At 38.0% G+C, this 72,089-nt stretch overlaps 1 protein-coding gene across 1 annotated transcript; it reads right to left on the bottom strand.

The window, feature by feature from the left end:
* Window positions 1-24,497: 24,497 nt before the first annotated feature.
* LOC117407415 (uncharacterized) lies at window positions 24,498-43,474 on the bottom strand. The gene is made up of 6 exons (XM_059029674.1): window positions 43,420-43,474; window positions 40,109-40,459; window positions 38,825-38,947; window positions 27,313-27,660; window positions 25,984-26,112; window positions 24,498-24,878 (listed from the first exon to the last, which is right to left on the bottom strand). The coding sequence occupies exons 1-6, from the start codon at window positions 43,472-43,474 to the stop codon at window positions 24,775-24,777; spliced, it is 1,110 nt and encodes a 369-aa protein (XP_058885657.1). The 3' UTR covers window positions 24,498-24,774.
* Between the last annotated feature and the right edge of the window lie 28,615 nt (window positions 43,475-72,089).

The raw sequence follows: 72,089 nt of genomic DNA, 5'->3' as shown, positions 1-72,089 counted from the left end.
AGCCAACATAAATAAAAGGGTTCACTTCTTCAAAAGTGTCTTGCTACAAACTGACTAGAATATGTATTGGCTATCTGAGGAAATCATTTGTTTTCTTTTTCATTTCCATGAAAATAAAGGGTATTCTAGAGCTTGTTGTAGTCTGTCCAAGTGTCCTCTATACTCAGAAACAAATAAGAGAAAGCAGATTAATTTAAATACTTGTTTATTGTAGTTTTTGTTTGGCTATAACATTTATTACAGTTATATTGTTCTAATGCTGCATGTATACCATCCTTTTAAAAAGCTTCCAGACATTTTAAATGATCAGAGAAACGAGAACAATCATAGCGCTGTTGACCCATGGTGACGTTTTTAAACATAGTTTAGTTCTGGCTGAATTTACTGTGTGAGAGTACAAGGCAGAGTTGTCGATACAGTGTTTCTGTGTGGTGGTGGATACACTTCTATACTGCCTCTATTTATATCATGTGTGTGCTTGGTACACATTAAGAAATGGAAGCTTTTTCTATTAGTTTTTTTAGCTATCCAGACAGGTTGTCTGTCAATAGTGTCACAATTTGTCATCACATCCAGCGAACAATGATCAGCAGTCATCAGTCAACATCACCATGTATTTGGAATGAGGTAGAGTTACAGACATGTTCATGTAGTTTATTTTAAGCCACCCAGACAATTACTCTCAAATGTGTGAGGATTCAGAGTTCGGGTTCATGCACACACCTTCTATCCTTGTCTCCTTCAGGTTTATTTTTTATTTGCTTGATTTGTTTGAAAATATACACAGATTGTAACAGGCAAGACCACTTGGGAGGTAATTGTCATTGTGTTGTTTTAAAGCCACTTTTATCTCTGCCTTCCAGCCTAATCTTTCTTCTTTGACGAAAAACTCAATATAAACTACATGTGAACAGATGCAAATTTCCTAATAGTAAATCAGAAGACTGCTCATGAAAAAGTGGAGCATTCAAATCATTGTAATAGTTTCAGCACCATCAGAAAGTATTACAAGTGATACTAAGAGCAGTTAAAAGTGAAACTTTACTTTATAATGAAAATAAACTTTGTTTCAATGATCAAAGTCCCTGCACTGGCAATGGAAGCAGGTCCAGGTACAGAACACTACTGACAATTGTACAGGAACCAGTCAGAGCATCTGACAACACAGGACTTTCAGTAATCATTGGTGCTCAAGAAAAAAAAAAAAATTAAAGCAATATTTCTCACAAGGTGGATAGTGTCTCGTTTTGGTAAACGATTCTTCTTTTTTGTTGGAAAGACCTTGTGAAGCATTGATACTTTATGGTTAATATTTCATATTGAATTTTGTATTGGTCAATGGATCTTTCTATGTTGTTTTCAATACCAATCAGTTACAGGACTGCAATGTGTGTTTCTAATGTTGTATTTATACCACCTTTTTAATCTCCTCCATACCATTAAAAAACAGAGAGGCCTGAGCCATCACAATGATGATGCAAAAGACAGAGATGGAGACGTGGGTTTGGGTCAGGCTGAATTTACTGTGTGAAAGTACAAAGGACTAGCAGTGCTGTCTATATTTATGTGTATACTGTCTCCACTTAAATGTTATATATATATATATATATATATATATATATATATATATATATATATATATATATATATATATATATAGGTACACATTAAATATAAGGTTTTCCTAGTGGTTTATTCCAGTTGTGCTGTTCTAATGCTGCATGTATACCACCCTTTTTGAAGAGCTTCCTGCCATTTGAAATGACCAGAGAGACGGGAGCTGTCATCTGTGTGTAGTACAAGTTCAAAGCAGAGTTGTCTATGAAGTATTTATGTGTGGTGGTTGATAGACTTGCATAAAACCTCTACTTACTGTAGATATTTAAATCATGTTGTGTGCTTCGTACGCATTAAGAAATAGAAGCTTTTCCAGAAGCTTTTTACCTAAGATAGGTCTAGTTACTAATCAATGTGATCCAGGCAAGTTGTCTGTAAACAGGGTCACAATTGTAGTTTCTTGGAGCACAGCCTATAAGCTATGCTCTTAATGGGTTGGACAGGGTATCCAGCCTAACCCTTTGATCCTTCTGGTCTGGTAGTTCTTGTTATCAAGGAGGCACTAACGGCCATTGTTGGAGCTTGTTGTTGTCTGGAAAAGTGGCCTCTGTACTCCCAGATATTTGCAAGACAACACTCTAGCTGAGCTTCACTTTACTGGCTGAAATCAAACCATGTGACCTACCACACAGGAAATGAGTCGATGACAGGAAGAAACAGTGTTTCAAGACTGTAAAAGCTGGACTGCAGTCAGAGCTGTCTAATGTAAAGGGGAAGTGTGGTGCTGTGTGAAGAGCATATATTATTACACTACTGTTCCTATCCCATGAGCCCTCACTAAAATAGTGTGTGCCAAACAAAACATCTTGTTTTAGTCTTTACAGCTTGTATCATCAGAGTTTGAGCTAGGGCAGTTCACCTTTTTATTATCATCAGAGTGTGAGCTAGGGCAGTTCACCTTTCTATGCCCTGCTTTTTGCAACATTTTTAATTAAAAAAATAAAAATCAATGAACAAACAAATGGTGTATTGTAGGAATGCATTGTGATTTATTGTGCATTTACTGAACTAAAGATACAATTGTGGTTACAGACATAGTTCTTATCTGCTTAGGAAAAACAAAATACAATGTTCATAATTGTGAAGCAGTTTAAACAGATTGCTTTGCAAAGCAGGTAGAATTAGCCATATTTACTATGATGACAATACTGCAGCTCAGTGGAATAACTCCACAGTAATGAAATCCTTAATCTTTGTCCTTGTTCATTTCTTTGCTTCAGTTTGTGGTCTGGAAATTCAGGACATCTGGACAATTCCTACCATTGCAAATAGCAAAACTAAAATATCTATAAGCATTGAATAAGCTTCTTTATTGGTGAAAATGTTCCTTTTTGGGGGCTTCAGGCCAGAATCTCATCTTTCCTCATACTTACTTCTTGGTTATTTTCTTCTTAAGAACATTATAATTATTAGGATTGCAATGACAAGACATCCACTCCTTGCAAATGAGAGAATCACAAGTATGTGCATGTTCTGGTTATAATCTGAAATGTAAATGACAGGCATATTAAATGTTAATGCAGCAGGAACAATGGCTTTGGGTAAAGAGAATGTTCTGCATTGCGATTGGGTCATTCACAAGAGAACCTCAAGCCGAACACTGAAGGATTTCGGGGTTCTAAAAATGTAAATGAACCCCAAGCTGATGGGGTCATATTGTATTACTATTTATAGACATACTAAACAACACTTTTACTTTGACTAGAAATTGCTTTTGTATAATATACTCACCAAATATTCACTGTTTTGTATCTGATTTAAATTTGGACAAATATATTGTTTTTTATAAGAAAAACAAGGAAACTGTTAACACAAATGCAAAACTATTCATATGCTCCACGCTCATTTCTTAATTCCCCATACAGAATTCCATTGCTAACACACACGTTTGTTATGTTAGTGATTCATCTTAAAAATGTACATATAATTTGCAGTTGCTGACACTCAATTATTTGAATAAACATTCTACACTCTGCATACATGTAGAAATGTAATTTGCAATACTTAACAAACATCAGTATTTGTTGAGAGCAGGGACAGCCAGGTGAATGCATTGTTGGACGTGGACATTGTTCAAAACATCTTCATAGATGATGCTAGACATCATCTATCATACAGGTACCAGGCCAGTGAATTTCAAACTAGTCTTGACCACATACAATATGAGGAGCTATTGGTATTCATTGCACACATCGGATCAGCTTTTCCATCTCAGTGTGGAAACCAGAAGCACAGCAAAGGAGGAGAGCCCATGTATTCATTCTATTGGATAATGGCAATGTTCCATCCACCTTTTTTTTTAACACAGTGTACAAGTGTGATGCCATACAAGGTTCACATACACCTGACGGTGATGGAAATAGTTATTTTTTTTCTCTGCAAGTCTGATGATGCAAAGTAAGTCACATAAAGGTTCACAGTCATAGGAATTTTTACATTACATGAAGTGTAAAAAACATGCATTGTATTTAGTAGTTATTCACATTTCCAAATGATATGTTCTACAGTGTGAGTGTAGTTTGATGCACATAATAATATATGCATTGCCTAACACTAATATTTATATATATATTAGTGATGAACAGGTCAGTCATATTTTGACCTGAACCCGACCCGAACCCGTTAAACCTTGACCTGCATCCGACCTGACCCAACTGAAGTTATATTGATATTCATCTGAACCCGACCCGACAGCTGACACAACTATCATGTATTTACATGTGTAAAATATATTTAAAAAATACACAGGCTTATCTTTCCATATAAAATGAAGATAACGAATCCCAAAATAATGTTCAACATTTAATCTTTAATCCATGTTCATGAAAGTACATTATTTTGGTTGCCCTACCACTGCTGATTCCTTAAAGTCCACAAACATGCCGACATCATTCTTATAACGGGTATCACAATGAAGCACACAACAAAGCTTTGTACTCATCGTTTTCCGCGTTGATTATGCTCCACACTTCAGATTTATGTGTCTCTCCCGGGCTAGCTTTGTAATCATTGTTTTCCGCGTTGATTATGCTCCACACTTCAGATTTATGTGTCTCTCCCGGGCTAGCTTTGTACTCCTTGTTTTCCGCGTTGATTATGCTCCACACTTCAGATTTATGTGTCTCTCCCGGGCTAGCTTTGTACTCCTTGTTTTCCGCGTTGATTATGCTCCACACTTCAGATTTATGTGTCTCTCCCGGGCTAGCTTTGTACTCCTCGTTTTCCGCGTTGATTATGCTCCACACTTCAGATTTATGTGTCTCTCCCGGGCTAGTTTTGTACTCCTCGTTTTCCGTGTTGATTATGCTCCACACTTCAGATTTATGTGTCTCTCCCGGGCTAGCTTTGTACTCCTCGTTTTCCGCGTTGATTATGCTCCACACTTCAGATTTATGTGTCTCTCCCGGGCTAGCTTTGTACTCATCGTTTTCCGCGTTGATTATGCTCCACACTTCAGATTTATGTGTCTCTCCCGGGCTAGTTTTGTACTCCTCGTTTTCCGTGTTGATTATGCTCCACACTTCAGATTTATGTGTCTCTCCCGGGCTAGCTTTGTACTCCTCGTTTTCCGCGTTGATTATGCTCCACACTTCAGATTTATGTGTCTCTCCCGGGCTAGCTTTGTACTCCTCGTTTTCCGCGTTGATTATGCTCCACACTTCAGATTTATGTGTATCTCCCAGGCTAGTTTTGTACTCCTCGTTTTCCGTGTTGATTATGCTCCACACTTCAGATTTATGTGTCTCTCCCGGGCTAGCTTTGTACTCATTGTTTTCCACGTTGATTATGCTCCACACTTCAGATTTATGTGTCTCTCCCGGGCTAGCTTTGTGCTCATCGTTTTCCGTGTTGATTATGCTCCACACTTCAGATTTATGTGTCTCTCCCGGGCTAGCTTTGTACTCCTCGTTTTCCGTGTTGATTATGCTCCACACTTCAGATTTATGTGTCTCTCCCGGGCTAGCTTTGTACTCATTGTTTTCCGCGTTGATTATGCTCCACACTTCAGATTTATGTGTCTCTCCCGGGCTAGCTTTGTACTCATCGTTTTCCGCGTTGATTATGCTCCACACTTCAGATTTATGTGTCTCTCCCGGGCTAGCTTTGTACTCCTTGTTTTCCGCGTTGATTATGCTCCACACTTCAGATTTATGTGTCTCTCCCGGGCTAGCTTTGTACTCATCGTTTTCCGCGTTGATTATGCTCCACACTTCAGATTTATGTGTCTCTCCCGGGCTAGCTTTGTACTCCTCGTTTTCCGCGTTGATTATGCTCCACACTTCAGATTTATGTGTCTCTCCCGGGCTAGCTTTGTACTCATCGTTTTCCGCGTTGATTATGCTCCACACTTCAGATTTATGTGTCTCTCCCGGGCTAGTTTTGTACTCCTCGTTTTCCGTGTTGATTATGCTCCACACTTCAGATTTATGTGTCTCTCCCGGGCTAGCTTTGTACTCCTCGTTTTCCGCGTTGATTATGCTCCACACTTCAGATTTATGTGTCTCTCCCAGGCTAGTTTTGTACTCCTCGTTTTCCGTGTTGATTATGCTCCACACTTCAGATTTATGTGTCTCTCCCGGGCTAGCTTTGTACTCATTGTTTTCCACGTTGATTATGCTCCACACTTCAGATTTATGTGTCTCTCCCGGGCTAACTTTGTGCTCATCGTTTTCCGCGTTGATTATGCTCCACACTTCAGATTTATGTGTCTCTCCCGGGCTAGCTTTGTACTCCTCGTTTTCCGCGTTGATTATGCTCCACACTTCAGATTTATGTGTCTATCCCGGGCTAGCTTTGTACTCATTGTTTTCCACGTTGATTATGCTCCACACTTCAGATTTATGTGTCTATCCCGGGCTAGCTTTGTACTCCTCGTTTTCCGCGTTGATTATGCTCCACACTTCAGATTTATGTGTCTCTCCCGGGCTAGCTTTGTGCTCATCGTTTTCCGCGTTGATTATGCTCCACACTTCAGATTTATGTGTCTATCCCGGGCTAGCTTTGTACTCATTGTTTTCCACGTTGATTATGCTCCACACTTCAGATTTATGTGTCTCTCCCGGGCTAGCTTTGTACTCCTCGTTTTCCGCGTTGATTATGCTCCACACTTCAGATTTATGTGTCTCTCCCGGGCTAGCTTTGTACTCCTCGTTTTCCACGTTGATTATGCTCCACACTTCAGATTTATGTGTCTCTACCAGGCTAGCTTTGTACTCCTCGTTTTCCGCGTTGATTATGCTCCACACTTCAGATTTATGTGTCTCTCCCGGGCTAGCTTTGTACTCCTCGTTTTCCGCGTTGATTATGCTCCACACTTCAGATTCATGCGTCTCTCCCGGGCTAGCTTTGTACTCCTCGTTTTCCGCGTTGATTATGCTCCACACTTCAGATTTATGTGTCTCACCCGGGCTAGCTTTGTACTCCTCGTTTTCCGCGTTGATTATGCTCCACACTTCAGATTTATGTGTCTCTCCCGGGCTAGCTTTGTACTCCTCGTTTTCCGCGTTGATTATGCTCCACACTTCAGATTTATGTGTCTCTCCCGGGCTAGCTTTGTACTCCTCGTTTTCCGCGTTGATTATGCTCCACACTTCAGATTTATGTGTCTCTCCCGGGCTAGCTTTGTACTCCTCGTTTTCCGCGTTGATTATGCTCCACACTTCAGATTTATGTGTCTCTCCTGGGCTTGCTTTGTACTCCTCGTTTTCCGTGTTGATTATGCTCCACACTTCAGATTTATGTGTCTCTCCCGGGCTAGTTTTAAGTGCTCTAGAGCGCAATATTTTTTACGGATGTTTTTAATCTCAGAAGCCATTGTTTTAGTAAGGAATTTGTATATGTTTTTTTTTACTTAACAAGGTTAAAGTGTGTTGAATACACCGCCTGGAAGTTAGCTCATTCCTAGTTCCTGATTACCGCACATGCACAAACACCATTAATCACAGAACTACGGATAGCAATTTAAGCCAGTAGAAGGAAAAATATGATTGATATTATTATTACAATAATTAGAAATATATAGTGTAATTCGTTATTTCAAAATTAAATTGTCAACATTTTTTTATAGATGACATCAGAAATAGTTGCAAATTAATACTGACCTGCACCCAACCCGACCCAAAGCTTACTTTACTCAACTCAGCTTACTATTTTACTCAAAACCCGCCCGACCCGCTCATCACTAATAATATATATATATATATATATATATATATATATATATATATATATATATTTTTTTTTAAAGCTTAAAAATAATAAACATTAATTTTTAAACCTAGTGTCAATTAACAATGGCACATGTGTTTAAAGTTTAGCAGATTGTATTTAAGTTAAAGAGTTAAACATTTTGTTTGATGTGTGATGTGAGTATTGTATTTTGCAAAGTGTTTAATACATTTGAAATGTACACTTCATTTTGCAGCTGTAAGCAAGATTTGAAAATTGTGTGTGACACATCTGAAATGCTTTTCCCGGAGAATGGAATTATGGTTTCTAATCTTTCTGCATTGATTGTTTAATGTTTATTTGTTTATTTTATTAGCAGTGGGGTTTTATAACATGGCAGTGTGCAAGAAAAAACAAAAGCTCACCCGTTTTGGCCTCCTTGGTCCCATTTCCAATAATGTCCTCCCCACATGTCGCCACTGCACAACAGTTAGTCTGCACTGATTCAGAGATATTCGGAGGCTGATTCTGATAGGAACCTCTGGATTCAATACCTAAACACACCAAGGAAAGTACCCAGGAATATATATTTTTAAATCTCAAAAAAATAAATTGCTAATATCCTTAAGGAATAGAAAGAAGACAAGCGTTGAATTAACCACAAGGCACAGGTGTCGTTGTCCATCCATCAACAGTCCAAAGCACCTTTGACCATTGTTCCATAGTCCAATTTCTGTGTTCTTGTGCATATTATAGCCTTTTAGTTTTGTTCCCCTTTCTTAAGAGAGGTATTTTTACTGCAACAGATCCTTTAAGTTCTGATTTCAAGAGTGACCTTTGTACTTTTGATGGATGGACAATGACACCTGTGCCTTCTGCCAGTTCTGTTGTCAATTCAATGCTTGTCTTCTTTCTATTCCTTAAGGATATTATGTTCAAATTTTTCTCACCTTTGTCCTTGGTTTGTCAATACAGATGATGTTTCTCTGTACTTGCTGATTATGCTTCAGAGACCACACCTTGAAAATCGAGTGATGCGAGCTATTTCACTCAGTGTTTTTCCTTCTTTATAAAATTCAAGGCTGTTATGATATTAGAAAACACTAGTGGAGGATTAGAGTAAATTGTTGTTGTTCATAATGCATCAGAGTAGAAAAGTGCAACATGTCTAAGATTTTCGTATAGCAGTATATATATATATATATATATATATATATATATATATATATATATATATATATATATATATATATATATATCATTTAAAAGAAAAAAAAAACCTTAGGACTTCAAATCAAAGTTTATACGATAAAGAATGTTTAAATATATATACTTAAGATAACCATTTTCATGTAGGGTTTTTTGCTGCTGATAAAGGGGTTAATTGGAGATTAGCTGATCTGAATAATTATAAAGATGAATTTTGATCAGTTTACTAGAATGGTAACGGATGGAGCATTGCTGGCCACAACAAGATCACCAACCAGACTGTTTCGATACAATGCATTTGCTGCTGTTGTCCACACTTTTTTCTCTAAGGTCTTTTTATAATCATATTTTTAGCTAAATGCCTCTCCTCTCATTCTTAAATTAAATGTTTGTATGTATTTTCTTGAGAGAAATGATAATAAACATGGCATGCATTGACTGTGAGAAGTTCAGATAAAACACATTTCAGTTTTTACTCCCATCCCAAGAAACATTTTAAAGGAACATTCAAAATATATTTTAATTAACCTTTGAGTTTACCTTTAAGCAACAGTACAGTCCCTGTCCCAAAAAGCACACGACTGCCTTCCAGTGCTGCGCAGTAATAAACAGCCATATCCGATGATTCCGTCTTTAGAATTGTGAGGTTAAAACTGCTCTCAATGTTTTGCATTTTGAAACGGGATTTATCATTAAATTCATCCAAAAAGACAGGCTTTGATTGTCCATCATATTTTACTATATACACAGGAGGCTGTCCAGTGACTTCCTTGAACCAAGCCAAAGTAATTTGACGAGTGTGCAATACAGGGCACTCCAGGGTCACAGACTCTCCAAGCTGGACTGTCACTGATAAACTATGGACAATGTGCTGTGGTGGAATCTCATCTGTGAATTACAAAACATGACTGTGAGGGTCTTCAGGCACATAAGCTTCCCATCTGAATATCAAGCTATCCCAGGTATCTGTTTAAAATACCATCGGTTTCAGTTCATTAAAAAGGGTCTGATATACAGCAGACTCTCGCTAATCCAGAACGTGCTATAATATTGAAAGAAAGTAATATTAGCTGCAAAAAACAAGCTTCATAAAATAAACTGTAAGTATCAAAAACATAAACCAATGACTAGACAAGGTATTTCTAGCATGGCACAGACTGTGATCAGGACTAATCAAATCACTAATCTAAACAAGGTCCAGTCCTAGTATGTTTGGATTAGCGAGTTAGCGGGAGCTGTTTTAATTATTAATAATACAAGCACAGGGATGAGACCCCTTTAATGTTTCACATATTTGATTTTGTACAATTGGGTGTCAGTGCAGATTCAGATTCCTTCTATTTCTATGCAAATTAGAAGCAAAAAATAAATGCAAGATAAAACTTTACTAAAGTTTTCTACTGGCTGCTGTTTTTATGTCTGACCATTTGCTTAAGTTACAAATTAAATTGTTTAAGTTACAAATTTGCTTAAGTTACAAATTAAATATTTCTGTAGGAAAATAAATGTATATGATATTTAAATGGTTTTCTGTAGCAGTTTTCTACTTGATGTAGTTTACTGATTACATTAATAAATAAACAGGTTCACACTTACATGCGATGCAGAACAATACATTAAGCAAGAAGAGTCTGTTCATTTTAGCAGCTCCTCTGATCTGATGACTGCTTTTCTGTTGAGTGACCAAAAGATGAAACAGAATGCAATATGTGACTTGAAACATGTACCTCTCAGCAATGCAACAGGCAGGTCATCTTATGTGATTGGATGTACTGAATCAGGAAAACCATGCCCTGTTTACAAAATTTTAAAGTACTGTATCTATTAAAAAGAAAACATCTATAACCTGCATATTTTAGCCTGCCTGCCTTTTAGAACTTAGCTGGGGGTTCTGTGTGCAGGTCTCACAACCATTCAATGCATTAAGCAATTACTATTGGTCATTGTATTTATTTATTTATTGTATTTATATATTTTAAAACGTAAATCAGGCTGTAAGTCTAAAGAGAGTGCATGAATAAAAGGGTTTGATTCTTCAAAATGATTTTGCTATAGTCTGACTATAATGTGTATTGGCTACCTGAGAAAATTTTTTTTTTTAATTATCAAAGTCTCTGCACTGGCAATGGAAGCAGGTCCAGGTACAGAACACTTTTGGCAATTTTACAAGAACCAGTAAGAGCATCTGATAAAACAGGACTTTCATAAATCACTGGTGCCTAAGAAAAAACAAAAGAAAGTGATACTTCTCCCAAGGGGGTTAGTGTCTCATATTGGTAAACAATTCTTCTTTTTTGTTGGAAAGACCTTTTGAAGCATTGGTACTTCATGGTTCATATTTCATACTGAATTTTGTATTGGTCAATGGATCTTTCTATTGTTTCAATAGAAATCAGTTACAGGACTGCAATGTGTGGTTCTAATGTTGAATTTATACCACCTTTTTAATCTCCTCCATACCATTAAAAAACAGAGAGGCCTGAGCCATCACAGTGATGATGCAAAAGACATGGATGGAGACGTGGGTTTGGGTCAGGCTGAATTTACTGTGTGAAAGTACAAAGGACTAGCAGTGCTGTCTATATTTATGTGGGGTGGTGGTAGGGTGCGGGGGGGTTAGGGTTAGGTTTATAGTTAGAGTGAGGGGGGGTTAGGGTTAGGTTTATAGTTAGGGTGAGGGGGTTAGGTTTAGAGTTAGGGTGAGGGGGGTTAGGGTTAGGTTCAGAGTTAGGGTGAGGGGGTTAGGGTTAGGTTTAGAGTTAGGGTGAGGGGGGTTAGGGTTAGGTTTATAGTTAGGGTGAGGGGGGGATGGGTTAGGTTTATAGTTAGGGTGAGGGGGTTAGGGTTAGGTTTAGAGTTAGGGTGAGGGGGTTAGGGTTATGTTTAGAGTTAGGGTGAGGGGGTTAGGGTTAGGTTTATAGTTTTGTTTTGTGTTAGGGATATGGTTATATCATAAAAAAAGATTGTCATTATGTGTAAGTAAGTAAGTGTGTACTTACTAAATAACTACTGTATAAATACACCGTAATTCGAGACAATTATGGTAACAGTCTTTGAATGGTGGCTAATATGTAAATCAGTACATGTCTTAAAATTATTCAAGCAGGGAATCATTAAAATAAATATAAAAAAGAATCACTGAGTAAAATAAATAACGTGTATACACTCATACCAGGCTAGCGTTGTGCTTGTGTGTTTTTACTGTATGCGGTGCAACTTTTTTTAACCACATACAAATGGAAAAACACTTTATATTTTCTCACGTCTTCTATTGAAAGTAGGTGTGAACTAATAGTCTGCTGTCTATATGGGTGTACTGCTGCGTATCACATGTCTTAATGCTAACTGATGATTGGTAAGGCATGTGGAAAATGACTGCAGGTCAACCGCATATCAGTATATGTTTATACAAAAAATAAAAAAAAGGTTTTATTTTAATCATGCGGTTTTATCTTCTACAAACCAGACTGCAGTGAATGTGTGTGTTCAGAACTGGACAATATCGGTTTAAAAAAAATAAAATAAACACAAATAATTCCACAGCAGCAGCGGTTGAGGCAGCCCAACAGTAAGCTAACGTAAAAACAAAATGTAAAACCAGGCTGGACAACATTCTGTCTTGTGCAGTAACATTTCAAAATAATTATTTAACAGAATGAATAATCAGCCAGTATTTAGGCGAGTGGCACACTTTTGAAGCATGCAGAATTGAGAAGAAAGAGTGCTGTCTGCACAAGCCTTACATTTCAGAGCTGCACAACACACTCTACAGCTACTCTGCACAGAGCTCCCCTTGTAAGGAGCTCTTTATACCACAGAACCAGTTCTCAGCAGCATGGGCATGGCTGGGGTGAGCACTGTATTGTATTATACCGGTATGTAGCCCTCCTACACACAGACACTGGCAAATAATAACATTCAATTCATATTACATTAAAAATGAGTTGCATACATTGTATAATTTTAAATGTATTTATTGGAGCCCTCATTCAAAATACAGACAGATGTGTTGAGAATGTATTCTGTAGAGATGTATTAGAATGTGTAACCAGTTTATGACACTTGCAGACAGACAAAAGACCATAGACACATTACCTATTGATATTCTGATCCCTCTGACTGGACTAATAATGTTTGAAAAGCATATGCAAATATAATGATCACTTCTGACTGGCTTCACAGACCCCGATTAGCACTAATCCTGGTCTACCTTACCTACAATAACATTAGGCAGTCCATGATTAGCGCCTATCAGCATATTTGAAACTAGCCCTTAATGATAAAACTACATACAACCAAACTGTAGTTAAACCATATTAAACAAAACACCTACTGAAAAAAAAAATGACATTGATATTGAAAAATGATATTGTGTCAAAGTCGACTCATTTACACGAATCACATGCTTCCCATGCAGTTGCAAATATATATAAAACATGATCATTGATATGGAGCCAAATTAAACAATGTTCTAACAATATGAAATATGGAATGCAATACACACAATGGAAATAGAACAAAAAAAGGCATTCATTTAATAACAGTATCTATTGAATGTGTTGCATGTAAATGTTCAACATTTAAGACCTCTAACCCAGCCTGACTTTGATGAACAAACATTTAAACAGCTGAACACAGGCAGTTTCCTGAGAGCAAATGAGATCGCAGTCCAGTATTGTTGAGCTATCTGTGCATGGAGGTCTATACAAATGAGATGCCAGTCCAGTATTGTTGAGCTATCTGTGCATGGAGGTCTATTCAAATGAAATGGCAGTACAGTATTGTTGAGCTATCTGTGTATGGAGGTCTATTCAAATGAGTTGCCAGTACAGTATTGTTGAGCTATCTGTGTATGGAGGTCTATTCAGATGAGATGCCAGTACAGTATTGTTGAGCTATCTGTGCATGGAGGTCTATTCAAATGAGATGCTAGTACAGTATTGTTGAGCTATCTGTGCATGGAGGTCTATTCAAATGAGATGGCAGTCCAGTATTGTTGAGCTATCTGTGCATGGAGGTCTATTCAAATGAAATGGCAGTACAGTATTGTTGAGCTATCTGTGCATGGAGGTCTATTCAAATGAGATGCCAGTACAGTATTGTTGAGCTATCTGTGCACTGGAGGTCTATTCAAATGAGATGCCAGTACAGTATTGCTGAGCTATCTGTGCATGGAGGTCTATTCAAATGAGATGCTAGTAAAGTATTGTTGAGCTATCTGTGCATGGAGGTCTATTCAGATGAGATGCTAGTACAGTATTGCTGAGCTATCTGTGCGTGGAGGTCTACTCAAATGATACAAACTGCAGCAATTTTAAATACTCCAGCTCCCAATTGAAGATATTCAGCAAATGCTGTTATTTTGTGCAGGACAGCACTTTTAACTGTAAATTCCTACACTGTCCCCATTGTTTAATCAACCCAATATAACACACAATATACCCACAGTTTATCTTCATAGATAAAACACAGAGCATATGAAATGCTTTAACCTTGGAATGGCATTATAACTGCAGCTTGAGTGTTAAAGTAGCCTGTGTTTGGAAACAGTGTGGACAGAATTGTTATTCCCGCTGCTGCACTCGCACTTCAGCGTACACACTTTCTTTATTCATGGCTCTCTTCTTTTTTCCAGGTTTATTTCTTCTCTGATTGAAATCCAACGCAGCGTAATCCAGCATTTGCTGATTCTGCAAAAGAGGCCATTATGGAACTGTTGTATTTGACACTGTTTTGTACTATTATTAATGTTTTTTTAATGGATTGTCAATACTTTTTTATTACCAAGATGAATAAATGTACCTGATCATTTGCTGAGTCAGCATTTGTGTGGTCTTCTACGGTCTGATCTGTTAAGCATGTACGAGAGAGAGAGAGAGAGAGAGAGAGAGAGAGAGAGAGAGACAGAGAGAGAGAGAGAGATTCATTCATGTATTAGTTTTTGTATTGTGCCTCTTATTAATGTTGAAGTAATGATGATCATGCCATTCCAGTACACAATCCCCACCATGATCTTATCACAATGTTCACTTGCACATGGAAACAAGTAAAAGTGCAGATCATCAGGAGGTTTTCCTGAGGCTTGGTGTTTGTTATGAGCTCCCAGCTATGAGCAATGAGAATAAAAGAATGAATCCAGTCTGTGTCCCTATTATTGGAAGTACACCAAGTTTCTGTTTGTAAACAGCCCTGCACTTCACTGTCAGTATGTTAGCTTAAAAGCTCCACATGGAGATATTAAATGCTGGCTAAACACGTAATGGAATATAACTTTAAATACACTTGAATCAGCTCACCTGAACAGCTCTTACATTTCCCTTCCTTGATGCGCAGGCACACAAGCACAGTCATTGAAATCAGCAGCACAATGTTTGTCACGCCCAACACAATGACAGGAGGAGTAAAAAGGGACTCATCTCCTGCTGGTTAGAGATAACATTCATAACATCAATAATCTACATTTATTACATGTTTCTTCCATTTCACTATATACAACAGTAACAGCAGCCCTTTTAATTTTACCTAATTCTTTTTCTGTAACTTTGTATATTACGAAGAAATGTGTACTGCAAGCACAATGCATATGTTAGGGTTATTTGCATTTTTAGAACCCCGAAATCTTTTCGTGTTCAGCTTGGGGTTGTTTTGCGAATGCCTGCATCGTGATGCAGAAAATTCACTTTATCTAAGGTTGATCTGATGAAGAATATCCAATGCCAGAAGATACGACCATCCTTTGATGTCAAAGTGAGATTGCTTTGAATTACAGATCTGAGTTTGAATTATTCCTGGGGAAGCCCCAAATGTGTTAAACTAGATTACTTTGGAAAAAAAACCAAAACGTTAATGCAGTAATAAATACATTGCATGCTTATGCTTTTAAATACAATTATCAAACCATCCGTTTTATTTATTTATTTACATTTCAAAAGTACAAAAGCAGATCTTCTTTAGATTGGCTTCTGGTAAAGTGAATTTTCTGCATTGCGATGGGAGCATTCACAAGACCACCCTGAACATGAAAAGATTTTGGGGTTTTAAAAATATAAATTAAGTAATATATATATATATATATATATATATATATATATATATATATATATATATATATATATATATATACAACTACTACATACATCTAAATTAATTTTGTTTTATTACGGATGCTATTATTATTATTATTATTATTATTATTATTATTATTATTATCCTTAATTGTAAATAAAATCGTTTAAAATGTATTTATTTATGTATTTATTTAACCAGGCAATGTACCAAAATTTACTAGGAACAATAATTTAGAAATTACAAATACAAACAACACATAAAATGTGCGGTTCAAGCTTGATCAGCAGCACACAGAGATCAGAAAACCGAATAAATAGGATATCTATTATTAAATGTGATTGTGGACTGAAATAAATTAGTTTTTTTAAATAAAATTATAAGTATGTAGCTACAGTAAGCACTTCTAGGAAAAGAATTGTTCATTGTGCAGAGACATAAAATAAACGTTGTCATCATATCCAAAAACTGCAAACTAACAAGAAAAATTGGTCAGCTTTACATACTACTGTCTGTAGCAGAAGAGCTGCTAGTGTATTTTGAGAAGTGAAGGCATGTTCAGCACGCAGCAGACTAGATGTACTCGTGTGTGATACTGGAACTCACTTTGACAGTAGAGAAGTAAGCGTCTTTCTGTCCAGTGAGCCGTCAGAACATAAAAAAACACCAAAAAACTCGAATTCATTTTTTGTGCTTTGCTCCGTTACACGGTTCAGTGACTAACTTTCTATTTAAACATCGATGTGACCTATAGGCATTTTCCTGAAATTGTTGTCTTAAAAAGGGGGGGGGGGGGCGACTTATACACTGGTGTGACTTACACACCGGTTTTTACAGTATATATATATATATATATATATATACTGATGCACAAAAGAAAAGCAACACTCAGGTCTAATGGATTTAATTAAATATTTTAAACATAGATATCAAACAAAGTCACAGAAAATGTGAACAAAAATACAGCTCAAAGAATCATAAGTTTTCACTATGAAATGTGACACACTGTCAAAATGGAAACATTACAAAGTTAGTGTTGGGTATGACCTGATCCGGATTGGCTTGCAGGAATGGAAAAACTGTTGCCTCAAGGACTTTGTCAATGTATCACTGAGTAGTAAGGTTGCCCTCAATCTACACAAAAGGCGTTCTTGTGTTAAAGGAGATTCCTCCCCACATTATCACACTTCCACTGCCCCATCGGTTGGCTTCAACAATGCAATAGTCAGCATAACAGTCCTGGGCGAGTGTGGTGACCCTCTGCCTTCCAGGACAAGGCCTGCCCCTCACAGAGCCAGTTTCCTGTTTTTTCTGGACAGTCTGCTGATTGTTGAAGCAGAGCATCTTATCCTCCGGGCAACTTCTCTCACAGACAGACCATCTTCAATCATGCCGATAGCAACCAGGCGATCTTCATTACTCAAGCGGGGCATGGTCATATCTTTCGCTGTTCTTACGTTAATTAAAATCATGTCTTTTCGAATGGCTATTTATGCAGATTTTTGATCAACTCATTTTGGCAATTTTAACGCAAGTCAAATAACAAACACTGAGCACCTGGTGTTTTTATGAAATCACATGACTTGAGCTCAGAACTTTGTTATCCTAAGGAACAATACTACTCAAACAATCAACAAACCTATCTGTGCACTATTTAAAATGTAAATAACATTATGTATTTGCCCAATAATTTTTAAACCTAGTGTCAATTAACAATGACACATGTGTTTAAAGTTTAGCAGATTGTATTTAAGTTAAAGAGTTAAACATTTTGTTTGATGTGGATGTGAGTATTGTATTTTGCAAGGTGTTTAATACATTTGAAATGTACACTTCATTTTGCAGGTGCATGCAGCAAGATTTGAAAATGCTGTGAGACACATTTGAAATGCTTTTCCCGGAGAATGAAATTATACCTGTGTTTCTAATCTTTCTGCATTGATTTGTTAATGTTTATTTTTTTATAAGCATTGTTTTATTTTTGCATGGCAGTGTGCAAGAAAAAACAAAATCTTACCCTTATTGTTCTTCTTGGCTCCGTTTCCAGTAATGTCCTCCCCACATGTCACCTCTGCACAATAGTAAGACTGCAGCGATTCAGAGATACGTGGCTGAATAATCCTTCCTCTGGATTCAATACCTAAACACAGCAAGGAAGGTGTTCAAGAATATTTATTTTTACATATTAACATTTCAGTCAGTCTTTATGAGACCCATGGCCCACATACACAAACCATTCAACCCATTTGTTAATTCAAATAAATAACGACTATCTCCATAAAAACAAAGATAATTAAATAAATGTTTGGATCTTCTTAATCATCACAATTGGGATTGATAAATACCTATAAAAATATTTTTCACCACAAAATTTAATTCTATGTGGAAGGCAAGCCCAGTGTGTATTAAGTAAGGGTGTATTGAGGAGGCTGTGTGGTCCAGTGGTTAAAGAAAAGGGCTTGTAACCAGGAGGTCCCCGGTTCAAATCCCACCTCAGCCACTGACTCATTGTGTGACCCTGAGCAAGTCACTTAACCTCCTTGTGCTCCGTCTTTCGGGTGAGACGTAATTGTAAGTGACTCTGCAGCTGATGCATAGTTCACACACCTGAGTCTCTGTAAGTCGCCTTGGATAAAGGCGTCTGCTAAATAAACAAATAATAAAAGTAAGACTGAAACACACTGTTAACTGTATAATGATCCTAATAAGAAAGTATTTCAATCATGCCGATAGCAACCAGGCAATCACGCTGTTTACTGTATAATGATCCTTATAAGAAAATGATACAATAATACCAGTATGGATTGTTCACAAGTTACATTTCTATGATTTGTTTCATGTTCTTGTGCAGTCAGTTTTGAACATGGAAAGGTTATTCACCTGTGACATGTATGAAGCATGGAGGTCTAATATTATTGTATGCTTGCTGTAAACATGTACTGTAATTGTCTTTTGTAGTTAATACTAAAATGCTATAATATTCAATACTCTATTGGGGCATATCTGTAAATCTAGTATAACTGTATTAGAATCTTAGTTCTTTTTGTGCAAGTTTTTTTCCACAAAGAAACTGAAGGTGCTTTGTTATGTGTAATGTGATTTCATATTGAAGCACAGGCATGTGTTCTTTGTTTGGTTATTTACTACATTTTGTATGTGTTCAGTTTCTATGTGCAATATCATATTATTTTTTAAACTTTATATTTGTGATTGTTTTAAAGGCATTTAACATTTTGTTTTAAACAAATATATATATATATAAAATCTTAGCACTTCAAAACAAAGTTTATACAATAAAGAATGTTTAAGGTTATATTTTAAGTTCACCACATTTATGTAAGACGGTTACAGGGTTTTTTGCAACTGAAGGTGTTAATTGAAGATTAGCTCATTTAAATAATCATATAGATTAGTTCTGATCAGTTTACTGTATAAAATGAGGGATTCAAGCCCATGTCCAAGAACACTAGAATGGTAACGGATGGAGCATTGCTGCCATAACAAGATCACCATCCAGACTGTTTCAATGCAATGCTGAGCACAAACCCCTGAATATTGTTTAATAATAGCAATTATTACATTTAACATTACCCAGGATAGAATATTCTCTTGAAGGTCTGGCTGCTATTGGATATTCTTTGTATTGAAAGATGTCTGAGACAACAGTAGGGACAAGATCCACAGACAGGGAATTGAACTTTAGTTTGACTGCACTTTAGTTTAGGGATCCATTTATAAAACATTTATGAATATGTTATTAAATATTGTGATCATTATTAACAAGGAACAGACGCTTACAGCAACATCCACATGACACATTACTAGTATAAAGGTTCATGCTATAAAGTAATTACAAAATGCTCAATTTGAATTTTTCAAGTCATTTAGTGCCTGCTGTAACTCTCTAACTTCAGTATCTTGTCCTGGCTGCATTTACTGCTGTTGTCCACACTTTATTTTCTATTTTTATAATAATATTTTGAGCCAAATGGCCTCCTCTCATTCTTAAATTAAATGTCATTATGTCTTTTTTAAGAGAAATGATAATATACAGTATATGGCATGCATTGACTGTGATAAGTGCAGATAAGACATATTTCAGTTTTTACTCCCATCCCAAGAAATAAACCATTTTAATAAACCTTTGAGTTTACCTTTAATCAACAGTGTAGTTCCATTCCCAAAAAACACTTGATTGTCTTTCAGTGCTGCGCAGTAATAAACAGCCATATCCGACGATTCCGTCTTTAGAATTGTGAGGTTAAAACTGATCTCGTTTGTTAGAATTTGGAAACGTGATTTATTATCAAATTCTTCATAAAATGTAGGCTCTGATTGTTCAGAAACTTTCCGTAGGCCTATAGACCTAGGAGGTTGTCCAATGACTTGCTTGAACCAAACCAAAGCATGGTGCTGAGTACGCGATGTAGAGCACTGCAGGGTCACAGGCTCTCCAAGCTGGGATGTCACTGAGAGACGGGGCTGGACAATGAGCTGTGCTGGAATCTCATCTGTAAATTACAAAACATCACTGTGAGGGTCTTCAGGCAATTAGCACACAAGCTTCCCATCTGAATATCAAGCTATCCCAGGTATCTGTTTAAAATACCATCAGGTTCAGTTCATTAAAAAGGGTCTGATATACAGCAGACTCTCGCTAATCCAGAAAATGTTATAATATTGAAATAATGAAATATTAGCTGCAGAAAACAAGCTTCATAAAATGTATGTATCAAAAACATAAAACAATGAGTAGACAAGATATTTCCAGCATGGCACAGACTGTGATCAGGAGAGATCAAATCACTAATCTAAACAAGGTCCAGTCCTAGTATGTTCGGATTAGCGAGTTAGCGGGAGCTGTTTTAATCATTAATAATACATGCACAGGGATGAGACCCCTTTAATGTTTCACATATTTTATTTTGTACAATTGGATGTCATTGCAGATTCAGATTCCTACTATTTGTATGCAAATTACAAGCAAAAAATAAGTGCAAGATACAACTTTACTAAAGTGCTGGCTGCTGTTTTTGTGTTTGACCATTTGCTTTAATTACAAATTAAATATTTCTGTATGTAAATAAATGTATATCATATTAAAATGGTTTTCTGTAGCAGTTTCCTACTTAATGTAGTTTACTGATTACATCAATAAATAAACAGGTTCACACTTACATGCGATGCAGAACAATACATTAAGCAAGAAGAGTCTGTTCATTTTAGCAGCTCCTCTGATCTGATGACTGCTTTTCTGTTGAGTGACCAAAAGATGAAACGGAATGCAGTATGTGACTTGAAAAATGTACCTCTCAGCAACGCAACAGGCAGATCATCTTATGTGATTGGGTGACTGAATCAGGAAAACCATGCCCTGTTTAGAACATTTCAAAGTATCTATTATAAAGAACAGCTCTATAGCTTGCATATACTGTAGGGCAACAGCCATCGGTGCCTTTAGCTGGGGCTTATAGGTGCAGGTCTGAGAGCCATTCAATGCATTAAGCAATTACTATTGATTATTGTATTGATTGATTGATTTAAAAAAGTGAATCAGGCTGTTAGTTTAAACAGAGTGCATAGTATCTCAATATTTTTTTTTTCTGAAAGAGATTAAAAGCCAACATAACACTTCTTCAAAAGTGTCTTGCTACAAACTGACTAGAATATGTATTGGCTATCTGAGGAAATCATTTTTTTTCTTTTTCATTTCCATGAAAATAAAGGGTATTCTAAAGCTTGTTGTAGTCTGTCCAAGTGGCATCTATACTCAGAAACAAATAAGAGAATGCAGTTGAAGATAAATAATTGTTTATTTTAGTTTTTGTTTGGCTATAACATTTATTACAGTTGTATTGTTCTAATGCTGCATGTATACCATCCTTTTAAAGAGCTTCCAGACATTTTAAATGATCAGAGAAACCTGAGCTATCATAACGCTGTTGACCCATGGTGACGTTTTTAACATGGTTTTAGGTCTGGCTGAATTTACTGTGAGAGAGTACAAGGCAGAGTTGTCGATACAGTATTTCTGTGTGGTGGCGGACACACTTCTATACTGCCTCTGTTTATATTTGTTTATATCATGTGTGTGCTTGGTACACATTAAGAGATAGAAGTTTTTTCTAGAAGCTTTTTTACCTATCCAGACAGGTTGTCTGTCAATAGTGTCACAATTTTTTATCACACCCAATGAACAATGATCAGCAGTCATCAGTCAACATCACCTTGTATTTGGAATGAGGTAGTTAGACATGTTCATGTAGTTTATTTTAAGCCACCCAGACAATTACTCTCAAATGTGTGGCAGCAGTGTGGAGTTGTGGTCAGGGCTCTGGACTCTTGACCGGAGGGTCATGGGTTCAATCCCCAGTGGAGGACACTGCTGTTGTACCCTTGAGCAAGGAACTTTACCTAGATTGCTCCAGTAAAAACCCAGCTGTATAAATGGGTAATTGTATGTAAAAATAATGTGATATCTTGTAACAATTGTAAGTTGCCCTGGATAAGGGCGTCTGCTTAGAAATAAATAATAATAATAATGTGTGAGGATTCAGAGTTCGGGTTCATGCACACACCTGTTATCCTTGTCTCCTTCAGGTTTTTTTTTTATTTGCTTGATTTGTTTAAAAATATACACAGATTGTAACAGGCAAGACCTATTGGGAGGTAACTGTCATTGAGTTGTTTTAAAACCACTTTTATCTCTGTCTCCTAGCCTGACCTTTCTTCTTTGATGAAAAACTCAATATAAACTTCATGTGAACAGATGCAAATTTCCTAATAGTAAATCAGAAGATTGCTCGTGTAAAAGTGGAGCATTCAAATCATTATAATAGTTTCAGCACCATCAGAAAGTATTACAAGTGATACTAAGAGCAGTTAAAAGTAAAACTTTGTTATGAAAATAAACTTTGTTTCAATGATCAAAGTCTCTGCACTGGCAATGGAAGCAGGTCCAGGTATAAAACACTACTGACAATTTTACAAGAACCAGTCAGAACATCTGACAACACAGGACTTTCAGAAATCATTGGTGCTCAAGAAATAATAATAAAAAATTAAAGCAATATTTCTCACAAGGTGGATAGTGTCTCGTTTTGGTAAATGATTCTTCTTTTTTGTTGGAAAGACCTTTTGAAGCATTGATACTTTATGGTTCATATTTCATATAGAATTTTGTATTGGTCAATGGATCTTTCTATATTGTTTTCAATATAAATCAGTTACAGGACTGCAATGTGTGTTTCTAATGTTGTATTTATACCACCTTGTTAATCTCCTCCATACCATTAAAAGAGAGGCCTGAGCCATCACAGTGATGATGCAAAAGGAGACAGAGATGGAGACGTGGGTTTGGGTCAGGCTGAATTTACTGTGTGAAAGTATAAAGGACTAGCAGTGCTGTCTATATTTATGTGTATACTGTCTCCACTTAAATGTTTATATATATATATATATATATATATATATATATATATATATATATATATATATATATATAGGTACACATTAAATATAAGGTTTTCCTAGTGGTTTATTCCAGTTGTGCTGTTCTAATGCTGCATGTATACCACCCTTTTAAAGAGCTTCCTGCCATTTGAAATGACCAGGGAGACTGGAGCTGTCATCTGTGTGTAGTACAAGTTCAAAGCAGAGTTGTCTATGAAGTATTTATGTGTGGTGGTTGATAGACTTGCATAAAACCTCTACTTACTGTAGATATTTAAATCATGTTGTGTGCTTCGTACGCATTAAGAAATAGAAGCTTTTCCTAGAAGCTGTTTACCTAAGATAGGTCTAGTTACTAATCAATGTGATTCAGGCAAGTTGTCTGTAAACAGGATCACAATTGTAGTTTCTTGGAGCACAGCCTATAAGCTATGCTCTTAATGGGTTGGACAGGGTATCCAGCCTAACCCTTTGATCCTTCTGGTCTGGTAGTTCTTGTAATCAAGGAGGCACCAACGGGCATTGTTGGAGCTTGTTGTAGTCTGGCAAAGTGGCCTCTGTACTCCAGATATTTGCAAGACAACACTCTAGCTGAGCTTCACTTTACTGGCTGAAATGAAACCATGTGGCCTACCACACAGGAAATGAGTCGATGACAGGAAGAAACAGTGTGTCAAGACTGTAGAAGCTGGACTGCAGTCAGAGCTGTCTAATTTAAAGAGGTCCTGCAGTACTGTGTGAAGAACTATAGTTTTAACAGCTTTTATCAGCTCACCTTTTCATTTCTGACTTCCTATGCCCTGCGTTTAGCAGCATTTTAAATTAAATAACATAAAAAACAATGAACAAACAAATGGTTTATTGCAAGAATGCATCATGATTTATTGTGCATTTATTGAACTGAAGGTACAATTGTGGTTACAGACATAGTTCTTATCTGCTTAGGAAAAACAAAATACAATGATCATAATTGTGAAGCAGTTTAAACAGATTGCTTTGCAAAGCAGGGAGAATTAGCCATATTTACTATGATGAAAAGACTGCAGCTCAGTGGAATAACTCCACAGTAATGAAATCCTTCATATTTGTCCTTGTTCATTTGTTTGCTTCATTTTCTGGTCTGTAAATTCAGGACATCTGGACAATTCCTACCAAAAAAACTAAAATATCTATAAGCATTGAATAAGCTTCTTTATTGGTGAAAATGTTCCTTTTTGGGGGCTTCAGGCCAGAATCTCATCTTTCCTCATACTTACTTCTTGGTTATTTTCTTCTTAAGAACATTATAATTATTGGGATTGCAATGACAAGACATCCACTCCGTGCAAATGAGAGAATCACAAGTATGTGCATGTTCTGGTTATAATCTGAAATGTAAATGAGAAGTATATTAAATGTTAATGCAGCAGGAACATTGGCTTTGGGTAAAGAGAATGTTCTGCATTGCGATTGGATCATTCACAAGAGAACCCCAAGCCGAACATGGAAAGATTTCGGGGTTCTAAAAATATAAATGAACCCCAAGCTGATGGGGTCATATTGTATTACTATTTATAGACATACTAAACAACACTTTTATGTGTCTCTCCCGGGCTAGTTTTAAGTGCTCTAGAGCGCAATATTTTTTACGGATGTTTTTAATCTCAGAAGCCATTGTTTTAGTAAGGAATTTGTATATGTTTTTTTTTTACTTAACAAAGTTAAAGTGTGTTGAATACAACGCCTGGAAGTTAGCTCATTCCTAGTTCCTGACTACCGCACATGCACAAACACCATTAATCACAGAACTACGGATAGCAATTTAAGCCAGTAGAATGAAACATACGATCGTTATTATTGTTACAATAATTAGAAATATATAGTGTAATTCGTTATTTCAAAATTTAATTGTCAACATTTTTTTCTAGATGACATTATAAATAGTTGCAAATTAATACTGACCCGCACCCAACCCGACCCAAAGCTTACTCAAATTTATCTGACTCAAAACCCGGCCGACCCGCCCATCACTAATAATAATAATAATAATAATAATAATAATATATATATATATATATATATATATATATATATATATATATATATATATATATATATATATATATATATATATATATATTTTAAAGCTTAAAAATAATAAACATTAATTTTTAAACCTAGTGTCAATTAACAATGACACATGTGTTTAAAGTTTAGCAGATTGTATTTAAGTTAAAGAGTTAAACATTTTGTTTGGTGTGTGATGTGAGTATTGTATTTTGCAAGGTGTTTGATACATTTGAAATGTACACTTCATTTTGCAGCTGTAAGCAAGATTTGAAAATTGTGTGTGACACATCTGAAATGCTTTTCCCGGAGAATGGAATCATGGTTTCTAATCTTTCTGCATTGATTGTTTAATGTTTATTTGTTTATTTTATTAGCAGTGGGGTTTTATGACATGGCAGTGTGCAAGAAAAAACAAAAGCTCACCCGTTTTGGCCTCCTTGGTCCCATTTCCAATAATGTCCTCCCCACATGTCGCCACTGCACAACAGTTAGTCTGCACTGATTCAGAGATATTCGGAGGCTGATTCTGATAGGAACCTCTGGATTCAATACCTAAACACACCAAGGAAAGTACCCAGGAATATATATTTTTAAATCTCAAAAAAATAAATTGCTAATATCCTTAAGGAATAGAAAGAAGACAAGCGTTGAATTAACCACAAGGCACAGGTGTCGTTGTCCATCCATCAACAGTCCAAAGCACCTTTGACCATTGTTCCATAGTCCAATTTCTGTGTTCTTGTGCATATTATAGCCTTTTAGTTTTGTTCCCCTTTCTTAAGAGAGGTATTCTTACTGCAACAGATCCTTTAAGTTCTGATTTCAAGAGTGACCTTTGTACTTTTGATGGATGGACAATGACACCTGTGCCTTCTGCCAGTTCTGTTGTCAATTCAATGATTGTCTTCTTTCTGTTCCTTAAGGATATTATGTTCAAATTTTCCTCACCCTTGTCCTGGGTTTGTCAATTACAGATGATGTTTCTCTGTGCTTGCTGATTATGCTTCAGATACCACACCTTGAAAATCGAGTGATGCGAGCTATTTCACTCAGTGTTTTTCCTTCTTTATAAAATTCAAGGCTGTTATGATATTAGAAAACACTAGTGGAGGATTAGAGTAAATTGTTGTTGCTCATAATGCATCAGAGTAGAAAAGTGCAACATGTCTAAGATTTTCGTATAGCAGTATATATGTATGTATATATATATATATATATATATATATATATATATATATATATATATATATATATATATATATATAATTTAAAAGAAAAAAAACCTTAGGACTTCAAATCAAAGTTTATACGATAAAGAATGTTTAAATATATATACTTAAGATAACCATTTTCATGTAGGGTTTTTTGCTGCTGATAAAGGGGTTAATTGAAGATTAGCTGATCTGAATAATTATAAAGATGAATTTTGATCAGTTTACTAGAATGGTAACGGATGGAGCATTGCTGGCCACAACAAGATCACCAACCAGACTGTTTCAATACAATGCATTTGCTGCTGTTGTCCACACTCTTTTCTCTAAGGTCTTTTTATAATCATATTTTTAGCTAAATGCCTCTCCTCTCATTCTTAAATTAAATGTTTGTATGTATTTTCTTGAGATAAATTATAATAAACATGGCATGCATTGACTGTGAGAAGTTCAGATAAAACACATTTCAGTTTTTACTCCCATCCCAAGAAACATTTTAAAGGAACATTCAAAATATATTTTAATTAACCTTTGAGTTTACCTTTAAGCAACAGTACAGTCCCTGTCCCAAAAAGCACACGACTGCCTTCCAGTGCTGCGCAGTAATAAACAGCCATATCCGATGATTCCGTATTTAGAATTGTGAGGTTAAAACTGCTCTCAATGTTTTGCATTTTGAAACGGGATTTATCATTAAATTCATCCAAAAAGATAGGCTTTGATTGTCCATCATATTTTACTATATACACAGGAGGCTGTCCAGTGACTTCCTTGAACCAAGCCAAAGTAATTTGACGAGTGTGCAATACAGGGCACTCCAGGGTCACAGACTCTCCAAGCTGGACTGTCACTGATAAACTATGGACAATGTGCTGTGGTGGAATCTCATCTGTGAATTACAAAACATGACTGTGAGGGTCTTCAGGCACATAAGCTTCCCATCTGAATATCAAGCTATCCCAGGTATCTGTTTAAAATACCATCGGTTTCAGTTCATTAAAAAGGGTCTGATATACAGCAGACTCTCGCTAATCCAGAACGTGCTATAATATTGAAAGAAAGTAATATCAGCTGCAAAAAACAAGCTTCATAAAATAAACTGTAAGTATCAAAAACATAAACCAATGACTAGACAGGGTATTTCCAGGATGGCACAGATTGTGATCAAGACTAATCAAATCACTAATCTAAACAAGGTCCAGTCCTAGTATGTTCGGATTAGCGAGTTAGCGGGAGCTGTTTTAATCATTAATAATACAAGAACAGGGATGAGACCCTTTTATTGTTTCACATATTTTATTTAGTAGAATTGGATGTCAGTGCAGATTCAGATTCTGTCTATGTTTATGCAAATTACAAGCAAAAAATAAATGCAAGACAAAACTTTACTAAAGTGCTGGCTGCTGTTTTTGTGTCTGACCATTTGCTTAAGTTACAAATTAAATATTTCTGCATGAAAATAAACGTATATAATATTAAAATGGTTTTCTGTAGCAGTTTTCTACTTGATGTAGTTTACTGATTAAATGAGTAAATAAACAGGTTCACACTTACATGCGATGCAGAACAATACATTAAGCAAGAAGAGTCTGTTCATTTTAGCAGCTCCTCTGATCTGATGACTGCTTTTCTGTTGAGTGACCAAAAGATGAAACAGAATGCAGTATGTAACTTGAAAAATGTACCTCTCAGCAACGCAATAGGCAGGTCATCTTATGTGATTGGGTGTACTGAATCAGGAAAACCATGCCCTGTTTACAAAATTTTAAAGTACTGTATCTATTAAAAAGAAAACATCTATAACCTGCATATTTTAGCCTGCCTGCCTTTTAGAACTTAGCTGGGGGTTCTGTGTGCAGGTCTCACAACCATTCAATGCATTAAGCAATTACTATTGGTCATTGTATTTATTTATTTATTGTATTTATTTATTTTAAAACGTAAATCAGGCTGTAAGTTTAAACAGAGTGCATGAATAAAAGGGTTTGATTCTTCAAAATGGTTTTGCTATAGACTGACTATAATGTGTATTGGCTACCTGAGAATTTTTTTTTTTTAATTATCAAAGTCTCTGCACTGGCAATGGAAGCAGGTCCAGGTACAGAACACTTTTGGCAATTTTACAAGAACCAGTAAGAGCATCTGATAAAACAGGACTTTCATAAATCATTGGTGCTTAAGAAAAAATAAAAGAAAGTGATACTTCTCCCAAGGGGGTTAGTGTCTCATATTGGTAAACAATTCTTCTTTTTTGTTGGAAAGACCTTTTGAAGCATTGGTACTTCATGGTTCATATTTCATACTGAATTTTGTATTGGTCAATGGATCTTTCTATTGTTTTCAATAGAAATCAGTTACAGGACTGCAATGTGTGGTTCTAATGTTGAATTTATACCACCTTTTTAATCTCCTCCATACCATTAAAAAACAGAGAGGCTGAGCCATCACAGTGATGATGCAAAAGACATGGATGGAGACGTGGGTTTGGGTGAGGCTGAATTTACTGTGTGAAAGTACAAAGGACTGGCAGTGCTGCCTATATTTATGTGGGGTGGTGTTAGGGTGTGGGGGGGTTAGGGTTAGGTTTATAGTTAGAGTGAGGGGGGTTAGGGTTAGGTTTAGAGTTAGGGTGAGGGGGGTTAGGGTTAGGTTTAGAGTTAGGGTGAGGGGGTTAGGGTTAGGTTTAGAGTTAGGGTGAGGGGGTTAGGGTTAGGTTTAGAGTTAGGGTGAGGGGGTTAGGGTTAGGTTTAGAGTTAGGGTGAGGGGGTTAGGGTTAGGTTTAGAGTTAGGGTGAGGGGGGTTAGGGTTAGGTTTATAGTTAGGGTGAGGGGGGGTTGGGGTTAGGTTTATAGTTAGGGTGAGTGGGTTAGGGTTAGGTTTAGAGTTAGGGTGAGGGGGTTAGGGTTAGGTTTAGAGTTAGGGTGAGGGGGGTTAGGGTTAGGTTTATAGTTTTGTTTTGTGTTAGGGATATGGTTATATCATAAAAAAGATTGTCATTATGTGTAAGTAAGTAAGTGTGTACTTACTAAATGACTACTGTATAAATACACCGTAATTCGAGACAATTATGGTAACAGTCTTTGAATGGTGGCTAATATGTAAATCAGTACATGTCTTAAAATTATTCAAGCAGGGAATCATTAAAATAAATATATAAAAGAATCATTGAGTAAAATAAATAGCGTGTATACACTCATACCAGGCTAGCATTGTGTTTGTGTGTTTGTACTGTATGAGGTGTAACTTTATTTTAACCACATACAATTGGAAAAACACTTTTTATTTTCTCACGTCTTCTATTGAAAGTAGGTGTGAACTAATAGCCTGCTGTCTATATGGGTGTATTGCTGCATATCACATGTCTTAATGCTAACTGATGATTGGTAAGGCATGTGGAAAATGACTGCAGGCCAACCGGATATCAGTATATGTTTATACAAAAAATAAAAAAAAGGTTTTATTTGAAGCATGCGGTTTGATCTTCTACTGTGAAAACAAGCCAGACTGCAGTGAATGTGTGTGTTCAGAACTGGACAATATCGGTTTAAAAAAAAATAAAAATAAACACGAATAATTCCACAGCAGCAGCGGTATATTTAGGCGAGTGGCACACTTTTGAAGCATGTAGAATTGAGAAGAAAGAGTGCTTTGTCTGCACAAGCCTTACATTTCAGAGCTGCACAACACACTCTACAACTACTCAGCACAGAGCTCCCCTTATAAGGAGCTCTTTATACTACAGAACCAGTTCTCAGCAGCATGGGCATGGCTGGGGTGAGCACTGTATTGTATTATACCGGTATGTAGCCCTCCTACACACAGACACTGGCAAATAATGCCATTTAATTCATATTACATTAAAAATGAGTTGCATACATCGTATAATTTTAAATGTATTTATTGGAGCCCTCATTTAAAATACAGACAGATGTGTTGAGAATGTATTCTGGAGAGATGTATTAGAATGTGTAACCAGTTTATGACACTGGCTGACAGACAAAAGACCATAGACACCTTACCTATTGATATTCTGACCCCTCTGACTGGACTAATAATGTTTGAAAAGCATATGCAAATATAATGATCACTTATGACTGTCTTCACAGACCCCGATTAGCACAAATCCTGGTCTACCTTACCTACAATAACATTAGGCAGTGCATGATTACTGACTATCAGCATATTTGAAACTAGCCGTTAATGATAAAAATCCATACAACCAAACTGCAGTTAAACCATATTAAACAAAACACCTACTGAAAAAAAAAAAATGACAGATATTGTGTCAAAGTCGACTGATTTACACGAATCACATGCTTCCCATGCAGTTGCAAGTATATATAAAACATGATCATTGATATGGAGCCAAATTAAACAATGTTCTAACAATATGAAATATGGAATGCAATACACACAATGGAAATAGAACAAAAAAAGGCATTCATTTAATAACAGTATCTATTGAATGTGTTGCATGTAAATGTTCAACGTTTAAGACCTCTAACCCAGCCTGACTTTGATGAACAAACATTTAAACAGCTGAACACAGGCAGTTTCCTGAGAGCAAATGAGATGGCAGTACAGTATTGTTGAGCTATCTGTGCATGGAGGTCTATACAAATGAAATGGCAGTACAGTATTGTTGAGCTATCTGTGCATGGAGGTCTATTCAAATGAGATGGCAGTACAGTATTGTTGAGCTATCTGTGCACTGGAGGTCTATTCAAATGAGATGCCAGTACAGTATTGTTGAGCTATCTGTGCATGGAGGTCTATTCAAATGAGATGCCAGTACAGTATTGTTGAGCTATCTGTGCACTGGAGGTCTATTCAAATGAGATGCCAGTACAGTATTGTTGAGCTATCTGTGCATGGAGGTCTATTCAAATGAGATGCCAGTACAGTATTGTTGAGCTATCTGTGCGTGGATGTCTACTCAAATGATACAAACTGCAGCAATTTTAAATACTCCAGCTCCCAATTGAAGATATTGAGCAAATGCTGTTATTTTGTGCAGGACAGTGCTTTTAACTGTAAATTCCTACACTGTCCCCATTGTTTAATCAACCCAATATAACAAACAATATACCTACAGTTTATCTTCATAGATAAAACACAGAGCATATGAAATGCTTTAACCCTGGAATGGCATTATAACTGCAGCTTGAGTGTTAAAGTAGCCTGTGTTTGGAAACAGTGTGGACAGAATTGTTATTCCCGCTGCTGCACTCGCACTTCAGCGTACACACTTTCTTTATTCATGGCTATCTTCTTTTTTCCAGGTTTATTTCTTCTCTGATTGAAATCCAACGCAGCATAATCCAGCATTTGCTGATTCTGCAAAAGAGGCCATTATGGAACTGTTGTATTTGACACTGTTTTGTACTATTATTAATGTTTTTTTTTTTTAATGGATTGTCAATACTTTTTTTATTACCAAGATGAATAAATGTACCTGATCATTTGCTGAGTCAGCATTTGTGTGGTCTTCTACGGTCTGATCTGTTAAGCATGTACGAGAGAGAGAGAGAGAGAGAGAGAGAGAGAGAGAGAGAGAGAGAGAGAGAGAGAGAGATTCTTTCATGTATTAGTTTTTGTATTGAGCCTCTTATTAATGTTGAAGTAATGATTATCATCCCATTTCAGTTCAGAATCCTCATCATGATCTTATCACAATGTTCACTTGCACATGGAAACAAGTAAAAGTGCAGATTATCAGGAGGTTTTCCTGAGGCTTAGTGTTTGTTATGAGCTCCCAGCTATGAGCAATAAGAATAAAAGAATGAATCCAGTCTGTGTCCCTATTATTGGAAGTAAACCAAGTTTCTGTTTGTAAACAGCCCTGCACTTCACTGTCAGTATGTTAGCTTAAAAGCTCCACACGGAGATATTAAATGCTGGCTACACACGTAATGGAATATAACTTTAAATACTCTTGAATCAGCTCACCTGAGAAGTTCTTACATTTCCCTTCCTTGATGCGCAGGCACACAAGCACAGTCATTGAAATCAGCAGCACAATGTTTGTCCCAGCCAACACAATGACAGGAAGACGAAAAAGAGACTCATCTCCTGCTGGTTAGAGATAACATTCATAACATCAATAATATATATTTATTACATATTCTTGCATTTCACTATATACAACAGTAACAGCAGCCCTTTTAATTTTACCTAATTCTTTTTCTGTAACTTTGTATATTACGAAGAAATGTGTGCCTCAAGCACAATGCATATGTTAGGACCCCAAGCCTAAATATGACCCCATCAGGATCGGGTTGAGCCCATCGGCTTGGGGTTATTTACATTTTTAGAACCCCGAAATCTTTTCGTGGTCAGCTTGGGGTTGTTTTGTGAATGCCTGCATCGTGATGCAGAAAATTCACTTTATCTAAGGTTGCTCTGATGAAGAATATCCAATGCCAGAAGATACGACCATCCTTTGATGTCAAAGTGAGATTGCTTTGAATTACAGATCTGAGTTTGAATTATTCGTGGGGAAGCCCCAAATGTGTTAAACTAGATTACTTTAGAAAAAAAAAAAAAAAAAAACGTTAATGCAGTAATAAATACATTGCATGCTTATGCTTTTAAATACAATTATCAAACCATCCGTTTTATTTATTTATTTACATTTCAAAAGTACAAAAACAGATCTTCTTTAGATTGGCTTCTGGTAAAGTGAATTTTCTACATTGCGATGGGAGCATTCACAAGACCACCCTGAACATGAAAAGATTTTGGGGTTTTAAAAATATAAATTAAGTAATATATATATATATATATATATATATATATATATATATATATATATATATATATATATATATATATATACAATTACTACATACATCTAAATTAAATTTGTTTTATTACTGATGCTATTATTATTATTATTATTATTATTATTATTATTATTATTATTATTATTATTATTATTATTGTTATTATCCTTAATTGTAAATAAAATCGTTTAAAATGTATTTATTTATGTATTTATTTAACCAGGCAATGTACCTATTGAGACCATCACCAAAATTTACTAGGAACAATAATTTAGAAATTACAAATACAAACAACACATAAAATCTGCGGTTCAAGCTTGATCAGCAGCACACAGAGATCAGAAAACCGAATAAATAGGATATCTATTATTAAATGTGATTGTGGACTGAAATAAATTAGTTTTTTTTAATAAAATTATAAGTATGTAGCTACAGTAAGCACTTCTAGGAAAAGAATTGTTCATTGTGCAGAGAACATAAAATAAACGTTGTCATCATATCCAAAAACTGCAAACTAACAAGGAAAATTGGTCAGCTTTACATACTACTGTCTGTAGCAGAAGAGCTGCTAGTGTATTTTGAGAAGTGAAGGCATGTTCAGCACGCAGCAGACTAGATGTACTCGTGTGTGATACTGGAACTCACTTTGACAGTAGACAAGTAAGCGTCTTTCTGTCGAGTGAGTCGTCAAAGCATAAAAAAACACACAAAAACCCGTTCACCATCACAATTGAATTACTATTTACAGACATACTAAACAACAGTTTAACTTTGACTAGAAATTGGTTTTGTATAATATTCTCACCAAATATTCACTGTTTTATATTGGATCTAAATTTGGACAGTATATATCCATACAGAATTCCATTGCTAACACACATGTTTGTTATGTTAGTGATTTGTCTTAAAAATGTACATATAATTTGCAGTTGATGACACTCGATTATTTGAATAAACATTCTACATTACATTCAGAAATGCAATGTTCAATACTTAAACATAAGTATACGTTGAGAGCAGGGACAGCCAGGTGAATGCATTGTTGGACTTGGACATTGTTCAAAACATCTTCATAGATGAAGCTAGACATCATCTACCATGCAGGTACCAGGCCAGTGAATTTCAAACTAGCCTTGACCACTGCCCAATGATCAGCCCATACAATATGAGGAGCTATAGGTATTCATTGCACACATCGGATCAGCTTTTCCATCTCAGCGTGGAAACCAGAAGCACAGCAAAGGATTACATTTGATTAAGTCATGAATCATGCCACTTATCCAACCTCACATGCTGTGACCCTACTAGAATTTACTAAACCTAAAGGAAGCAGTGTGTGTGTCAAGGGTAAAACACATGCATTGTACTCAGTAGTTCCAGATTATATGTTTTACAGTAGACTGTAATGTAAACATGGCCAGTGTCCATTTTAAATGCACACTGTGGGTGTGAGAGTAGTTTGATGCACATAATGATGTATGAGTGTCACAAAGACGGCCAGAGTGGGTTGCGTCAGACCAGAAAGGAACTCAAACACAGACAGGGGTTGTGAGGATGAGCTGAGTGCAATGGCTGCACTCAGCGTTTATTAATAAAATAAAAGGTTTAAACAGCACAAAAACAGGACACGGCACTATTCGCCAAAGTAAAAATGACAAACAAAACGCACTACACTTAAACAGACAGACGAACAAACACGGTGAGTGAAAACACTTCTAATTCACGTTCTTACTTTGTTTTATTTTCTCCTTCGCTCTCTCCCGTTCTCCACTCACCGAACACCTAACCCCCGAGTGACAGAAACGTGCATCTATATATACTGTTGTGCTGGGATTCAATTACTAATTAATTACTCACTTGAATCCCAGCACGTGAATTCATTACGTGAAACCCCGTGTTCACATATTATATTTTAAATGCACGTGCGTGATGTGCAATCCCGTGCCTAAATACAAATATACACTTTTTAAATACACGTGAAACACAGACCCGTTTATATCCCGTGTACCAATCTATACACCAACATTAACACACGCACGCATACATACAACACATAACACACAAATGCACACAGGGGCGGGGCACTTTGCCACATATACCCCCCCTTGTGCGCAGCACACATGGCCTCAACGGCCACCTCCCCCCTTAAATACCCAGCAGTCCAGGCCAAAGTCTCGGGCTGGGAAGGGAGGCTTCAGTGGGCCCATGGCTGGCCATGCTGTCAGCACCCCTGCCGGTAGTGGCACGGCTGACAGCCTGTTGGTTTGCTCCTGCAGCGAAACTGCTGCTGGGGAAAGTGGTCTCCTGACCTCTCCCCCTGTCTTTGTAGCCGGTAGCTCCCTTTGGTGGGGCTCCGACCACAGTACTGCCGGCAGCGAAGAAGCTGCAGTGGGAGCAGGTCTCCGGACCTCCCCCACGATCTCCGGCAGCGAAACTGCTGCAGTGGGAGCAGGTCTCCGGACCTCCCCCACGATCTCCGGCAGCGAAACTGCTGCAGTGGGAGCAGGTCTCCTGACCTCCCCCACGATCTCCGGCAGCGAAACTGCTGCAGTGGGAGCAGGTCTCCAGACCTCCCCCACGATCTCCGGCAGCGAAACTGCTGCAGTGGGAGCAGGTCTCCTGACCTCCCCCACGATCTCCGGCAGCGAAACTGCTGCTGGGGAAAGTGGTCTCCAGACCTCGTCCCCCTTCTTCGTGGCCAGCAGCTCCCCTTTCTGGGGCTCCGGCCACCGTACTCCCTGTGGAGGTACGGGCAGCAGAGGCAGCTCCTGCTCCTCTGCTCCGGGCGGTGGTGGAGGCAGAGGCAGCTCCAGCTCCTCTGCTCCTGGCGGTGGTGGAGGCAGAGGCAGCTCCAGCTCCTCTGCTCCTGGCGGTGGTGGAGGCAGAGGCAGCTCCAGCTCCTCTGCTCCTGGCGGTGGTGGAGGCAGAGGCAGCTCCTGCTCCTCTGCTCCTAGTGGAGGAAGCGGTGGAGGTGGCGGAGGCAGAGGCAGCTCCTGCTCCTCTGCTCCTTCCGGTGGAGGTGGCGGAGACAGAGGCAGCTCCTGCTGCTCTGTCCCTGCCGGTGGAGGTGGCGGAGGCAGAGGCAGCTCCTCTGTTCCTGGCGGCGCTGGCTCCCTCCGCTGTGGCGGCTGGGCTGGTGCGCCCCGTGCTGCCTTCAGCAGCATGAATAAAGGCTGCTGGGGGACACCAGCCTCCTGCCCCTCTCCCCCCCAAAAATTTTCAGGGGGTTGGGCCTGTAACTCCTCCCCTTCCGGCTCTTGGGGCTGAACCAGCAGGCATTTTCCCTCTGCTGGTGGCTTGGGTCCCAGAGCTGTGGAAGCCCCGACTTGCCTCTCTTTGGGCTGTGGACGCACCGACTCCTCCCTTTTGGGCTGTGGACGCACCGACTCCTCCCTTTTGGGCTGTGGACGCACCGACTCCTCCCTTTTGGGCTGTGGATGCACCGACTCCCCCCTCTTGGGCTGTGGACGTTCGGGCTCCCCCCACTCAGGCGTAGGACGTTCGGGCTCCTCCCACTCAGGCGTAGGACGTTCGGGCTCCCCCCACTCAGGCGTAGGACGTTCGGGCTCCCCCCACTCAGGCGTAGGATGTTCGGGCTCCTTCCACTCAGGCGTAGGACGCTCAGGCTCCTTCCGCTTGGGCTGTGGACGCTCAGGCTCCTCCCATTTGGGCTGTGGACGCTCAGGCTCCTCCCATTTGGGCTGTGGACGCTCAGGCTCCTCCCATTTGGGCTGTGGACGCTCAGGCTCCTCCCGCTCGGGCTGTGGACGCTCAGGCTCCTCCCGCTTGGGCTGTGGACGCTCAGGCTCCTCCCCATAACTGCGGAAGGGACAGTGGGCGAACAGGTGATCCTGGTCGCAGAGGAGGCACCCCGGCGATGGCTTGTTACATCGCCGTGGATGCCTGGCCCTTAGGCGGCACTTCTCCTCCCTGTCCTTCACCTCTTTATCCGTCTCTGCCTCCCGCTTGGGCTGTGAAGGCAAAACCAGCAGGCATTCACCCTCTGCTGGTGGAGATGGGGACAGCAGGTACTCACCCTCTGCTGGTGGAGATGGGGACAGCAGGCATTCACCCTCTGCTGGTGGGCCTGCTACCTGGGCTGCTGTTCCGTTTATCGTTGCCTCCAGGTAGCTGAGGAGAAACTCCACACCTTCCTCCAAGGTGTTTGGGGTGTGTTCCTCCTGATAGGCCTCCCATCTCTCACTGTCCATCATCCACAGGGCCCGAACGACTATGGGCAGAGCCTGGGCCTCCAGCCCAGCATTCTCCAGGAACCAGTCCCGCCATTTTGTGGCGTCTTCTGCCATTATATATATATATTTTTTTATTTATTTATTATTTTTTTTTTTTTTAAACAAAACCCCTCCTGGTCTGACGCTTGGAGGCGCGGCTATCCCACGATGACACCACGTGTCACAAAGACGGCCAGAGTGGGTTGCGTCAGACCAGAAAGGAACTCAAACACAGACAGGGGTTGTGATGATGAGCTGAGTGCAATGGCTGCACTCAGCGTTTATTAATAAAATAAAAGGTTTAAACAGCACAAAAACAGGACACGGCACTATACGCCAAAGTAAAAAAGACAAACAAAACGCACTACACTTAAACAGACAGACGAACAAACACGGTGAGTGAAAACACTTCTAATTCACGTTCTTACTTTGTTTTATTTTCTCCTTCGCTCTCTCCCGTTCTCCACTCACCGAACACCTAACCCCCGAGTGACAGAAACGTGCATCTATATATACTGTTGTGCTGGGATTCAATTACTAATTAATTACTCACTTGAATCCCAGCACGTGAATTCATTACGTGAAACCCCGTGTTCACATATTATATTTTAAATGCACGTGCGTGATGTGCAATCCCGTGCCTAAATACAAATATACACTTTTTAAATACACGTGAAACACAGACCCGTTTATATCCCGTGTACCAATCTATACACCAACATTAACACACGCACGCATACATACAACACATAACACACAAATGCACACAGGGGCGGGGCACTTTGCCACAATGAGTTAAACATTTTGTTTGATGTGCGATGTGACTATAATATTTTGCAAGGTGTTTGATACATTTGATAATCACCTTTCATTTTGTAGTTGCATGCAAGCAAGATTTGTAAATTCTGTGTGACACATCTGAAATGCTTTTCCAGGAGAATGGAATTATATCTAGGTTTCTAATATTTCTGCACATTTTTTTATTAGCAATGTTTTGTTTTTGCATGGCAGTGTGCAAGAAAAAGCAGAAGCTCACCCGTACTCTCCTCCTTGGTTCCATTTCCATTGCTGATCTCCCCACATGTCACCTCTGCACAATAGTAAGACTGCACCGATTCAGAGATAGGAGACTGAATAATCCTTCCTCTGGATTCAATACCTAAACACAGCCAGGAAGGTGTTCAGAAATATTTTTTAAAAATCTCAAAATATGTTTTCTCCACCAATGTGTTTCTGTGGAAGGCAAGCCCAGCAGGTATCCAGTAAGAATGAAACATACAGGAATGTACAGTGGCAGCCTTTCTCTCTTTCTTTTTTGTTATGTGTTCTTTTTGGGCATGTTTTTTTTATCCACAGCTGCTTTGTTATGTGTAATGTGATTTCAAATTGAAGCACAGGTATGTGTTCTTTGTTTGGTTATTTACTACATTTTGTATGTGTTCAGTTTCCATGTGCAATATCACATTTATTTTTCAACTTTATATTTAAGTTTATTTTAAAGGCATTTACTGTTTTGTTTAAAAAATAGTGTATTTATTTTTAAAAAGCTTAGCACTTCAAATAAAGATTATCGAATAAAGTGTTTAAATATATATTTTAAGTTAACCACATTTATGTATGTCAGTTGCAGTGCTGTTTGCCGCTGAAGATGATGTTGATTGAAGATTAGCTGATTTAAATAATTATAAAGATTAATTCTGATCAGTTTACTGTATAAAATGAGGGATTCAAGCCCATGTCCAAGAACACTAGAATGGTAACGTATGGAGCATTGCTGCCACAACAAGATCATCATCCAGACTGTTTCAGTGCAATGCTGAGCACAAACCCCTGAATATTGTTTAATCACAGTAATTATTACATTTAACATTACCCAGGATAGAATATTCACTTGAAGGTCTGGCTGCTATTGGGCATTCTTTGTATTAAAAGATGAGACAACAGAAGCTTACAGCAACATCCTCATGACACATTACTAGTATAAAGGTCCATGTTATAAAGTAATTACAAAATGCTCAATTTGAATTTCTTCAAGTCATTTAGCGGCTGCTGTAACTCTGTAGCTTCACTATCTTGTTCTGGCTGCTGTTTCCACACTTTCTCTAAGGACTTTTTATAATAATAATTTGGGCCAAATGGCCTCCTTTCATTCTTAAATAAAATGTTTTAATGTTTTTTGATAATATAATGAAATGATAATATACGTGACATGCATTGACTGTGAGAAGTGCAGATGAAACATATTTCAGTTTTTACTCCCATCCCTAGAAACATTTTAAAGGAACATTCAAAATATATTTAAATTAACTTTTGAGTTTACCTTTAATCAACAGTGTAGTTCCGTTCCCAAAAAGCACTTGATTGTCTTTCAGTGCTGCGCAGTAATAAACAGCCATATCCGACGATTCCGTCTTTAAAACTGTGAGGTTAAAACTGCTCTCATTTGTTAGAATTTGGAAACGTGATTTATCATTAAATTCATCCAAAAAGATAGGCTTTGATTTTCTATCATATTTGATCATATACACAGGAGGCTGTCCAATGACTTGCTTGAACCAAACCAAAGCATGGTGCTGAGTACGCGATGCAGAGCACTGCAGGGTCACAGACTCTCCAAGCTGGGCTGTCACTGATAGATGTGGCTGGACAATGAGCTGTGCTGGAATCTCATCTGTAAATTACAAAACATCACTGTGAGGGTCTTCAAGCAATTAGCACACAAGCTTCCCATCTGAATATCAAGCTATCCCAGGTATCTGTTTAAAATACCATCAGGTTCAGTTCATTAAAAAGGTTCTGATATACAGCAGACTCTTGCTAATCCAGAACATGCTATAATATTGAAAGAAAGAAATATTAGCAGCAAAAAACAAACTTCACAAAATAAACTGTGATCAAATGTAAGTATCAAAAACATAAAACAATGACTAGACAAGGTATTGCCAGCATGGCACAGATTGCGATTAGGGTCAATCAAATCACTAATCTAAACAAGGTCCTGTCCTAGTATGTTCAGATTAGCGAGTTAGCGGGAGCTGTTTTAATTATTAATAATACATGCACAGGGATGAGACCCCTTTAATGTCTCACATATTTGATTTTGTACAATTGGGTGTCAGTGCAGATTCAGATTCTTTCTATTTCTATGTAAATTAGAAGTAAAAAATAAATGCAAGATAAAACTTTACTAAAGTTTTCTACTGGCTGCTGTTTTTATGTCTGACCATTTGCTTAAGTTACAAATTAAATATTTCTGTAGGAAAATAAATGTATATCATATTTAAATGGTTTTCTGTAGCAGTTTTCTACTTGATGTAGTTTACTGATTACATTAATAAATAAACAGGTTCACACTTACATGTGATGCAGAACAATACATTAAGCAAGAAGAGTCTGTTCATTTTAGCAGCTCCTCTGATCTGATGACTGCTTTTCTGTTGAGTGAACAAAAGATGAAACGGAATGCAGTATGTGACTTGAAAAATGTACCTCTCAGCAACGCAATAGGCAGGCTATCTTATGTGATTGGGTGACTGAATCAGGAAAACCATGCCCTGTTTACAACATTTCAAAGTATCTATGATAAAGAACAGCTCTATAGCCTGCATATAATGTAGGACAACAGCCATTGGTGCCTTTAGCTGGGGCTTATAGGTGCAGGACTGAGAACCATTCAATGCATTAAGGAATTACTATTGATTATTGTATTTATTTATTGATTTATTGATCTATTTATTTATTCATTTATTTCAAAACGTGAATCATGCTGTTAGTTTAAACAGAGTGCATAGTGCACAGTATATTTTTTTTCTGAAAGGGAATAAAAGCCAACATAAATAAAAGGGTTCACTTCTTCAAAAGTGTCTTGCTACAAACTGACTAGAATGTGTATTGGCTACCTGAGGAAATCATTTATTTTCTTTTTCATTTCCATGAATATAAAGAGCATTCTAGAGCTTGTTGTAGTCTGTCCAAGTGTCCTCTATACTCACAAACAAGTAAGAGAAAGCAGTTGAAGTTAAATACTTGTTTATTGTAGTTTTTGTGGCAATAACATTTATTACAGTTGTATTGATCTAATGCTGCATGTATACCATCCTATCAGAGAGCTTCCAGGCATTTTAAATGATCAGAGAAACCAGAGATGTCTAGGCGCTGTTTTTAATTGTGGTTTTAAGTCCAGCAGAGTTCTCGATACAGTGTTTTTTTGTGGTGGTGGACACACTTCTATACTGCATCTTCTTAGATATTTAAATCATGTGTGTGCTTGGTACACATTAAGAAATGGAAACTTTTCCTACATTCAGAGTTCGGGTTCATGCACACACCTGCTATCCTTGTCTCCTTCAGGTTTTTTTTTTATTTGCTTGATTTGTTTAAAAATATACAAAGATTGTAACAGGCAAGACCTCTTGGATGGGAATTGTGATTGTGTTGTTTTAAAACCACTTTTATCTCTGCCTCCCAGCCTGACCTTTCTTCTTTGATGAAAAACTCAATATAAACTACATGTGAACAGATGCAAATTTCCTAATATTAAATCAGAAGACTGCTCATGAAAAAGTGGAGCATTCAAATCATTGTAATAGTTTCAGCACCATCAGAAAGTATTACAAGTGATACTAAGAGCAGTTAAAAGTGAAACTTTATTATGAAAATAATCTTTGTTTCAATGATCAAAGTCTCTGCACTGGCAATGGAAGCAGGTCCAGGTACAGAACACTACTGACAATTGTACAGGAACCAGTCAGAGCATCTGACAACACAGGACTTTCAGAAATCATTGGTGCTCATGAAAAAAAAAAAAAAAAGTAACACTTCTCACAAGGTCTCGCATTGGTAAACGATTCTTATTTTTTTTATTGAAAAGACCTTTTTAATCATTGGTACTTTATGGTTCATATTTAATATTGAATTTTGTACTGGTCAATGGATATTTCTATATTGTTTTCAATACGAATCAGTTACTGGACTGGCAATTATGATGAAATGTACAAAAATGCCTATACCCAAAAAGAACGTGCCCGTGACCATAGTGATTTTGTTGTGAAAGACAGCAAAGGAAAGAAGTACTATCGAGTTACTACTATACATATTTTGACAGAAAAAAAAAACGCTCAAGCATTTTGGAAAGTAACCGAAAACACTTCATTTCATACAGTATATCAAAAACGAAAGCCCCGAAAAAAAACGATTTACATAGAACTCGAAAATAGCTAAAAATAAGCACCAAAAAATACAATTAATACAAGTCAGTTAAAATGATAGCTTTGGCGGTTCTAGGTGGGCGGGATTATAACTTATTTATTGTCGCGATCCTGCCTTTCAAACCCCGTCAGGGTATTTAATACATGTATTTAGGGAAAGTAATATATGGACAACTGCATAACTTGCAGACAAACTTTCAGTAATTTAAATTTGTAAACCTCAAACTGTCAAAAATGACTGCCGTGGTGGCTGTAGTGTTAAGAAATAGAAGCTTTTCCTAGAAATGTTTTACCTAAGATAGGTCTAGTTACTAATCAATGTGATTCAGGCAATTTGTCTGTAAACAGGGTCACAATTGTAGTTTCTTGGAGCACAGCCTATAAGCTATGCTCTTAATGGGTTGGACAGGGTATCCAGCCTAACCCTTTGATCCTTCTGGTCTGGTAGTTCTTGTAATCAAGGAGGCACCAACGGGCATTGTTGGAGCTTGTTGTAGTCTGGCAAAGTGGCCTCTGTACTCCAGATATTTGCAAGAAAAAATTATAGCTGAGCTTCACTTTACTGGCTGAAATGAAACCATGTGACCTACCACACAGGAAATGAGTCGATAACACTATGTAACACAATTTTTGTTCCTGGGTAGTAAGTCTTATTTCCTAATTGCTTATGCCTCAAAAGTATAGAAAATAGCTATTAGTCCCCACAAACTTTACTTTTGTGACCAGGACAGTGATATTTTGAAATTTACCTATTTCCAATGAGAAAACGTGCGAATTTGTGTCTTTTCGTTCACATAAAGTCAGAAAAAAACAACATATGAATCCAAATTAACATGTATTTATACTAAAGTAATACAAAAATTACTACAAAAGATTTAGAAGTGAGTAGTTTTTCGAGATTTACGATTATACTGTAAATCACTTTCACAAATCAGCCCCCAAATGTAGTCTCCCGTCATGTTCTCGTTAAACTGTCCTTGGTAGTGGCGTTCAAAGTCCAGTATATCCTGGTGGAAGCGCTCGCCTTGCTCCTCCGAGTACGCTCCCATGTTCTCCTTGAATTTATCAAGATGAGCATCAAGGATATGGACTTTGAGGGACATCCTACAGCCCATTGTGCCATAGTTCTTCACCAGAGTCTCAACCAGCTCCACATAGTTTTCGGCCTTGTGATTGCCCAGGAAGCCCCGAACCACTGCGACAAAGCTGTTCCAAGCCGCTTTCTCCTTACTAGTGAGCTTCTTGGGGAATTCATTGCACTCCAGGATCTTCTTTATCTGTGGTCCGACGAAGACACCGGCTTTGACCTTTGCCTCAGACAGCTTAGGGAAGAAGTCTTGAAGGTACTTGAAGGCTGCCGACTCCTTATCTAGAGCTCTGACAAATTGTTTCATAAGGCCCAATTTGATGTGCAGTGGTGGCATCAGCACCTTCCGGGGGTCCCAGCCGTACTTATCATACTTCAAGGCGTCCAGCAAGGTTTTGATGCTGTTGCAATCCTCTTTGAGGTGCACCGAGTGAGCCAGGGGAAGAGACGGGTACTTGTTACCATTATGGAGCAGCACGGCTTTGAGGCTCCTGGATGAGCTGTCAATGGAGGACAGTATAACGAGAACATGATGGGACACTACATTTGGGGGCTGATTCGTGAAAGTGATTTACAGTATAATCGTAAATCTCGAAAAACTACTCACTTCTAAATCTTTTGTAGTCATTTTTGTATTACTTTAGTATAAATACATGTTAATTTTGATTCATATGTTGTTTTTTTCTGACTTTATGTTATTATTATTATTATTATTTATTTCTTAGCAGACACCCTTATCCAGGGCGACTTACAATTGTTACAAGATATCACATTATACATTATTTCACATTATACAGATATCACATTATTTTTACATACAATTCCCCATTTATACAGTTGGGTTTTTACTGTAGCAATGTAGGTAAAGTACCTTGCTCAAGGGTACAACAGCGGTGTCCCCTACTGGGGATTGAACTCACAACCCTTTAGTCAAGAGTCCAGAGCCAGAGCCAGAGTCCAGAGCCCTAAACACTACTCCACACTGCTGCGAAAAGACACAAATTCGCCCGTTTTCTCATTGGAAATAGGTAAATTTCAAAATATCACTGTCCTGGTCACAAAAGCAAAGTTTGTGGGGACTAATAGCCATTTTCTATACTTTTGAGGCATAAGCAATTAGGAAATAACACTTACTACCCAGGAACAAAAAATAAATAAAAAAATGTGTTACACGGTGTAACAGGAAGAAACAGTGTGTCAACTGTAGAAGCTGTACTGCAGTCAGAGCTGTTTAATTTAAAGAGGAACCACGGTGCTGTGTGAAGAGCATATATTATTACACTACTGTTCCTATCCCATGAGCCCTCACTAAAATAGTGTGTGCCAAACAAAACATCTTGTTTTAGTCTCCACATCTTGTATCATCAGAGTGTGAGCTAGGGCAGTTCACCTTTTCATTATCATCAGAGTGTGAGCTAGGGCAGTTCACCTTTTTATTATCATCACAGTGTGAGCTAGGGCAGTTCACCTTTTCATTATCATCAGAGTGTGAGCTAGGGCAGTTCACCTTTTCATTATCATCAGAGTGTGAGCTAGGGCAGTTCACCTTTTTATTATTATCACAACATGAGCTAGGGCAGTTCACCTTTTCATTATTATCACAACATGAGCTAGGGCAATACACCTTTTTATTTCTGACTTTCTATGCCCTGCTTTTATCAGCATATTAAATTAAATAACATCATTAAAAATCAATGAACAAACAAATGGTGTAGGCAGGAATGCATCATGGTTTATTGTGCATTTACTGAACTAAAGATACAGTTGTGGTTACAGACATAGTTCTTATCTGCTTAGGCAAAACAAAATACAATGTTCATAATTCTGAAGCAGTTTAAACAATTACTTTGCAACGCAGGTAGAATTGGCCATATTTACTATTATGAAAATACTGCAGCTCAGTGGAATAACTCCACTATAATTAAATCCTTCATCCTTGTCCTTGTTCATTTGTCTGCTTCAGTTTGTGGTCTGGAAATTCAGGACATCTGGACATCCTACCATTGCAAATAGCAAAACTAAAATATCTATAAGCATTTAATAAGCTTCTTTATTTGTGAAAATGTTCCTTTTAGGGGCTTCAGCCCAGAATCTCACCTTTCCTCATACTTAATTTTTGGTTATTTTCTTCTGAAGATTATAATTACTGGGATTGCAATGACAAGACATCCACTCCTTGCAAATGAGAGAATCACAAGTATGTGCATCTTCTGGTTATAATCTGAAATGTAAATGAGAGGTATATTAAATGTTAATGCAGCAGAAAAAATGGTTTTGACTAAAGTGAATGTTCAGCATTGTGATGGGGTCATTCACAAGAGAACCCCAAAGCCAAACACGACGTTCTAAAAATGTAAATGAACTCCAAGCTGATGGGATTTTGGGGTCCTTATATATATATCAATTGTGATGGTGAATATATATATATATATATATATATATATATATATATATATATATATATATATTGTAGCGTTTTCGCGCAGAAGCCAGAAGGCAAGGAAGGAGACAACACGCTTTATTTCTCCGTTATAGGCTTTATTGAAGCTCTTCCGAAAGAATGCCTTCAGCAACCAAAACCACAACAACTAGTTGGCGACGCAGCGCCTCCTTTTATAGCGTAGCTCCGCCCCTTTATGGTAATCGGGTACCAGAGCTCGCACACACATCCCATTGGTCCCCAGCCACACACCAGGACCAATGGGAACGGACAAACAACAACCAATCACAGACAGACACACCAACACGCACAGGCTGCATTTCCACACACAGAGAAGAGTAACACAGAGCGGGAAGGGAACATAATACAGCGGGAATTACTCACAATAAACAAATACTCAGATCGCTACATTGCCCCCTTCTTATTCTCTTTTGGTCCCCAAAAGGTTCGCCGAGCGCAATGCAGCATGTGGCTGTGATCGGCCACCCCCACCTCTGAAACACAGACCCCCTCCCCTCATGTCCGGCTTTTCTCCTCCAGGCTTTGGTGGGTGGGCCAGCGGGCCGTGTTGTGCGGCAGGCCATCTGCTCTCCTGCAGCGGCGGGAGCGGCTCTCTCTCCAGCAGCAGCGGCGGCGGCTCTCTCTCCAGCAGCAGCAGCGGCGGCGGCGGCTCTCTCTCCAGCAGCGGCGGCGGCGGCGGCTCTCTCTCCAGCAGCGGCGGCGGCGGTGGCTTTCTCTCCAGCAGCGGCGGCGGCTCTCTCTCCAGCAGCGGCGGCGGCGGCGGCTCTCTCTCCAGCAGCGGCGGCGGCGGTGGCTTTCTCTCCAGCAGCGGCGGCGGCTCTCTCTCCAGCAGCGGCGGCAGCGGCGGCTCTCTCTCCAGCAGCAGCGGCGGCGGCGGTGGCTTTCTCTCCAGCAGCGGCGGCGGCTCTCTCTCCAGCAGCGGCGGCAGCGGCGGCTCTCTCTCCAGCAGCAGCGGCGGCGGCGGTGGCTTTCTCTCCAGCAGCGGCGGCGGCTCTCTCTCCAGCAGCGGCGGCAGCGGCGGCTCTCTCTCCAGCAGCAGCGGCGGCGGCGGTGGCTCTCTCTCCAGCAGCGGCGGCGGCGACGGCTCTCTCTCCAGCAGCAGTGGCTCTGGGCTCTCCTGCTGTTCGCTCACGCCTCTTGCAGGAGCCCTTAAAAGGACTGGCGCTTCCTGCAGCAGCTCTCTCTCAGGCAGCAGCAGCGGCTCTAGGCTCTCCGTCAGCAGCGGCGGCTCTCCCTCCTGCAGCAGCAGCCGTGGCTCTGGGCTCTCCTGCTGTTCGCTAACGCCCTTTGCACAAGTCCTTAAAAGGACTGGCGCTTCCAGCGACAGCTCTCTCTCAGGCAACAGCGGCGGCGTCTCTCTCTCAGGCTGTGGGGCTCTCTCAGGCGGTGGCGGCGCTCTCTCAGGCTGCGGCAGCGCTCTCTCACTCGGCGGCGCTTTCTCAGGCTGCGGGGCTCTCTCAGGCGGCGGCAGCGCTCCCTCTCTTGGCGGCGGCGGCGCTCTCTCAGGCTGCGGGGCTCTCTCAGGCTGCGGCAGCGCTCTCTCTCTCGGCGGCGGCGGCGCTCTCACAGGCTGCGGGGCTCTCTCAGGCTGCGGGGCTCTCTCAGGCGGCGGCAGCGCTCTCTCTCTTGGCGGCGGCGGCGCTCTCTCAGGCTGCGGGGCTCTCTCAGGCGGCGGCAGCGCTCTCTCTCTCGGCGGCGGCGGCGCTCTCACAGGCTGCGGGGCTCTCTCAGGCTGCGGGGCTCTCTCAGGCTGCGGGGCTCTCTCAGGCGGCGGCAGCGCTCTCTCTCTCGGCGGCGGCGGCGCTCTCTCAGGCTGTGAGGCTTTCTCAGGCGGCGGCAGCACTCTCTCAGGCTGCGGGGCTCTCTCAGGCGGCGGCAGCGCTCTCTCTCTCGGCGGCGGCGGCGCTCTCACAGGCTGCGGGGCTCTCTCAGGCTGCGGGGCTCTCTCAGGCTGCGGGGCTCTCTCAGGCGGCGGCAGCGCTCTCTCTCTTGGCAGCGCTCTCTCTCTCGGCGGCGGCGGCGCTCTCACAGGCTGCGGGGCTCTCTCAGGCGGCGGCAGCGCTCTCTCTCTCGGCGGTGGCGGCGCTCTCACAGGCTGCGGGGCTCTCTCAGGCGGCGGGGCTCTCTCAGGTGGTGGCAGCGCTCTCTCAGGCTGTGGGGCTCTCTGAGGCGGCGGCACTTCCTCCAGTAGCAGCAGCTCTTCCTCCAGCAGCAGCTCTTCCTCCAGCCACAGCTCTTCCTCCAGCAGCTGCAGCTCTCTCTTCAGCACCATCAGGTCTCCCTCCAACAGCAGCAGCTTTCCTTCCAACAGCGGCGGCGGCTCTCTCTCACTCGGCGGCGGTGCTCTCTCAGGCCGCGGGGCTCTCGCAGGCGGCGGCAGTGCTCTCTCAGGCGGCGGCGCTCTCTCTCTCAGCGCTACTGTGGGCACGACCTCAATCTTCCGCACTGGAGATGGCCCAAGCTCCCTCGTTCGCCTCCGGGAACGGCCGCCCCTCCTCCGCTTCTGTTTTTGGGCAGGCAGTAGGTCCTCTTCCTCCTGGAAGGGGCAGCACGCCACTAGATGCCCATACTCCCCGCAGGCAAGACACAAACCCTCTTCCTCCAAGCCATCGAGGAAATCCTGCAGCCCGCCGTCCCACCGGTTCCGTGACGGCTCAAGGTTGTACCACAGCCACTGGTCCATCTGTCTTCTGCTTAACGCTTGGATTATTTTTCAATCCCGCTTCTGACACCAGTGTAGCGTTTTCGCGCAGAAGCCAGAAGGCAAGGAAGGAGACAACATGCTTTATTTCTCCGTTATAGGCTTTATTGAAGCTCTTCCGAAAGAATGCCTTCAGCAACCAAAACCACAACAACTAGTTGGCGACGCAGCGCCTCCTTTTATAGCGTAGCTCCGCCCCTTTATGGTAATCGGGTACCAGAGCTCGCACACACATCCCATTGGTCCCCAGCCACACACCAGGACCAATGGGAACGGACAAACAACAACCAATCACAGACAGACACACCAACACGCACAGGCTGCATTTCCACACACAGACAAGAGTAACACAGAGCGGGAAGGGAACATAATACAGCGGGAATTACTCACAATAAACAAATACTCAGATCGCTACAATATATATATATATATATATATATACAATTACTACATACATCTAAATTAATTTTTTTATTACTGATGCTATTATTATTATTATTATTATTATTATTATTATTATTATTATTATTATTATTATTATGCTTAATTGTAAATAAAATTGTTTAAAATGTATTTATTTATGTATTTATTTAACCAGGAAATGTACCTATTGAGACCATCACAAAAATTTACTAGGAACAATAATTTAGAAATTACAAATACAATACAACACATAAAATGTGTGGTTCAAGCTTGATCAGCAGCACACAGAGATCAGAAAACCGAATAAATAGGATTATTAAATGTGATTGTGGACTGAAATAAATTAGTTTTTTTAAATAAAAATATAAGTATGTAGCTATAGTAAGCACTTCTAGGAAAAGAACTGTTCATTGTGCAGAGAACATAAAATAAACGTTGTCATCATATCCAAAAACTGCAAACTAACAAGAAAAATTGGTCGGCTTTACATACTACTGTCTGTAGCAGAAGAGCTGCTAGTGTATTTTGAGAAGTGAAGGCATGTTCAGCACGCAGCAGACTAGATGTACTCGAGTGTGATACTGGAACTCACTTTGACAGTAGAGAAGTAAGTGTCTTTCTGTCCAGTGAGTCGTCAAAGCATAAAAAAACACACAAAAACTCCCGTTCACCATCACAATTGAATTACTATTTACAGACATACTAAACAACAGTTTTACTTTGACTAAAAATTGGTTTTGTATAATATTCTCACCAAATATTCACTGTTTTATATTGGATCTAAATTTGGACAATATATATCCATACAGAATTCCATTGCTAACACACATGTTTGTTATGTTAGTGATTTGTCTTAAAAATGTACATATAATTTGCAGTTGATGACACTCGATTATTTGAATAAACATTCTACGTTGCATGTAGAAATGCAATGTTCAATACTTAAACATAAGTATTTGTTGAGAGCATGGACAGCCAGGTGAATGCATTGTTGGACTTGGACATTGTTCAAAACATCTTCATAGATGAAGCTAGACATCATCTACCATGCAGGTACCAGGCCAGTGAATTTCAAACTAGCCTTGACCACTGCCCAATGATCAGCGCCTACAATATGAGGAGCTATTGGTATTCATTGGCACACATCAGATCAGCTCTTCCATCTCAGCGTGGAAACCAGAAGCACAGCAAAGGATTACATTTGAGTAAGTCATAAATAATGCCACTTATCCAACCTCACATGCTGTGACCCTACAAGAATTTACCAAACCTGATGGAAGCATTTTTTTTTTTTTTTGCAAGTTTGATGATGCAAAGTAAGTCACAGAAAGGTTAACTTCAGAGTCATAGGATTTTTTACATTTAAAAATGCTGAATAATATATATGTATACATGTGTGTGTGTCAAGTGTAAAACACATGCATTGTACTCAGTAGTTACTTCCAGATTATATGTTTTACAGTAGACTGTAATGTAAACATGGCCAGTGTCCATTTTAAATGCACACTGTGGGTGTGAGAGTAGTTTGCTGCACATAATGATGTATGAGTTAAACATTTTGTTTGATGTGCGATGTGAGTATTATAGTTTGCAAGGTGTTTGATACATTTGATAATCACCCTTCATTTTGCAGTTGCGTGCAGCAAGATTTGTAAATTCTGTGTGACACATCTGAAATGCTTTTCCAGGACATTGGAATTATATCTAGGTTTCTAATCTTTCTGCACATTTTCTTTTTATTAGCAATGTTTTGTTTTTGTATAGCAGTGTGTAAGAAAAAACAGAAGCTCACCAGTACTGTCCTCCTTGGTTCCATTTCCATTGCTGATCTCCCCACATGTCACCTCTGCACAATAGTAAGACTGCAGCGATTCAGAGATACGAGGCAGAATAATCCTTCCTCTGGATTCAATACCTAAACAGAGCCAGGAAGGTGTTCAGAAATATTTTTTAAAAATCTCAAAATATGTTTTCTCCACCAATGTGTTTCTGTGGAAGGCAAGCCCAGCAGGTATCCAGTAAGAATGAAACATACAGGAATGTACAGTGGCAGCCTTTCTCTCTTTCTTTTTTGTTATGTTTTCTTTTTGGGCATGTTTTTTTATCCACAGCTGCTTTGTTATGTGTAATGTGATTTCATATTGAAGCACAAGTATGTGTTCTTTGTTTGGTTATTTACTACATTTTGTATGTGTTCAGTTTCCATGTGCAATATCACATTTATTTTTCAACTTTATATTTAAGTTTATTTTAAAGGCATTTACTGTTTTGTTTAAAAAATAGTGTATTTATTTTTAAAAAGCTTAGCACTTCAAATAAAGATTATCGAATAAAGTGTTTAAATATATATTTTAAGTTAACCACATTTATGTATGTCAGTTGCAGTGCTGTTTGCCGCTGAAGATGATGTTGATTGAAGATTAGCTGATTTAAATAATTATAAAGATTAATTCTGATCAGTTTACTGTATAAAATGAGGGATTCAAGCCCATGTCCAAGAACACTAGAATGGTAACGTATGGAGCATTGCTGCCACAACAAGATCATCATCCAGACTGTTTCAGTGCAATGCTGAGCACAAACCCCTGAATATTGTTTAATCACAGTAATTATTACATTTAACATTACCCAGGATAGAATATTCACTTGAAGGTCTGGCTGCTATTGGGCATTCTTTGTATTAAAAGATGAGACAACAGAAGCTTACAGCAACATCCTTATGACACATTACTAGTATAAAGGTCCATGTTATAAAGTAATTACAAAATGCTCAATTTGAATTTCTTCAAGTCATTTAGCGGCTGCTGTAACTCTGTAGCTTCACTATCTTGTTCTGGCTGCTGTTTCCACACTTTCTCTAAGGACTTTTTATAATAATAATTTGGGCCAAATGGCCTCCTTTCATTCTTAAATAAAATGTTTTTATGTTTTTTGATAATATAATGACATGATAATATACGTGACATGCATTGACTGTGAGAAGTGCAGATGAAACATATTTCAGTTTTTACTCCCATCCCTAGAAACATTTTAAAGGAACATTCAAAATATATTTAAATTAACTTTTGAGTTTACCTTTAATCAACAGTGTAGTTCCGTTCCCAAAAAGCACTTGATTGTCTTTCAGTGCTGCGCAGTAATAAACAGCCATATCCGACGATTCCGTCTTTAAAACTGTGAGGTTAAAACTGATCTCATTTGTTAGAATTTGGAAACGTGATTTATCATTAAATTCATCCAAAAAGATAGGCTTTGATTTTCCATCATATTTGATCATATACACAAGAGGCTGTCCAATGACTTGCTTGAACCAAACCAAAGCATGGTGCTGAGTACGCGATGCAGAGCACTGCAGGGTCACAGACTCTCCAAGCTGGGCTGTCACTGATAGATGTGGCTGGACAATGAGCTGTGCTGGAATCTCATCTGTAAATTACAAAACATCACTGTGAGGGTCTTCAAGCAATTAGCACACAAGCTTCCCATCTGAATATCAAGCTATCCCAGGTATCTGTTTAAAATACCATCAGGTTCAGTTCATTAAAAAGGTTCTGATATACAGCAGACACTCGCTAATCCAGAACATGCTATAATATTGAAAGAAAGTAATATTAGCAGCAAAAAACAAACTTCACAAAATAAACTGTGATCAAATGTAAGTATCAAAAACATAAAACAATGACTAGACAAGGTATTTCCAGCATGGCACAGACTGTGATCCAGACTAATCAAATCACTAATCTAAACAAGGTCCAGTCCTAGTATGTTCGGATTAACGAGTTTGCGGGAGCTGTTTTAATTATTAATAATACAAGCACAGGGATGAGACCCCTTTAATGTTTAACATATTTTATTTTGTAGAATTGGATGTAAGCACAGATTTCGATTCCTCCAATGTTATGCATATTACAAGCAAAAAATAAATGCAAGACAAAACTTTACTAAAGTGCCGGCTGATGCTTTTGTGTCTGACCATTTGCTTACGTTACAAATTAAATATTTCTGTATGAAAATAAATGTATATGATATTAAAATGGTTTTCTGTAGCAGTTTTCTACTTGATGTAGTTTACTGATTACATTAATAAATAAACAGGTTCACACTTACAAGCGATGCAGAACAATACATTAAGCAAGAAGAGTCTGTTCATTTTAGCAGCTCCTCTGATCTGATGACTGCTTTTCTGTTGAGTGACCAAAAGATGAAACGGAATGCAGTATGTGACTTGAAAAATGTACCTCTCAGCAATGCAATAGGCAGGTCATCTTATGTGATTGGGTGTACTGAATCAGGAAAACCATGCCCTGTTTATATCATTTCAAAGTATCTATTTTAAAGGAAAGCTCTATAGCTTGCATATACTGTAGGACAACAGCCATCGGTGCCTTTAGCTGGGGCTTATAGGTGCAGGACTGAGAACCATTCAATGCATTAAGGAATTACTATTGATTATTGTATTTATTTATTGATTTATTGATCTATTTATTTATTCATTTATTTCAAAACGTGAATCATGCTGTTAGTTTAAACAGAGTGCATAGTGCACAGTATTTTTTTTTTCTGAAAGGGAGTAAAAGCCAACATAAATAAAAGGGTTCACTTCTTCAAAAGTGTCTTGCTACAAACTGACTAGAATGTGTATTGGCTATCTGAGAAAATCATTTTTTTTTTTTTTTTTATTTCCAAGAAAATAAAGGGTATTTTAATTATCAAATTGTCAGCACTGGCAATGGAACTAGATCCATGTATAGAACACTACTGATAATTTTACAAGAAGCAGTCAGAGCATCTGACAACACAGGACTTTCAGAAATCATTGGTGCTTAAGAAAATAAAAAGTAACACTTCTCACTAGGGGGTTAGTGTCTCGCATTGGTAAACGATTCTTCTTTTTTGTTGGAAAGACCTTGTGAAGCATTGGTACTTTATGGTTCATATTTCATACATAATTTTGTATTGGTCAATGGATCTTTCTATATTGTTTTCAATATAAATCAGTTACAGGACTGCAATGTGTGTTTCTAACGTTGTAATTATACCAGCTTTTTAATCTACTCCATACCATTTAAAAAACAGAGAAGCCTGAGCCATCACAATGATGATGCAAAAAACAGAGATGTAGACGTGGTTTTGGGTCAGGCTGATTTTACTGTGTGAAAGTACGAAGGGCTAGCAGTGCTGTCTATGTTTCTGTGGGGTGGTGTGTGCACTCGTATACTGTCTCCACTTAAATGTTTATATACATGTTTCTTTTTTTGGTACACATTAAGGAATATAATGTTTTCCTAGCGATTTATTCCAGAGCCAGGAGAAATATCAGCTGAAAGCCAACATACCAAGGATGGGTCAGATGACTGATCAAAGAGATAGAGGTTGAGTTAAATATCAGCTGAAAGCCAACATACCAAGGATGGGTCAGATGACTGATCAAAGAGATACAGGTTGAGTTAAATATCAGCTGAAAGCTAACATACCAAGGATGGGTCAGATGACTGATCAAAGAGATAGAGGTTGAGTTAAATATCAGCTGAAAGCCAACATACCAAGGATGGGTCAGGTGACTGATCAAAGAGATAGAGGTTGAGTTAAATATCAGCTGAAAGCCAACATACCAAGGATGGGTCAGATGACTGATCAAAGAGATAGAGGTTGAGTTAAATATCAGCTGAAAGCCAACATACCAAGGATGGGTCAGATGACTGATCAAAGAGATAGAGGTTGAGTTAAATATCAGCTGAAAGCCAACATACCAAGGATGGGTCAGATGACTGATCAAAGAGATACAGGTTGAGTTAAATAGTTTCAGAACCACTAGAAAGTATTACAAGTGATACGAAGAGTAGTTAAAGTAAAATTTATATTCAGGGTTACACTTGGAGAGGCAGAAGACATGTGTGCCTCCATACAACAAGCCCTGTGCCACCCGGCTTTGATGGAACATGTGTGCAGGACCCTGTGGCAGGGCAGAGGACTGCACATGTATGTTTAAAATAAATCAATGTGTGCAGGACCCTGTGGCAGGGAAGAGTTCTACACATGTATGTTTGTTTAGTAGGATGGGGTTGAAAACCCATCCTGCAATGTACAATCCTGCATTCTCCCTCTTCTAATAGGACAGGCCAGTCAAACATGTGAGAATGGGTGTGTTTTTATTACACTTTGCACTGCTGCAAACTCTGACTAAATCAGGTCCACTGTATAGAGCTGCTCAAAAATGTCAAGAAAGGTCGGTAACACTTTACATTAAGTGTCTCTAATTACTGTGTGCTTACATAGTAGTTATATATGTAGATGCAGGTGTACATAAACATAAGTACAATGTTATTATGCACAGTTACAATGGACTTAATGTTTATCTTTTTGCACAATGAATATAAGTACACAATTGTATCAGAGAAGGGTTAGGTTTAGAGTTAGGGTGAGGGGGGTTAGAGTTAGGTTTAGTTTGGTTTTGTGTTAGGGATAGTGTTAGGCTTATATCGTGCAAAACATTGTAATTATGTGTAAGTGTGTATGTACTAAGTAAATACTATATAAATACAAAGTGACTAGAGACACTTATTGTAAAGTGTTACTGAAAGGTCTTTGGATGGTGGCTAATATGTAATTCAATACTGTGTCTTAAAATTATTCACGCACAGAATCATTAAAAAAAGAAATATAAAACAATCATTGAGTAAAATAAATAACATGTTTGTTCACTCATACCAGGCCTGCATTGTGTTTGTGTGTTTTTACTGTATACAGTGTATCTTTTTTTTAACCACATACAAATGGAAAAACACTTTATATTTTCTCACGTCTTCTATTGAAAGTAGGTGTGAACTAATAGTCTGCTGTCTATATGGGTGTATTGCTGCATATCACATGTCTTAATGCTAACTGATGATTGGTAAGGCATGTGGAAAATGACTGCAGGCCAACCGCATATCAGTATATGTTTATACAAAAAATAAAAAAGGTTTTATTTTAATCATGCGGTTTGATCTTCTACAAACCAGACTGCAGTGAAATTGTGTGTTCAGAACTGGACAATATCGGTTTAAAAAAAAATAAAAATAAACACAAATAATTCCACAGCAGCAGAGGTTGATGCAGACCAACAGTAAGCTAACGTAAAAACAAAATGTAAAACCAGGCTGGATAACATTCTGTCTTGTGCAGTAACATTTCAAAATAATTCTTTAATAGAATGAATAATCAGCCAGTATTTAGGCGAGTGGCACACTTTTGAAGCATGCAGAATTGAGAAGAAAGAGTGCTTTGTCTGCACAAGCCTTACATTTCAGAGCTGCACAACACACTCTACAACTACTCAGCACAGAGCTCCCCTTATAAGGAGCTCTTTATACCACAGAACCAGTTCTCAGCAGCATGGGCATGGCTGGGGTGAGCACTGTATTGTATTATACCGGTATGTAGCCCTCCTACACACACACCCCAAATAATAACATTGAATTCATATTACATTAAAAATGAGTTGCATTTATCTTATATTTTAAAATGTATTTATTGGAGCCCTCATTCAAAATACAGACAGATGTGTTGAGAATGTATTCTGGAGAGATGTATTAGAATGTGTAAGCAGTTTATGACACTGGCTGACAGATAAACGACCATACATACCTAGTCTTACCTATTGATATTTCGACCATTATGTAATATAATGATCACTTCTGACTGGCTTCACAGACCCTGATTAGCACAAATCCTGGTCTACCTTACCTACAATAACATTAGGTAGTCCATGATTACTGACTATCAGCATCTTTGAAACTAGCCCTTAATGATAATAATCCATACAACCAAACTGTAGTTAAACGATATTAAACAAAACAACTATTAAAACAAAGCAGTCACAGATATTGTGTCAAAGTCGACTAATTTACATGAATCACATGCTTCCCATGCAGTTGCAAGTATATATAAAACATGACCATGTATTGATATGGAGTCAAATTAAACAATGTTCTAGCAATATGAAAATGGGAATACAATACTGTAACCCAGCCTGACTGAGAACTACATTAAGCGTCTCTAATTACTTTGTATTTGCATGGTTGCTACTTAGTAAGTTCATGTGTAGTTACACATAATTACAATTAAATCATTTTGATATATATATAAAATGATTTTATATATAATTAAATATATATATACACACACACAGTTGTATCAGCGGTTAGGTTTGGTTTATATAACATCAATGTAACTACTATGTAAATACACAGTAATTAGACACACTTAATGTAACTTAATGTAACATGTTACTGCAAAGTCCACCTCAGTTCCATTTCCAATAATGACCTCCTCACATGCCACCACTGCACAATAGTAAGCCCCAGCATCCGAGTAGCTGAGCTTCTTATTGAAGTCATAAACACACTTGGTGGTCGGAAGCCCACCTCTGAACTGTCCGCACACTCCAGATTCCCATTTCCATGTATGTAAGCGATTTCTATAAGGGATTCTCCTGAGATATGCCTGAACCAGTAAACATTATTATTTATTTATTTCTTAGCAGACGCCCTTATCCATTGTGGTCTCACTGTACAGTAAACATTGCAGAGTGACATATCACATGGCACTCTCTTTTCTGTAGCTGCAGCTACAGGTTGATGCATCTCATTAGCTGTACAGAAATGGTGCATTTTATTCATTAGGTCCACACACCCTGTTGCCTCTGAATACATCGCCATGGCTTGTTGAAGCTTTGGGACCTGAGTTCTGTATTAAGAGCTGTTTAGATGCTAGGTGGTTATGATCTGCAGCTGGTATACAGCCGAGATGCAGAGGAAACTGGATGCTCCCCTTTCTCTCTTACTGGTGCTTGTATTATTGCCCAGTCTGTGGTGGGTGTTCTGAGAAGGCTGATTTGCATTTTTATTCTTAACAGTGTCATCATGGCCATTAACAAGCAATGTTCCTAAACAAACACACAACAATACCCAAGCATCTGCATTGGTCAATCTATGTTCATCCACGACCCTCTCCAAAGTACCCCAAAATACTACAAAGTCGTGTTGATTTGGGCTAAACATTCCCACCTACTTAACAAGGGCCTCTAACCCACCTGGGGACAATGGCATCGCTCGAGTAGAAGCTGTAGTTCTTTCAACTACATCATCTTCGCCTGCAGTGATAGTAATAGTTTTTACTGCCGTAGCCATAGGGTAATAGGTAGAGTGTGCACTCAGGTTATCATGCCAGTCCCATCCCTCCTCAGGAAGGTCAGGTCCGTGATCGTCCTCACCCTCCCTATCTGAGTCAGTATCACTACCATCATCGTCCTCCCTGTCCATGGGAAGCGCCCCTACTGCTGCAATGTGTCCTCTATACATCCTAAGATTTTCTTTAAACTGCCGAATCACACTCTTCTCACCAGGTGCACCTCTTGCCTTGTCTGCTGTCATGTTTAAACATCTCTGTGTTAAACAATCATACGCTCCTTGTACTTGTTCTAACTCTTTTTTAAGTCTTCACTTGTTTTTGCACCTTTCTATTTTCTCTCTCTCTCTGTTCTCTGTTCTTAATTGCACTGGGTTGCTGCATTCAAAGCATTTTCTTGCACATTGCTTTTAATTATGTAACTAAAATCCTTGCACTACCCTTCTGCTTCGTTTTTTCCTCTCTTTAGCATTTTTCTGCATTTTTCTAGCTTATCTTGGTATGCATGATAGCTTGCCTGCCATCCATATACCCTTCATGTAAAAGTGAGTCTAGTTGGAATTATTCTCCAGGGTAGCCCCAATTGTGTTAAATTATTTGAAAAAAAAAACAACAAACACAAAAAAAACGTTAATGTTATAGCCTAATAAATACATTGCAGACTATGCTTTAAAATACAATGATCAAATCACCATATGTATTTATCTATTGATTTATCTACATTTCAAAAGTACAAAAGTGGATCTTCATTCTTCACAGGTAAAGTGAATTTTCTGCCTTGCAATGGGCGCAGTCACAAGACCACACCAAACACAAAAAGATTGGGGTCGTATTTACGGCTTGGGGTCAAATATATATATATATATATATATATATATATATATATATATATATATATATATATATATCAAGTGATTCGAGCTATTTCACTCAGTGTTTTTCCTTCTTTAAGAAAGTCAAGGTTGTTAAAATAGTAGAAAACACTAGTGGAAGATTTGAGTAAATTGTTGGTTCTCATAATGCATCAGAGTAGAAAAATGCAACATGTCTAAGACTTTTGCACAGCAGTATATATATATATATATATATATATATATATATATATATATATATATATATATATATATATATATATATGTGACTTTGCAGCTGATGCATAGTTCACACACCCTAGTCTCTGTAATTCGCCTTGGATAAAGGCGTCTGCTAAATAAACAAATAATAATAATAATATATATATATATATATATATATATATATATATATATATATATATATATATATATATATATATATATATTGTGAGACAGTAGGGAGGGGGTTAAATCCTCCCTGAAGAAAAATATGTGAAAATGCACGTTTGTTTAGTTTAATTGTTTAATTGTTTTGCTTTTCTGTTAATCAGTTTTCTTAATTGTTTTATTGTGTAATTATCCCCTGCACCTGCAGAATGCTTGTGGCTGCTGAGTAGAAGGAGGCAGAAGAGGTGATCTGTCTCCGAGTAGCCAGAATTTAAAGTAGTAAGCGTGGTGTTAAGCCTGTGTGGTTTTTGTTCTTGTGTGTGTTAAACAGGTAAATGGCTTAGCCGTCCTGCGAGTTAGTCAGGGAATAACCTGTTTAGTTAGCGCTCCAAAACGGAGTTAGGTTTTGTTCTGTGTTTGTTTTATTTTTGTGTTTATTAAAAATATAGCGCGTCAGCGCAAGAAAAAATCCATTCCTGTGTGTCCTGGGTCGTATTTTTAAAGGGGCACGAACCTGTGTGGAAGTCTTATTTACAATATATATATATATATATATATATATATATATATATATATATATATATATATATATATATATATATATTAACTTTGACTATAAATCTTTTATAATGTCTTCTAGAAATTGGTTTCTGTAATATTTTCACCAAATATTCACTGTTTTTGTATCTGATCTGAATATGGAAAAATATATATTTTTTATAATAAAAACTGTTAATGCAAAAGTATTCATATGCTTCACACACATTTCTTAATTCTCCATACAGAATTCCATTGCTAACACACACATTTGTTATGTTAGCGATTCATCTTAAAAATGCGCATATAATTTGCAGTTACTGACACTCAATTATTTGAAAAAACATTCTAAACTCTGCATACATGTAGAAATGTAATTTTCAATACTTAAACATCAATATTTGTTGAGAGCAGGGACAGCCAAGTGAATTCAATGTTGGACTTGGACATTGTTCAAAACATCTTCATAGATGAAGCTAGACATCATCTACCATATAGGTGCCAGGCCAGTGAATTTCAAAGCCTTGACCACTGCCCAATGATCAGCGCCTACAATATGAGGAGCTATTGGTATTCATTGGCACACATCAGATCAGCTCTTCCATCTCAGCGTGGAAACCAGAAGCACAGCAAAGGATTACATTTGATTAAGTCATGAATCATGCCACTTATCCAACCTCACATGCTGTGACCCTACAAGAATTTACCAAACCTGAAGGAAGCAGTGTTTTTTTTTTGCAAGTTTGATGATGCAAAGTAAGTCACAGATAGTTTAACTTCAGTCATAGGAATTTTTACATTTAAAAATGCTGAATAATATATATGTATACATGTGTGTGTGTGCCAAGTGTAAAACACATGCATTGTACTCAGTAGTTACTTCCAGATTATATGTTTTACAGTAGACTGTAATGTAAACATGGCCAGTGTCCATTTTAAATGCACACTGTGGGTGTGAGAGTAGTTTGATGCACATAGTGATGTATGAGTTAAACATTTTGTTTGATTTGTGATGTATTATAGTTTGCAAGGTGTTTGATACATTTGATAATCACCCTTCATTTTGCAGTTGCGTGCAAGCAACATTTGAAAATGCTGTGTGACACATCTGAAATGCTTTTCCAGGACATTGGAATTACATCTAGGTTTCTAATCTTTCTGCACATTTTCTTTTTATTAGCAATGTTTTGTTTTTGTATAGCAGTGTGCAAGAAAAACAGAAGCTCACCAGTACTGTCCTCCTTGGTTCCATTTCCATTGCTGATCTCCCCACATGTCACCTCTGCACAATAGTAAGACTGCAGCGATTCAGAGATACGAGGCAGAATAATCCTTCCTCTGGATTCAATACCTAAACAGAGCCAGGAAGGTGTTCAGAAATATTTTTTAAAAATCTCAAAATATGTTTTCTCCACCAATGTGTTTCTGTGGAAGGCAAGCCCAGCAGGTATCCAGTAAGAATGAAACATACAGGAATGTACAGTGGCAGCCTTTCTCTCTTTCTTTTTTGTTATGTTTTCTTTTTGGGCATGTTTTTTTATCCACAGCTGCTTTGTTATGTGTAATGTGATTTCAAATTGAAGCACAAGTATGTGTTCTTTGTTTGGTTATTTACTACATTTTGTATGTGTTCAGTTTCCATGTGCAATATCACATTTATTTTTCAACTTTATATTTAAGTTTATTTTAAAGGCATTTACTGTTTTGTTTAAAAAATAGTGTATTTATTTTTAAAAAGCTTAGCACTTCAAATAAAGATTATCGAATAAAGTGTTTAAATATATATTTTAAGTTAACCACATTTATGTATGTCAGTTGCAGTGCTGTTTGCCGCTGAAGATGATGTTGATTGAAGATTAGCTGATTTAAATAATTATAAAGATTAATTCTGATCAGTTTACTGTATAAAATGAGGGATTCAAGCCCATGTCCAAGAACACTAGAATGGTAACGTATGGAGCATTGCTGCCACAACAAGATCATCATCCAGACTGTTTCAGTGCAATGCTGAGCACAAACCCCTGAATATTTTTTAATCACAGTAATTATTACATTTAACATTACCCAGGATAGAATATTCTCTTGAAGGTCTGGCTGCTATTGGGTATTCTTTGTATTAAAAGATGAGACAACAGAAGCTTACAGCAACATCCTCATGACACATTACTAGTATAAAGGTCCATGTTATAAAGTAATTACAAAATGCTCAATTTGAATTTCTTCAAGTCATTTAGCGGCTGCTGTAACTCTGTAGCTTCACTATCTTGTTCTGGCTGCTGTTTCCACACTTTATCTAAGGACTTTTTATAATAATAATTTGGGCCAAATGGCCTCCTTTCATTCTCAAATTAAATGTTTTTATGTTTTTTGATAATATAATGAAATGATAATATACGTGACATGCATTGACTGTGAGAAGTGCAGATGAAACATATTTCAGTTTTTACTCCCATCCCTAGAAACATTTTAAAGGAACATTCAAAATATATTTAAATTAACTTTTGAGTTTACCTTTAATCAACAGTGTAGTTCCGTTCCCAAAAAGCACACGACTGCCTTCCAGTGCTGCGCAGTAATAAACAGCCATATCCGACGATTCCGTCTTTAAAACTGTGAGGTTAAAACTGATCTCATTTGTTAGAATTTGGAAACGTGATTTATCATTAAATTCATCCAAAAAGATAGGCTTTGATTTTCCATCATATTTGATCATATACACAGAAGGCTGTCCAATGACTTGCTTGAACCAAACCAAAGCATGGTGCTGAGTACGCGATGCAGAGCACTGCAGGGTCACAGACTCTCCAAGCTGGGCTGTCACTGATAGATGTGGCTGGACAATGAGCTGTGCTGGAATCTCATCTGTAAATTACAAAACATCACTGTGAGGGTCTTCAAGCAATTAGCACACAAGCTTCCCATCTGAATATCAAGCTATCCCAGGTATCTGTTTAAAATACCATCAGGTTCAGTTCATTAAAAAGGTTCTGATATACAGCAGACTCTCGCTAATCCAGAACATGCTATAATATTGAAAGAAAGTAATATTAGCAGCAAAAAACAAACTTCACAAAATAAACTGTGATCAAATGTAAGTATCAAAAACATAAAACAATGACTAGACAAGGTATTGCCAGCATGGCACAGATTGCGATTAGGGTTAATCAAATCACTAATCTAAACAAGGTCCAGTCCTAGTATGTTCAGATTAGCGAGTTAGCGGGAGCTGTTTTAATTATTAATAATACATGCACAGGGATGAGACCCCTTTAATGTCTCACATATTTGATTTTGTACAATTGGGTGTCAGTGCAGATTCAGATTCTTTCTATTTCTATGTAAATTAGAAGTAAAAAATAAATGCAAGATAAAACTTTACTAAAGTTTTCTACTGGCTGCTGTTTTTATGTCTGACCATTTGCTTAAGTTACAAATTAAATATTTCTGTAGGAAAATAAATGTATATCATATTTAAATGGTTTTCTGTAGCAGTTTTCTACTTGATGTAGTTTACTGATTACATTAATAAATAAACAGGTTCACACTTACATGTGATGCAGAACAATACATTAAGCAAGAAGAGTCTGTTCATTTTAGCAGCTCCTCTGATCTGATGACTGCTTTTCTGTTGAGTGAACAAAAGATGAAACGGAATGCAGTATGTGACTTGAAAAATGTACCTCTCAGCAACGCAATAGGCAGGCTATCTTATGTGATTGGGTGACTGAATCAGGAAAACCATGCCCTGTTTACAACATTTCAAAGTATCTATGATAAAGAACAGCTCTATAGCCTGCATATAATGTAGGACAACAGCCATTGGTGCCTTTAGCTGGGGCTTATAGGTGCAGGACTGAGAACCATTCAATGCATTAAGGAATTACTATTGATTTTTGTATTTATTTATTGATTTATTGATCTATTTATTTATTCATTTATTTCAAAACGTGAATCATGCTGTTAGTTTAAACAGAGTGCATAGTGCACAGTATATATTTTTTCTGAAAGGGAATAAAAGCCAACATAAATAAAAGTGTTCACTTCTTCAAAAGTGTCTTGCTACAAACTGACTAGAATGTGTATTGGCTACCTGAGGAAATCATTTATTTTCTTTTTCATTTCCATGAATATAAAGAGCATTCTAGAGCTTGTTGTAGTCTGTCCAAGTGTCCTCTATACTCACAAACAAGTAAGAGAAAGCAGTTGAAGTTAAATACTTGTTTATTGTAGTTTTTGTGGCAATAACATTTATTACAGTTGTATTGATCTAATGCTGCATGTATACCATCCTATCAGAGAGCTTCCAGGCATTTTAAATGATCAGAGAAACCAGAGATGTCTAGGCGCTGTTTTTAATTGTGGTTTTAAGTCCAGCAGAGTTCTCGATACAGTGTTTTTTTGTGGTGGTGGACACACTTCTATACTGCCTCTTCTTAGATATTTAAATCATGTGTGTGCTTGGTACACATTAAGAAATGGAAACTTTTCCTACATTCAGAGTTCGGGTTCATGCACACACCTGCTATCCTTGTCTCCTTCAGGTTTTTTTTTTATTTGCTTGATTTGTTTAAAAATATACAAAGATTGTAACAGGCAAGAACTCTTGGATGGGAATTGTGATTGTGTTGTTTTAAAACCACTTTTATCTCTGCCTCCCAGCCTGACCTTTCTTCTTTGATGAAAAACTCAATATAAACTACATGTGAACAGATGCAAATTTCCTAATATTAAATCAGAAGACTGCTCATGAAAAAGTGGAGCATTCAAATCATTGTAATAGTTTCAGCACCATCAGAAAGTATTACAAGTGATACTAAGAGCAGTTAAAAGTGAAACTTTATTATGAAAATAATCTTTGTTTCAATGATCAAAGTCTCTGCACTGGCAATGGAAGCAGGTCCAGGTACAGAACACTACTGACAATTGTACAGGAACCAGTCAGAGCATCTGACAACACAGGACTTTCAGAAATCATTGGTGCTCATGAAAAAAAAAAAAAAAAGTAACACTTCTCACAAGGTCTCGCATTGGTAAACGATTCTTATTTTTTTTATTGAAAAGACCTTTTTAATCATTGGTACTTTATGGTTCATATTTAATATTGAATTTTGTACTGGTCAATGGATATTTCTATATTGTTTTCAATACGAATCAGTTACTGGACTGGCAATTATGATGAAATGTACAAAAATGCCTATACCCAAAAAGAACGTGCCCGTGACCATAGTGATTTTGTTGTGAAAGACAGCAAAGGAAAGAAGTACTATCGAGTTACTACTATACATATTTTGACAGAAAAAAAAAACGCTCAAGCATTTTGGAAAGTAACCGAAAACACTTCATTTCATACAGTATATCAAAAACGAAAGCCCCGAAAAAAAACGATTTACATAGAACTCGAAAATAGCTAAAAATAAGCACCAAAAAATACAATTAATACAAGTCAGTTAAAATGATAGCTTTGGCGGTTCTAGGTGGGCGGGATTATAACTTATTTATTGTCGCGATCCTGCCTTTCAAACCCCGTCAGGGTATTTAATACATGTATTTAGGGAAAGTAATATATGGACAACTGCATAACTTGCAGACAAACATTCAGTAATTTAAATTTGTAAACCTCAAACTGTCAAAAATGACTGCCGTGGTGGCTGTAGTGTTAAGAAATAGAAGCTTTTCCTAGAAATGTTTTACCTAAGATAGGTCTAGTTACTAATCAATGTGATTCAGGCAATTTGTCTGTAAACAGGGTCACAATTGTAGTTTCTTGGAGCACAGCCTATAAGCTATGCTCTTAATGGGTTGGACAGGGTATCCAGCCTAACCCTTTGATCCTTCTGGTCTGGTAGTTCTTGTAATCAAGGAGGCACCAACGGGCATTGTTGGAGCTTGTTGTAGTCTGGCAAAGTGGCCTCTGTACTCCAGATATTTGCAAGAAAAAATGATAGCTGAGCTTCACTTTACTGGCTGAAATGAAACCATGTGACCTACCACACAGGAAATGAGTCGATAACACTATGTAACACAATTTTTGTTCCTGGGTAGTAAGTCTTATTTCCTAATTGCTTATGCCTCAAAAGTATAGAAAATAGCTATTAGTCCCCACAAACTTTACTTTTGTGACCAGGACAGTGATATTTTGAAATTTACCTATTTCCAATGAGAAAACGTGCGAATTTGTGTCTTTTCGTTCACATAAAGTCAGAAAAAAACAACATATGAATCCAAATTAACATGTATTTATACTAAAGTAATACAAAAATGACTACAAAAGATTTAGAAGTGAGTAGTTTTTCGAGATTTACGATTATACTGTAAATCACTTTCACAAATCAGCCCCCAAATGTAGTCTCCCGTCATGTTCTCGTTATACTGTCCTTGGTAGTGGCGTTCAAAGTCCAGTATATCCTGGTGGAAGCGCTCGCCTTGCTCCTCCGAGTACGCTCCCATGTTCTCCTTGAATTTATCAAGATGAGCATCAAGGATATGGACTTTGAGGGACATCCTACAGCCCATTGTGCCATAGTTCTTCACCAGAGTCTCAACCAGCTCCACATAGTTTTCGGCCTTGTGATTGCCCAGGAAGCCCCGAACCACTGCGACAAAGCTGTTCCAAGCCGCTTTCTCCTTACTAGTGAGCTTCTTGGGGAATTCATTGCACTCCAGGATCTTCTTTATCTGTGGTCCGACGAAGACACCGGCTTTGACCTTTGCCTCAGACAGCTTAGGGAAGAAGTCTTGAAGGTACTTGAAGGCTGCCGACTCCTTATCTAGAGCTCTGACAAATTGTTTCATAAGGCCCAATTTGATGTGCAGTGGTGGCATCAGCACCTTCCGGGGGTCCCAGCCGTACTTATCATACTTCAAGGCGTCCAGCAAGGTCTTGATGCTGTTGCAATCCTCTTTGAGGTGCACCGAGTGAGCCAGGGGAAGAGACGGGTACTTGTTACCATTATGGAGCAGCACGGCTTTGAGGCTCCTGGATGAGCTGTCAATGGAGGACAGTATAACGAGAACATGATGGGACACTACATTTGGGGGCTGATTCGTGAAAGTGATTTACAGTATAATCGTAAATCTCGAAAAACTACTCACTTCTAAATCTTTTGTAGTCATTTTTGTATTACTTTAGTATAAATACATGTTAATTTTGATTCATATGTTGTTTTTTTCTGACTTTATGTTATTATTATTATTATTATTTATTTCTTAGCAGACACCCTTATCCAGGGCGACTTACAATTGTTACAAGATATCACATTATACATTATTTCACATTATACAGATATCACATTATTTTTACATACAATTCCCCATTTATACAGTTGGGTTTTTACTGTAGCAATGTAGGTAAAGTACCTTGCTCAAGGGTACAACAGCAGTGTCCCCTACTGGGGATTGAACTCACAACCCTTTAGTCAAGAGTCCAGAGCCAGAGCCAGAGTCCAGAGCCCTAAACACTACTCCACACTGCTGCGAAAAGACACAAATTCGCCCATTTTCTCATTGGAAATAGGTAAATTTCAATATATCACTGTCCTGGTCACAAAAGCAAAGTTTGTGAGGACTAATAGCCATTTTCTATACTTTTGAGGCATAAGCAATTAGGAAATAACACTTACTACCCAGGAACAAAAAAAAAATAAAAAAATGTGTTACACGGTGTAACAGGAAGAAACAGTGTGTCAACTGTAGAAGCTGTACTGCAGTCAGAGCTGTTTAATTTAAAGAGGAACCACGGTGCTGTGTGAAGAGCATATATTATTACACTACTGTTCCTATCCCATGAGCCCTCACTAAAATAGTGTGTGCCAAACAAAACATCTTGTTTTAGTCTCCACATCTTGTATCATCAGAGTGTGAGCTAGGGCAGTTCACCTTTTCATTATCATCAGAGTGTGAGCTAGGGCAGTTCACCTTTTTATTATCATCACAGTGTGAGCTAGGGCAGTTCACCTTTTCATTATCATCAGAGTGTGAGCTAGGGCAGTTCACCTTTTCATTATCATCAGAGTGTGAGCTAGGGCAGTTCACCTTTTTATTATTATCACAACATGAGCTAGGGCAGTTCACCTTTTCATTATTATCACAACATGAGCTAGGGCAATACACCTTTTTATTTCTGACTTTCTATGCCCTGCTTTTATCAGCATATTAAATTAAATAACATCATTAAAAATCAATGAACAAACAAATGGTGTAGGCAGGAATGCATCATGGTTTATTGTGCATTTACTGAACTAAAGATACAGTTGTGGTTACAGACATAGTTCTTATCTGCTTAGGCAAAACAAAATACAATGTTCATAATTCTGAAGCAGTTTAAACAATTACTTTGCAACGCAGGTAGAATTGGCAATATTTACTATTATGAAAATACTGCAGCTCAGTGGAATAACTCCACTATAATTAAATCCTTCATCCTTGTCCTTGTTCATTTGTCTGCTTCAGTTTGTGGTCTGGAAATTCAGGACATCTGGACATCCTACCATTGCAAATAGCAAAACTAAAATATCTATAAGCATTTAATAAGCTTCTTTATTTGTGAAAATGTTCCTTTTAGGGGCTTCAGCCCAGAATCTCACCTTTCCTCATACTTAATTTTTGGTTATTTTCTTCTGAAGATTATAATTACTGGGATTGCAATGACAAGACATCCACTCCTTGCAAATGAGAGAATCACAAGTATGTGCATGTTCTGGTTATAATCTGAAATGTAAATGAGAGGTATATTAAATGTTAATGCAGCAGAAAAAATGGTTTTGACTAAAGTGAATGTTCAGCATTGTGATGGGGTCATTCACAAGAGAACCCCAAAGCCAAACACGACGTTCTAAAAATTTTGGGGTCCTTATATATATATCAATTGTGATGGTGAATATATATATATATATATATATATATATATATATATATATATATATATATATATATATATATATACAATTACTACACACATCTAAATTAAATTTGTTTTATTACTGATGCTATTATTATATTATTATTATTATTATTATTATTATTATGCTTAATTGTAAATAAAATTGTTTAAAATGTATTTATTTATGTATTTATTTAACCAGGAAATGTACCTATTGAGACCATCACAAAAATTTACTAGGAACAATAATTCAGAAATTACAAATACAATACAACACATAAAATGTGTGGTTCAAGCTTGATCAGCAGCACACAGAGATCAGAAAACCGAATAAATAGGATTATTAAATGTGATTGTGGACTGAAATAAATTAGTTTTTTTTAATAAAATTATAAGTATGTAGCTACAGTAAGCACTTCTAGGAAAAGAATTGTTCATTGTGCAGAGAACATAAAATAAACGTTGTCATCATATCCAAAAACTGCAAACTAACAAGAAAAATTGGTCAGCTTTACATACTACTGTCTGTAGCAGAAGAGCTGCTAGTGTATTTTGAGAAGTGAAGGCATGTTCAGCACGCAGCAGACTAGATGTACTCGAGTGTGATACTGGAACTCACTTTGACAGTAGAGAAGTAAGCGTCTTTCTGTCCAGTGAGTCGTCAAAGCATAAAAAGAAAAAAAAAAACTCCCGTTCACCATCACAATTGAATTACTATTTACAGACATACTAAACAACAGTTTTACATTGACTAGAAATTGGTTTTGTGTAATATTCTCACCAAATATTCCCTGTTTTATATGGATCTAAATTTGGACAAATATATATATCCATACAGAATTCCATTGCTAACACACACGTTTGTTATGTCAGTGATTTGTCTTAAAAATGTACATATAATTTGCAGTTGATGACACTCGATTATTTGAATAAACATTCTACGTTGCATGTAGAAATGCAATGTTCAATACTTAAACATAAGTATTTGTTGAGAGCACGGACAGCCAGGTGAATGCATTGTTGGACTTGGACACTGTTCAAAACATCTTCATAGATGAAGCTAGACATCATCTAGCATGCAGGTACCAGGCCAGTGAATTTCAAACTAGCCTTGACCACTGCCCAATGATCAGCGCCTACAATATGAGGAGCTATTGGTATTCATTGGCACACATCAGATCAGCTCTTCCATCTCAGCGTGGAAACCAGAAGCACAGCAAAGGATTACATTTGAGTAAGTCATAAATAATGCCACTTATCCAACCTCACATGCTGTGACCCTACAAGAATTTACCAAACCTGATGGAAGCAGTTTTTTTTTTTTTGCAAGTTTGATGATGCAAAGTAAGTCACAGAAAGGTTAACTTCAGAGTCATAGGAATTTTTACATTTAAAAATGCTGAGTAATATATATGTATACATGTGTGTGTGTGTCAAGTGTAAAACACATGCATTGTACTCAGTAGTTACTTCCAGATTATATGTTTTACAGTAGACTGTAATGTAAACATGGCCAGTGTCCATTTTAAATGCACACTGTGGGTGTGAGAGCAGTTTGATGCACATAATGATGTATGAGTTAAACATTTTGTTTGATGTGCGATGTGAGTATAATATTTTGCAAGGTGTTTGATTCATTTGATAATCACCCTTCATTTTGCAGTTGCATGCAAGCAACATTTGAGAATGCTGTGTGACACAGCTGAAATGCTTTTCCAGGACAATGGAATTATATCTAGGTTTCTAATCTTTCTGCACATTTTCTTTTTATTAGCAATGTTTTGTTTTTGTATAGCAGTGTGCAAGAAAAACAGAAGCTCACCCGTACTGTCTTCCTTGGTTCCATTTCCATTGCTGATCTCCCCACATGTCACCTCTGCACAATAGTAAGACTGCAGCGATTCAGAGATACGAGGCAGAATAATCCTTCCTCTGGATTCAATACCTAAACACAGCCAGGAAGGTGTTCAAGAATATTTTTTAAAAATCTCAAAATATGTTTTCTCCACCAATGTGTTTCTGCGGAAGGCAAGCCCAGCAGGTATCCAGTAAGAATGAAACATACAGGAATGTACAGTGGCAGCCTTTCTCTCTTTCTTTCTTGTTATGTGTTCTTTTTGAGCATGTTTTTTTTTCCACAGAGGCTGCAGCTGCTTTGTTATGTGTGATGTGATTTCAAATTGAAGCACAGGTATGTGTTCTTTGTTTTGTTATTCACTACATTTTGTATGTGTTGAGTTTCCACGTACAATATCATATTTATTTTTCAACTTTATATTTGTGATTGTTTTAAAGGCATTTACTGTTTTTTTACAGATATATATTCTTAAATATTATTATTATTATTATTTATTTCTTAGCAGACGCCCTTATCCAGGGCGACTTACAATCGTAAGCAAAAACATTTCAAGCGTTACAATACAAGTAATACAATAAGAGCAAGAGCAATATTCTTAAATTAAATGTTATTATGTCTTTTATTAAGAGAAATGATAATATACATGGCATGCATTGACTGCGAGAAGTGCAGATAAAACATATTTCAGTTTTTACTCCCATCCCAAGAAACATTTTAAAGGAACATTCAAAATATATTTA

Source organism: Acipenser ruthenus, chromosome 8, assembly GCF_902713425.1.
Source record: "Acipenser ruthenus chromosome 8, fAciRut3.2 maternal haplotype, whole genome shotgun sequence".
NCBI lineage: Eukaryota > Metazoa > Chordata > Actinopteri > Acipenseriformes > Acipenseridae > Acipenser > Acipenser ruthenus.
This window is presented reverse-complemented; position numbering and strand designations above follow the sequence as displayed.

Coding starts and splice junctions, on each gene's coding strand:
- LOC117407415 (XM_059029674.1), bottom strand. CDS start 43,474: ATGCCCGTTGGTGCCTCCTTGATTACAAGAACTACCAGACCAGAAGGA. Junction 40,460..43,419: donor CAGACCAGAAGGATCAAAGG/GTTAGGCTGGAT, acceptor TGTAATTTACAG/ATGAGATTCCAGCACAGCTC. Junction 38,948..40,108: donor AACTACACTGTTGATTAAAG/GTAAACTCAAAA, acceptor GGCTGTGTTTAG/GTATTGAATCCAGAGGAAGG.